The sequence below is a fragment of the Chenopodium quinoa genome, unplaced genomic scaffold (assembly GCF_001683475.1).
Source record: "Chenopodium quinoa cultivar QQ74 unplaced genomic scaffold, ASM168347v1, whole genome shotgun sequence".
In the NCBI taxonomy this organism is placed as follows: domain Eukaryota; kingdom Viridiplantae; phylum Streptophyta; class Magnoliopsida; order Caryophyllales; family Amaranthaceae; genus Chenopodium; species Chenopodium quinoa.
The window spans coordinates 3,538,734-3,597,500 of record NW_018744367.1 but is presented as its reverse complement, the minus strand read 5'-3'; the positions used below and the strand labels follow the sequence as shown (position 1 = coordinate 3,597,500).

The window sequence follows — 58,767 nt, the reverse complement described above, 5'->3', positions numbered from 1 at the left end:
GACTTTGGAGAAGCCCTCCAAATGGACTAGCTGGAAGAGTAAGTTTTATTTCGTCTCTTCCCCATCTACGGCTGCTAATCACCGGCTGCGCCGTTACAACAAGAACCCGGCTCTATTGGGAAAGAAATGCGCCCTCCCAAGGGTACCAGCTGATGCTTGGGACGCCATTATGGAGCCGGGACTGTTTAAGAAGACTACAATGCCACTGGAATATGGGACACAAATCATTGTCCCCAAATTCTAGGTCCCTGATCCGGACTGGTTCAGATACGAGGCGTTCCTTTCCGCCTGCGGTCTTAGAACCTTTTGGGATAGACGTAGGTTACTGCTTAACCGGCGTGTTATGCCGCCTGTACGGTGTTTGAATGCTCTAACATTTTCTTTCTTCACTATTTTGCAGAGAAAGGACTCAAGATGACTCCACCAGAGAAAACGCCGACTAAGTCAGCCGCCGAAATAAGGAAGGAGCAACTCGAGCAGAAACAGGCCCAAATTGCGGCCAGAGGCGGGGGGGTAAGCACCGGCTGATCTTATACCGCCTGTATGTCTTGCAAACAACCTTGATTCTAACTTGTTGCTTTGCTATCTTTTGCAGACGGGGAGTCAAAACGTTCCTCGTTCCTTGAGGCAAATGGTGAGGAGGCCGGGGGAGGAACTCACCCAGCCGGCTTCACGGAGGCGGAGGGTCTCAAGCCTGGGTTTAAGCCGGTAGAACACCGGCCCCTGAAAGGCCCACAACCGCAGGCAAAAGTCTGCAAAGCCTGGGTTTAAGCTCAGGGTCGGCTGAGGCCGGATCTAAGGGGCTCCAACTAGCCGGGTGCTTGTTGCATCCGGCTCAAATGCGGCTGGGGGTGGTCTCACCCCTCAGCCTGAAAACGAAGGTACGATTTTCCCTTTTGACCCCCCAGGTCGCTTGGGCCTGTTCGAGTCAAGTCCCAAGCTTCTAAGTCAGGGGATTCTTCCAGAAGCCGGCTGAATATAGGAGCCACTTATGCCCAACACTTAACAAATATCTCTCATGATGCAGATGCTGCTCCTCGTTGGCCGGATATGCAAAATTACGCCAAGAGGATGCTGAGGACCCTCACCCGGTCCGAGAAAGATGCGGTATCGGGTGTCTACCAGGTCAACATTGACCACATTACCTCACTGCTGGCGGAGGTAATATATCGGTTGGGGTACTTTTGGGCAATTTTGCTATTTGACGGATGGGGTACTTTTGGGCAATTTTTCTCATTGCCAGTTGTTATATAACTGAACTAACTTCTTTTCCGGCTGGCATTGCAGATAATGTTGAGGGTTGAAGGGTTAAAAACCCCCTTGCGGAAGAAGCAAGAGGAGGTAAGGGATGTCCAAAGACGGGCAGCCGAATTACTTGATGTCTGTCAATATAACTCCCTAATGCTTGAAATCCAAACTAAAGCCCGGGAGATGAAACAGGAGGAACTCATCCGGGAGCTGACGGCTGCTGCTGATACAGCCAACCAAAATGCTGCCGACTGGAAGCTCCTAGTTGACAAACTCAAGGCTGACGTCAAGGCCTTGAGGGAGGCTAACAAGGAGAATGCTGAGCTGAAAAACGAGGTCACCTAGTTGAAGGATGAGCTGGTTAAGACCAAGAAAGAGCATCTGGACCAGCTATCGGATGAACAGTACCGGCTGGTCACCGAGAATGAGCGTGACTGCGAAGCACGCATGAAGATGGCATGGTCAATGATCCACTCGGACACCGACTATGCTTTCTTCGACTTGAGGTACAAATGCGCAACAGAGGTATTTGATGCTCAAGTACTCGGGCTTCAGCAGCCTGCGCCCTTCGAGGAGTGGGCCGACATAGGGGATGAGCATGCAGAAGATGAGGTACCGGGTAGGGCAAGAGAAGCCTAACCCCAACAGATCCAAGATGCCCCTAATGCTGGTCAGGGCCAGCAGCAGGAACAACAGCAGCAACAGCAGCAGTAGCTCAAAAAAAATTTAACTCCTACTTTCATCCGGCCTGCGAGCCGTGTAATCTTGTATCACTTTCTCCGGACAGGGGTCCGGCTAACATTTTAACTTGAAATTTTTATATATATATATATACTGACGGTGTCGGTTCACTTTGCCATTTTGTTTCAATTTTCAATTTTCTGCAAATTTGCCTTGAATGAATTTTTTTTTTATTTATTTATTTTTTTGTTGCAATTTGAATTGATATATGTCGGATGCATTAGCCCTGTCTGCCCCTAGATGGTTGTTTTCTTAAATAGTTGAAGCAAGCAGCCGTCCATGAGCACCCGGATGAACATACAGGCGGTCTGTGACCGTTTCAAAACAGAATTGAACCTAAGTCGAATCAGCCGGCTGTGCCGGCTAAATCAAACTTCGGATACGCGCTTAACCGGCTGGGATTTACCCCTTAGGTATCCGATATTGCCGGTTGGATGGCATGCAGGCGGCCTGTGGCCGGATGCATGCATATTAAACCAACTTGGATAAATGATAACGATAATGGAAATGGTAGCCGGTTGTATTGCTTTTTGGCAAAAGCCGGCTGAATACCAAGATTAAATTCACCGCCTGTATTTCATAGGGGCAATAATCGGGTGTATCTTGATTTTAACAAGGTTTTGACCTTGTTTATGGAAACTGGAGCCTACTATAGTGCTTTTTGGCAAAAGCCACTAAAGATCAAGATTTATATCACTGCTTGTATTGCCTTGGGGCAATAACCGGGTGTATCTTGGTTTTAACAAGGTTTTGACCTTGTTTATGGAATTTGGAGCCGGTTGTAGTGCTTTTTGGCAAAAGCCACTAAAGATCAAGATTTAATTCACCGTCTGTATTACCTTTGGGCAATAATCGGGTGTATCTTGATTTCAATAGGTCATTCAAACAACCATGGGTTATCTTTAACCTAACTGGTTAAAACCGTATGAGTCTACGACCTGTAGAACAATGTACCACCCGGAAGAGAGATGTTTTCTTCGACGAATTCACCCAAATGGGCGTAGTCGGATGCCTGTCCATGGTTAGAGCAGGCGGTTTAAAATATGTTGGCCTTTGGCCTTTTGAATAACTAAGTTAGGTACTAAGCCTTCTACTCATGTTGAGCAAACGGGTGTCCGGATGTGCATTGCACAGGTGGGACTTGGAAGATGCCCAGTTGTGCATTGCACATGGGACTTTGAAGTTGCCCGATTGTGCATTGCACATGGGACTATACAAAACACAATTGAAATAAAGTAACCTTTTCATTAATATACTCTATTTACAAAAAATCCTTAGAAGTAGTACTTTTTTAAGTTGTCTACATTCCAGGTTCTGGCTAACTGCCTGCCGTCTGGTGTTTCCAGGTGGTAGGTGCCGCCTCTGACTTCTTCAAAAATCCGATAGGGGCCCTCCCAATTAGGGGTTAGCTTCCCTTGTTCATTTGCCCTACTGGTTGCCTCCATTTTCCGTAGCACAAAATCCCCCACTTTGAGGGGCTGTTTGTGTACTCTTTTGTTGTAGGCCCTCGTCATTTTCAGACGGTAAATCTCATGACGCAAGGCGGCATTGCCCCTGCGCTCCAGAAGTGAGTCCATTGCAAGACGCATGGCCTCCCAATTAGCCTCTTCATCATAGAGCATGACTCGTAGTGTTGGCTCATAAAGTTCAATTAGTGGGACGGCTTCAGTGTCGTATGTCATGAGAAACGGGGTTTCGCCGGTTGCCCCTTTCTCAATCGTTCTGATGACCCAAAGGACGTGAGGTAACTCATCCGCCCAAAGACCGCCAGCTCTTTCAATCTTCTTTATTATGTCGTCTGAGATGAGCTTGTTGAAGGCTTCAACTTGACCGTTTGCCTGGGGGGGCCAACGGATGCAATACAATGCGAGATCCCCTGATCTCCCAACCAACTTTTAAGGGTAGGCGTTTCAAACTGAGGACCGTTGTCAAAGACCATAGACATAGGGACCCCAAACCGGGTGATGATGTTCCTCCAGATGAAGGAGATGACATCCTTCGTCTTAATGCCCTTGACCGCCTCTACCTTAACCCATCCTTCGTCTTAATGCCCTTGACCACTAGAATGTATCTTCTTACGCCTGATGCAGGCGTATAAGGACCTAAGATGTCCATGCCCCACATTGCAATTGGAACCGAGCTGTAGATAGCCGTCAGGTCTGTTGTCGGACGGTGTATGAGCCGGCCAAACCTCTGGCACTTGTCACATTTCTTCACCAATTCCATGGCGTCTGCCTCAAGAGTGGGCCAAAAATAGCCTTGCCGCCTGGCCCTCTTTGCTAGATTTCTGCCGCCTATATGTGAAGCATAAAAGCCCGCGTGCAGGTCCTCTAGCACCTCTTTTCCCTTTTCAGGGGTAACACACTTCAGCAACGGCTGGAGATAGCCCTTCCGGAAGAGCTCCCCCTTGTACATTCCGAAGCTCAGAGCTCGCTTCTGCAATGATGCCGCCTCTGAAGGGGCATCCGGTAGGGTGCCGTCTACCAAATAATCCCATATGGGGTCTATCCAGGTAGAGCTTCGGTCAAGAACTCCAATGGGATCATGTTCGATACTTCTCTTTTCCATGACTTCCCAAAAGACTGACCTAGGCGTATCACAGGTGGCGGATGAGGCCAGTTTGGACAACGCATCCACTTGATTGTTCTCTGACCGGGGCACCTGACTTAAATGAAATTCATCAAGTGTCCCAACCTCATCTTTGATCGCCTGCAGGTACTTAATCATTGCCGGATGGGTGGCCTCATAGTCACCATTGAATTGGCTAACAATCAGTTGAGAATCTGAGCAGGCGTTAACTTTCCTTGCCCCTACCGCCTTACATATGCGTATACTGGCTAGCAGGGCCTCATACTCAGCTTCATTGTTTGAAGCTTGAAACTTGAACCGTAATGCATACTCGTATGTATCCCCTTCCGGAGATTTGCAAATTACGCCTGCACCACAGCCGTTTATTGTAGAACTACCGTCTACGAATAACTTCCAAACCTGATCAGTATTTTCCGGCTGTGCCGGTCTGGTCATTTCGACAATGAAGTCGGCAAACGCCTGACCTTTCACTGCCCGCCTTGGTTCGAAAGTTATCTCCAGGATTTGTATTTCAACGGCCCACTTGATCATTCTGCTGGATGACTCTATAGTAATCATTGGACGCTTAAGTGGCTGGTCTGTATAGACAATCACCGGATGAGCCAAAAAATAGGGTTTCAACCGATTGACTGCTTTGTAAAGGGCCAGCCCAAATTTTTCAATCATTGGGTACCTGAGCTCAGCATTTCTAAGAACATGGCTGATGAAATACACCGGGAGCTGTTTGTCGTCTCTCTCAGCAGGGAGAACAGCACTAAGGGAGTGATTTGAGACGGCTAGGTACATGTAGAGAACCTCCTGAGGCAGGGGGCTCACTAGCCTTGGCAAAGAGTGCAAGTGCTGCTTTAACCTCTGAAATGTCGCTTCAGCTTCTTCTCCCCATTCAAATCTAGACCTCTTTCTGATTGCTTGGAAGAAATAGAGGCACTTGTCGCCTGACCGGCTGAGGAATCTTTCTAATGCCGCCAGGAAACCGGTAAGTTTCTTGGCTTCCCTGACAGTGCGGGGTGACTACATGTCAATTACCGCCTGTACCTTTTCCGGATTGGCCTCTATCCCCCTTTGATCAATCAAAAATTCGAGAAACTTCCCAGACTCAACACCAAAGACACACTTTTTGGGATTAAGCATGACCTTCTGCCGCCTAAGGGTGGTGAAGGTTTCTCGGAGGTCGGCTAGGTGATCCGCCTGTAGCTTGGATTTGACTATCATGTCATCAATATACGCCTCTACGTTCCTTCCGATTTAATTCATGAAAATCGTGTTAATCATTCGTTGGAAAGTAGCAGGCGCATTCTTCAACCCAAACGGCATCACCGTGTAGCAATACATCCCCTGATCAGTGACGAAGGCTGTTTTTTCTTGATCTTTTTTCCATAGGGGTATCTGATGGAAGGCTGAGTAGGCGTCCATAAAACTCATTAAGGCATACTGGTTGTAGAGTCGACTAGGCTGTCGATCTTTGGAAGTGGGTAGCTATCCTTCAGACTTGCCTTGTTCAGATTTGTATAGTCTACACACATCCGCTAGGTACCATTCGGCTTCTTGACAAGGACAACATTGGCTACCCAATCCGGGTAGTAGCATTGCCGAATGATCTCGGCATCCAGTAGCTTCTTGACCTCAGCGGCTGCCGCCTGAGATCTCTCCTCGCTGTGATCCCTCTTCTTTTGCCAAACCGGCTTCTTTTTAGGATCCACGGCGAGTTTGTGGACAGCTAGATCCGGGCTAACGCCTGGCATCTCTTCCACCTCAAAGGAAAAATGTCTTTGAACTCTTTCAGCAATTAAAGCAAATTTGCTCCCAACTTTTCAAAAGCAACCGTCCCAACTTTGACGGTTCTGTCTGGCCGGCTGTCGTCTAAGACAACATCAATGCTCTTACCTGCCGGCTGGGGTCGGAAGTCGTCCGACCTTTCCTCGATCAGTGATTGATATTGTTTTTCTTTCTTGACGGGGGCCATTTGGTCCGCCTTTCTCTTTTTGCCGGCTGCTTTGGGAACAGGCGCGACTTCCTTGTCATCAAGGTCGATGGGCTCCTCAGAATGGCCGGCTGCTATTGTAGTCGGCTTGACGTCAAGTAGCACTCCCTAGCCGTCTTCTGATCCCCGTTCAGGGCGCCCACTGACCCATCATCCCTCTCAAATTTAATTAGCATGAGGGATGAGATGATGATTGCTTTGGACTCGTTGAGGGTAGGACGGCCCAGAATGAGATTGTAGGCGGTCAATTCCTCGACCACCAAAAATTTGACGACCATGTGCCGCCCTTCCCTCTTCTCTCCTAGCCGGATGGGTAGGTCAATCCTCCCCACCGGATTCACTAAACCTCCCCCAAAGCCGACTAGGGGGTGAGGAGCCTTGTGCATACTGCTAGGCTTGTACTTGAGCTTGGCCAGGTAGTGATAGCTGATTAGGTCAGGCGAGCTCCCAGTATCAATTAAGACCCGGCCAACTCGTTGATTGGCAACCTTGCATTCGATGAAGATGGGGTCATCATGGGGCCGCCTGGCCATACCCCGATCCTTCTCAGAGATGAAGACCTCAGGAAAGGTGTCTATCGACGCCTGGCCCTCATCCTCTGGGTTGGATAGTTTCCGGATGTTACCCTTGGTACCCGGATGGTAGGACCTCCGCCTGCAAATCCGCCTGCTATGGTGAAGATGTGCTCTTCATCAGTATCAGAACTCACAGCCGGCTTCTTTGACGGTTGTCCATTGTTGGGTTTGGGGTTACCCCTGGACTTCACCAAGTAGGATGTCAAAGCCCCCTCATCAGCCAGACAGTCCAATAGCCGCCTGAGGCTATAGCAACCATTGGTGTCGTGGCCGACATCCTCATGGAAGTGACAGTACTTGCTCTTGTCACGGTTCTTGATAAAACTCTTCATAGCAGTCGGTTTTTCAAGAGTTAACCGGTCTTTGATCTCCATGAGGATGGAGGAGCAGTCCTTGTTGAACTCGTACTTGGGGATGTACGGTTCCAACTTTCTCTATTTCTTCTGAGACGGCTGACCAGAGCGATTCGCCGCCCAGACTTCTTTTCTTTTCTTGCCCACCTCTTTTTTGGCCGGCTGGGCAGGCCGGCTGTCTCTCTTGTCGAACCGTCTGAGTTTCGACGAGTGCTTGATGGCACAGAGTTCCGTCGCCTGTATATAGGCTTCGGCTTCCATCAAAGCCTCTTGGAGGGTAGCCACCCTCTTGTGAACTAGGTCGAACTTGAAGGTCGATCCATCCTTCAAACCTTTGAAGAAGTCTGTGTATGCAACTTCATCAGACTGCCCTTGAATCTGAATTCTCATCAGATTGAACCGCCTGACATAGGACCGTAGTCCCTCCTTGTCTCCCTGCTGGATAGCCCCTAGGTCGAGACTTGTCTTTTTGGCAGGGATGTTCATGGAGAAGTTGGACGCAAACAGGTATGCAAGCGTCTTGAAGTTGTTGATGCACCCGGCTGGCAGGTTGCCAAACCATCGCTGGGCTATACCCGTCAATGTAGCCGGGAATCATCGGCACCAGGCGGCGTCATCCAACCCCTGTAAGTACATGAGGTTGGTGTATTCCATTAGGTGGTCTTCCGGGTTAGTGGTACCGTCGTAGGTACCTACCAACACATTTTTAACCTTGGCCGGCTGTCCCGCCTCGGTTATCTCTCGGGAAAAAGCCGAAGGCTGTTCCCCATGGTTGAGCAGCTGGAGCTGCCAGTCCATGGGCTGGACCTGATGTGCCGCTTGACCTCCAAAGGGGGACGACTGCATGTATGGTGATCCATACGGCATGTATGGCTGTTGGGGAACATACGGAACCGGCAAGATGATATGGGGGCCAGTACGTGCGGACATGCCGCGTGACTGACTCCCTTGGTGCGTCTCCGAATGCTTCATTGAAGTATTGCGGAAGCTGTCTGGGTAAGTCGACGTTGAGGCCGACTTAGACATTTGCTGACTTCTCTTCTCCTGGATGAACATCCGGGCGTCAGAAAAAGTCTTCTTTAACCCATCTAACTTTACTTGTCGGATGGCCTTCCTTTGCCCTGATTAAAAGAAACAAGTTTTGAGAGGTCGATTAGGGGCCCATCCGTCCCCTTAGGTGAGGAGTAGGCACCCGGTCTTTGATTTGTTTCTTCCCGGAGGGAGAAGGCTTCTTTACCGACTAACCATTGTTTGAGCCAGTTGACTTCTTGATTATGTCCTTTATTTCACCCTTGAAACTCGTCATGAATTTTATGAGCCCGTCTCTGGTGACGGGGGTTGCGCCCTCCGCCGCCTGGGGTTGCTCAGCAGGCTTGCCGGCTGGGTTGCTAGTACCACCTTTGTCGTGGCCCCGGTCCCTTGTTTCTTTGGAACGGACACGCCTTGTTCGAAGTGACCCGTCTGGGGCCACGTAGGTGTCGACCTCATAGTCGTCACCACTATCATGGTCCGTGTGGAACTCAGGCTCGGCCGAAGGCCCTCTGCCCTCAACAGGCGGTACAGTATCGGATGCCATCATAGAAGTACTCTCCCCACATAAGGCGCCAAATGTTTCGTAGTTTAGTTTAGTCTCTCGGGAGAGTTACACTTTTGGGAATGCGCGCCTGACGTCTGTACCTGCAAAACCACGAAACTCCACTTGGGTGGAGTTCAGCCTCCGACGATCAAGTTAATATGATTCCGGATGGGTAAAAGTGCGGAAAGTAAATGGGTTTTTCTTCCTGATTCAAAGAGATTCCGCAATTAATATTGCTCGATTGTTGTGTATGTATTTATGAATGTATAATAAATGAGGAATTTCCTCTATTTATAGTAGATGAAGATCTGCTCCCCCATTAGGGTTACAATGCCACGTGTCAGCATCCGATTGGATCCCAATGGGCCTTTAAAGGGCTGCCACATGTTAGCACGGTATTGGGCCACGTGGCATAGGGGGGGGGGGTTTTTTTACCCCAAACAGGAAGTATGTAGTAGTAGTAGTGGTAGTAGTAGTAGTAGTAGTAGTAGTAGTAGTAGTAGTAGTATTAGTAGTAATAAGTTAAGATGGAAAAGTTTAAGAAGAAGTTCCCTTTTTTTTTATAGGGACTTACGGCAGCAGCAACAAGGAGGGAGGTGGCGGTGAGGTGGTGGTCGTATGGCGGAAGCAAGGTGGCAGTGGAGAGGAGGCAGCAAGGAGGTGTTCACGACCACAAAATGAAAGCTAAAAGAAAGTGAATATGGAGGAGGAAGGAGAAAGGAGGAGAAGATAGCTTTGGATGGAGTAAGAATGCCTTACGGCACTATTCCAACCATATCATTAATGTAGTTTGACTATGGAAGGAAGAGATGGGTGGTGGTTGGGTAGTAGTGTTGAATAAGAAGTAAGACTTTGACTTTGATTATGGAGGAAGAAGATGGGTGGTAGTTGGTAAACTTGACTCGGAAATAAATGTTTGACTTGGGATTTCAGGCATAGTACTAAAGGTTAAAAACTCGATTTTTGGTTACTACAATTTAACTGGACTTGTATAATTAAAACCTTTATAAAGCATAATTATAAAATTATCTTCATAAAATCATATAAATATTTTTGTATAATAATAAAATATTTCGAAAATAAATCCATAGTTAATAATTAGTAAACGGCTTAAAAATACGGGGTATTATAGTTTACCCCCCCTCCCTTAAAAGAAGTTTCAACCTTGAAACTTAAGTCAAAAGTTGGTTAAATAATCCAAGTCTGTACAAATTGACTCATGCACAACTTATAATGACTCGAAATGAGTCAAAAAATAGCCAAAAAGGGCAAAAGCGCGAAACTCTATCGCATTCTACCCCCCTTAAAAGGAGTTACGCCCCCGTAACTCGACTACTGACCTCATAAAACAACTCTGGATATCTCTTCCTCAAATCTGCTTCGGCTTCCCAAGTAGCTTCCTCGGTTTTATGGTTTGACCATAACACCTCGACTATCTTAACATCCTTGTTAGTGCTTCTCACTTTACTATCCAAAATCTTCACAAGTCTTTCCTCATAAGTCAAATTCTCATCCATCTCGATGGTTTCAGGCTGTAAGAAATGGGAAACATCTGGTATGTACTTCCGGATTTGGCTCACATGGAACACGTTGTGAACTCTTTCTAGCTCGTTAGGCAAATCCAACTTGTATGCTACCTTTCCCACCTTTTGAATGATCTCGTAAGGCCCAATGTACTTCGGGCTTAACTTTCCTCTTTTCCCGAACCTCATCAATCCCTTCATCGGAGATATTTTCAATAAGACTTTCTCGCCTAATTCGTATTCTTCATCCCTTCTCTTCAAATCTGCATAGCTTATTTGGCGATCTTGTGCGGCTTTTATTTTCTCTTGAATCATCTTTACTTGTTTCACCGTCTCTTTGATCATTTCTTGTCCAAGTGTAACAGTCTCACTTATGTCGTTCCAACATATCGGGCTTCTACACTTTTGCCCATACAAAGCCTCGAATGGCGCCATCCCAATGCTTGCGTGATAACTGTTGTTGTAGGAAAACTCTATCAAGTCCAAATGATCTTCCCATGAACCATGGTACTCCATAACACATGATCTATACATACCCTCCAAAGTTTGTATTGTTCTCATTGTTTGACCATCAGTTGCGGGGTGGAATGCAATGCTCATCAATAACTTAGTCCCCATAGCCTTTTGTAAACTTTGCCAGAAGTTGGATAAGAACCTTGAGTCCCTATCCGATATGATATCCTTTGGCACACCATGGTATTTCACTACGAACTTCAAGTACGCTTTTCCCACTTGATCCATCGACCATGTATTCTTCATGGGTATGAACATCGCACACTTTGTTAATCAATCCACTATGACCCAAATTGTATCATTCCCTTTTCGCGTCTTTGGTAAAGCTCCCACGAAATCCATAGATATTGAATCCTATTTCCAACTAGGCACCTCCAAGGATTGAACTGTACCTTGTGGCCTCTTATGCTCAATTTTGACCTTTTAACAAGTCAAACATCTAGCTACAAATTCTGCCACTTTTCTTTTCATATTTGGCCACCAGAAAATCTTTTTGATGTCCTTATAAAACTTATCCCCTCCGAGATGCATTGAATAAGGAGAACGATGTAGGGTTTCGTAGTGACCCTCACTACGCGGAAAGAAACCCCCCAAGACCCGCCCCGATAACTAAAGCAATTAAAGCATGCAAATATATCAATACATAATTAAAAGAAGAAAGGATAAAGAATTATACCCTAGACGCGTGACTAAATGAGCTCTTACTTGAAACTCGCAAATGCAAGGCCTCCAACGGTTCGTACCCTCGAACCCGACCCGATCGTCCTAAGTCCCAAAGGTTAGTCGGGACCCGAACAAAATATAAATTTTGGAGTTTTACAAACTTAAGGTATTCTCAACAATGGAGATGCCTTTATAGCTCTACTCAAGTGTGTTCTTTCCCAAATGCCAAAGCCTTGGTATTTATAGGGAAATGTACCCTTGAAATTCAATCTCCCACTAATGTGGAGAGTGGGTAAATGTGATAATTTATTTAATTCTAAATTAAATAATTAATCAAAGAAATCACCATGTAACAAGTGTCAAGGGGAGAAAGAGAGTTAGGTGAGGACCATGTACCTTGGGGGGGACCATTGCCTTGCTCCCCAAGGCATGGCTCTATGACTTGATCCCCACTCTCCTCAAACCGCCTCAAGCAAAGTAGCTGGGCTGGCTGCCAGCTAGCACGCCAGCACACCAGCCAGCTAGCCCCAACATGCACTGCCAGCACGTACTGGCCCTAGCATGCTGCTGGGCTGCTGGGCGCTGGGCGCTGCTAGCATGAAGCTGCTGCCTAGCATACGCACACGCACAGCCTTGCTAGCTGGTGCATGGTGCTGCTGCCTAGCCCTTCTCGCACACACACTCGCATAGCCAGCATGCGTGTTGCTAGCGAGCCACGCATGTTGGGCATTGCCTCGCAAGCTGCTGGCCTCGGCACTCGCATATGCGCACAGCACATATGTTAAATGGCCGGTGCGTGGAGATAGGCCTAGGCATGCACACACGTACATACGCAAGTGCCAAGCAGTGCGATGGTACTGTGTTGTGCGAAGGCATACACACACGCACACACGCTAGTGCCTAGCATTGCGATGGTGTTGTGCTTGTGCGAAAGGCTGTGCGATGGTGCTGCTATGCCATGCGAAGGCTGTGATGGCATCTAGGCACCCAAGCACGCATGCTGCGGTGGTGCTGTGCCATGCGAAGGCACGCACACACGCAAGCATGCTGCTGCGATGGGCTGCCTTGTGCGCCTAGCACACACATGGTGCGCCTAGGCTTGCGATGAACTAGCCTAGCCTAGCACTCACATGGCTAGGCCAATGTGATGTTACGGCTATGCTCGTACTTGTTGCTTGTGATTTTGCGACGCTCGGTCTCGACGCCCTAGGCTCGATATCCGAAGTTAGTGTTCGTAAAACTCCGACGACTCATCTAATCCTTCGGATTAATTTGTCGTCTCGAATAGGTTGTTCGATTGGGTTCGACCCGAAGGGTTCAGTTAAGATTAAGCTGTAATATTAATTATACCTTAATATTACTGATCGGAAGCGGCCTCCACCTAGGCATTCCGATCACTTGACCTTATTGAAGAATTAGCTCTGTAATAATTTTGAACCCTCTATCAGAATAATACACTTGTTAGAAGGACACCATTCCTTTCAAACGATGAGTTTCCTCCATCAACTTCTGCTTCAGATCACTTCGATTATGGGGAACACACCATCGCCCTTTGAACCTCATGCTTCCATCATCGGCTATTGAAAAGGCCAATATTTCCCCTTCCTTGATCTTCTCTTTAATCTTGTTCAACTTCTCGTTTCCAGGCTGACTTTCTCGAATCTCATCATAAATCGATTGTTTGCTCAACAAGGCACTCAAAATTTTCTTTACCTATCCTTGTTCTAATACCTCCAAATTCATCTTTTGGAACTCCACACACAATTGATCTGGAAAAATCATTGCATTAACTGCATGAATTGACTTCCTACTTAATGCATCAGCTATAACATTCGCCTTCCCTTCATGATACTGAATCTCCAAGTCGTAATCCTTAATCAACTCCAACCATCACCGTTGTCTCATGTTCAACTCCTTTTGAGTGAATATATACCTCTAACTCTTGTGATCGGTGAAAATCCTACATGTCACTCTATACAAGTAGTGTCTCCAAATCTTCAAGGCAAATACAATTACGGCTAACTCCAAGTCGTGGGTCGGGTAATTCACCTCATAAGGCTTCAACAGTCTCAAGGCATAAGAAATCGCCTTTCGATTTTGTATCAACACACAACCTAACCCGAACTTTGACGCATCATTATACACCTCATACTGCTCACCCCCATCAGGCAAGGCTAACACGGGTGTCGTGGTCAACTTTTCTTTTAACGTCTAAAAAGCCTTCTCGCACTCCAAAGTCCACTTGTACTTACATTCCCTTCTCATCAAGTTCGTCATAGGTCTTGCAATTCTCGAGAAATCCTTAACAAATCTCCTATAATAACCTGCTAACCCAAGAAAACTCCGAACATTTGACACACTCCTCGGGGTCGGCTATTCACTTACCGCCTTTACCTTCACTAGATCAACCGATACTCCTTCCTTAGAAATCACATGACCTAGGAAAGCTACCTCCTCCAACCAAAACTCGCACTTTGAGAGTTTGGCATATAATTGATGCTCTCTCAAGGTTGACAATACCGTTCTCATCAAATGATCTTCATGCTCATCCTGGTTTTTTGAATACACTTAAATATCATCAATAAACACCACAACAAAGTTGTCCAAGTATCGCCTAAAAATTCGGTGCATTAAATCCATAAGAACCACAAGTGCATTGGTTAACTCAAATGGAATTATAGTGAATTCATAGTAACCATAACGAGTTCTAAATGCACTCTTTAGAATGTCCGACTCTGCTATCCATAACTGATGATACCCTAACCTCAAATCGATCTTTATTCCTGCTCCCTTCAACTGGTCGAACAAATCATCGATCCTAGGCAGCAGGTACTTGTTCTTGACTATCACATTGTTCAACTCTCGGTAATCTATACATAACCTCAAGCTCCCATCTTTCTTCTTCACGAACAAAATCGGTGCACCCCATGGTGATGAACTAGGCTGAATGTATCCTTTCTCCAACAAGTCATCTAACTAATTCTTTTACTCTTTCATCTCAGCCGGGGCCATCCTATATGGAGCCTTTGAAATAGGTCTTGTCCTTGGCACTAAGTCTATGGTAAATTCAACATCCCTCACAGGTGGCATCCCTGGAATTTGCTCAAGAAAAGCATCGAGAAATTCTTTCACTACTGGAATATTCCTCCCATCATTTTTGTCTCCTTCTTCTATCTTTTGGACACTACACATATACAGTGGATATCCTTTTGCTACACACTTATTAAGTTGCAAAGCAAATATGATCTTCAACCCCGATTTCTTCCCTTCCCTTCGGTAAGTTACCCTAACTTTGTCTGGGCCACACAACATGACCTTTTGGGCTTCGCAATCGATTTGGGCTTTATATTTGCCCAACCAGTCCATGCCCAAAATGACATCGAGATCTTGTAAGTCAAGCTCAATTAAATCTGACGGGAATTCTACTTCTGAAATGACAAGAGGTACACCCTGATGCATCTTAGTGTAACTCACCACTTCCCCTTATGGGATAGTAATATCTAAGGAAACAGAAATCGGACTCTCTAACTTGAGTTTATCTACTAAAGTTCTAGAAATCAAAGAGTGAGATGCCCCTGAATCAAACAAGACTTTAGTAGACATTGAACAAATAAAGAAATTACCAATTACAACATCAGAAGTAGTTGCATCACAAACACACAACCTTTGGGAGTAGCTCCACTGTTATTTTTGGGTCTAGGCTTAGGAGTGAATCCACTAGGTTGAGCTGGCTTGGGATGGTTCTTCTCATCTTAGGGTTTACCCGACTACTCATCAGATACCTTCTTGTAACACTCATATTCACGGTGACCTAGCTTTTGACAGTAGCGGTAAGTCACTAGGTGTTTTTCACAATCCCTCCCTAAGTGGTTTTTCCCACATCTCTTACAAAAAATAGGTTCTCTTGGGTTTGTCTCCATTCCCTTGGTTCCCATTTCCTCTTTCAAAATTATCCTTGTTATCCCTTTTTCCATTGGAATTCCCTCTAGGATTTCCCTCAACCTTGGGTTTATTCTCACTCCCATTGAAAGTCCCACTAGTCTTCCTCTTTTCCCCAGAGTAGTTTCCCTCTAGCTCTCTCCCCTTGATCCCATAAAGGTGTGCTACTCTCCCATAAACTCATCTAAGGTTTCAAAGGTCACTCCTCCTAATTTCCCTTGAAAGGTTAAAGTCAAACCTTGCACAAACCTCTAGGCCTTAAGTGCTTCAGTTGGTACTACCTCAGGTGCAAATCTCATTAACTCATCAATGAACTTGCTATAATACTCATTTATTGTCATGCTCCCCATCCTAAGGTTGGTAAACTCCATAAATTTTTGTTTCCTCAAATAGGCAGGGTAAAACTTCTCTCTTAAAGCTTCCTTAAATTCGGCCCACCCAAAGTTAGGACTACTCATTAAGTCATCTCTCCTTTGACTCCACCACAAATCGACTTCTTCTCTAAGGTAATAAACAACATTATTGACTCTTAATTCCCCAAGGCAATTGATAGCATCAAAAGGTTTATCAAACTCTCTCACCCAATTTTCTAAGCTTTCTAGGTCTACTTTGCCAACGTAAGTGGGTGGTTTGGACGCAGCTACTCTTTTAAAAATTTCCCCAAAAGCATCAAGGTCATTATGGGCTTTTCCGTGGTTTAAGACAATGACGGCTATGTTTTCGGTTATTTTGGTTAGCCTTTTGATGACAGAGCTGACTTTAGAACTACTCCCTTTCTTAATTCGTTGCCTTAGAGACATGGTCCTGAATAATGTGGTAATTAAGCACAATGAATTTACAAACAAATTATTCATCCATCCAACAAAGACTCAGAGATGTGATAACTATACTGTTCACAAAATATCTTGAGTACTAAACGTTCTTCAAATTAACTAATAAGTCAAAAATTGCATTTAAAAGCAACCATAGATAACATCTTGAAATAAATCGTCACAAGATTTCATCATAATTTGCATACAATTATAACACACAAATCAACAAACACTTCACCATATAATTCACATAAGAGTGCAATTTACCTTCCAATCCATTTCCAGATTAATTAATGAACCTTCACCAATAAATAAATCCGATAGATAAACTTTCCAATATCCCATACTCGGGATAATTTAAACAATAAAACTTTCTTTTTAAACATTTTGAATATCAATACAAGTTTATAATCAACCATATAAAATATTTAAACATTTAAGATCAGACAATTAAAATATGTTTCACCGAAATATATTTCATAATCATTCAAATATGGTTCGAAATCACTTAACATGTAAATCACATTACATATAAAAGTCACTTTATAAAAGATCTTGCCACGTATACGTACCTTGATCTTTGCACACAAGTACGGAATTCCTAATTATGTACTCCAAATTCCTCCTACAACAAACCAATAATCCTAATCAAATACTTTTCAATCCATAGACACAAGGACTTAGAATACCGACTTTAAGTAGTTGTGCATGAACAATTGATTATTTTAACCCTTTTATAAATTTAATTATTGTTTCTATAAACTAATCTTTAATAATCCATTAAAGATGATGATGATGATAATAATAATGATGATGATGATGATGGTGATGATGATGATGGTGATGATGATGATGATGATGATGATGACGATAAAAGTAATAATAATAGGAAGTACATAGTAGTAATAAGTTAAGATGGAAAGGTTTAAGGTTTAAGAAGAAGTTCCTTTTTTTTTTGTTAGGGACTTACGACAGCAATAACAAGGAGGGAGGTGGCTGTGAGGTGGTGGTCGTATGGCGGCAGCAAGGTGGCAGTGGAGAGGTGGCAGCGAGGAGGTGTTCACGACCACAAAATGAAACCTAAAAGAAAGTGAATATGGAGGAGGAAGGAGAAAGGAGGAGAAGATAGCTTTGGATGGAGTAAGAATGCCTTACGGCACTATTCCAACCATATCATTAATGTAGTTTGACTATGGAAGGAGGAGATGGGTGGTGGTTGGGTAGTAGTGTTGAATAAGAAGTAAGACTTTGACTTTGATTATGGAGGAAGAAGATGGGTGGTAGTTGGTAAATTTTACTCGGAAATAAATGTTTGACTTGTGATTTCGGGCATAGTACTAAAGGTTACCAATTCGATTTTTGGTTACTACAATTTAACTGGACTTGTATAATTAAAACCTTTATAAAGCATAACTATAAAATTATCTTCGTAAAATCATATAAATATTTTTGTATAATAATAAAATATTTCGAAAAAAAATCCATAGTTAATAATTAGTAAAAGGCTTGAAAATATGGGGTATTACAATCTACCCCCTCCTTAAAAGAAGTTTTAACCTCGAAACTTAAGTCAAAAGTTGGTTAAATAATCCAAGTCTGTACAAATTGAATCATGCACAACTTATAATGACTCGAAATGACTCAAAAACTAGCCAAAAAGGGCAAAAGCGCGAAACTCTATCGCATTCTACCCCCCTTAAAAGGTGTTACGCCCCTGTAATTCGACTACTGACCTTAGAAAACAACTCTGGATATCTCTTCCTTATATCTGCTTCGGCTTCCCATGTAGCTTCCTCGGTTTTATGGTTTGACCATAACACCTTGACTATCTTAACATCCTTGTTCCTAGTGCCGTGCAAAAAGTCAAATTTTGCCAAAGGACCTTGTCAGTTGGTTGGCTTGAGGTTGACTCAAGGCTTGGTGTACTTGACTCATTGTGTAACTCAATGTACTCAAATCGAATCGATGTGTATTGACACGTGTGTGCAGACTCAACTCGATGTGATGACTCAATGTGTATTATTCGTGTGTGCACTGTGTTGTGATTGTGCTCGTGCAACTCGAAAATGCAAAAAAACAAAAAATTTCCGTCTATTTTGTGGAGGACACCGACTTTTTCCCGAAAAGAAAGACGTGAAAATGAATGAAGGTAAAGTGTTGGTGAATATAGAAGTTTTTGAACTTTCCCAAAAGGAAAAAAGATGAAAAGAATGAATCAAGTAATGATGCATGTTGAATAAGCTTAATCAACTGTATGTATCAAGCATTGCATTTCATGGTGCAAGGATTGTATCCTCCTGGACTATCTGAGTTGATGATTCGATAATGAAAGTACTTGGGTAACTTAGGCTCAAAGACTAAGTACCTCATACTTTGTGATGTGATGATTGATTATGATAATGAGTGATTCGATGATGACAAGGCATGCTTCAAAGTTGTATCAAAATTTCATGACAAAGGGCTCCTAAGAAAAGGATTATTTGGCTATATATTTGTGATGTGTGTGAGAGTGACACTAAGGTTAAGCTGCAAAAGCTAGGGGTATGGAAAAATATTTTGAGAAGAGCCAAATGATGGTGACTCTTAGGCTGGGTAGGCTAATGATGTAGGGATCAAGCCCCTAAGTCTAGCTTTAAATGGATAGGGATGAGCATTGGAGATCCCTTGATATGATCATGCGTGAATATGAATGTGAATAATTATTACGGTTGCACCCCAATGTGAGGTTGCCTACGTATCCGTTAGGAATCAGGCCAAACGTAGCCCTAGCCAAACCACGCACAAGTATGTGCACACCTCAAGGAGGTCTTTCAAGGATTGTAACGAGGTTAGGCTAAAGGTTAAAGAAGAAAGGATAAAGGCTCAAGACCTAAATTAAACCCCCAGGGTGTGCAACCTTGCATTTGAATCATGGTATTTGTATGCTTGAGATTTCTCGCTATTGAACTTATTTTTTCTTGTATTTGAGATTTGTTTCTGAATCTTCTTTAGATAAGTGTGGGCAATCCCGATCATGCGGTCTATCACTCACTTGACATTCATGTTTCTCAGGCACGGTGCCGAGCACTCTATAAGAGATGCAATCTGAGACATGTTCATATCAAAGACATTGGAACACTTGCCTTTTGCACACTTTTACTGCTTTTTGAACTTTAAAATTTTGAAACTTTGGTAAAAATCACTCAAGCTTTTGTATTTAGCTTTGAAAGTTTCATAAGTTGCACACCGTCCCACCCCAAGGTTAGGTAGATGTGGGTTGAATCAATGAAGGTCACTCGTTAAATGAGGCTCAAAGTGGTTTATCAAGAAAGGATGATGTAATTGAAAGGGTGAAGGTGATATGATGTGGCTACAAAGGGTGCCTCAAATCATTGATGTACCTTGTGTTTAGCTCGGTGTGAATTTTTTTATTTTTTTTTTTTGTTAATGAAATGCAATGTAATGATCATATGCAAAGAAATAGATACTCATTTTATTGAAATGGAAAAGATAAAAGCAAACTCATGAAATAAACGATAGAGGGTGCCTATGCTAGACTTATTGAGGGAAAGGGAAAAACAAAAAAGAAAGAAGAAATCATGAAAATCCTAAAAATTGAAGTGCCTTGTGCCTTGTCTCATTATTACTCAGTCTTCTTGCCGGTTGGAGGGAATGGAAGCTTGTTTACATCAATAAGATCTTGAATGAGGTTTTGAAACCTGTAACATTCTTCTGTGGTATGACCATTACCTTGATGGTATTTGCAATAAGAGTTTGGATTCCATCTCGAAGATTGCTTTTCTGGTGTTGGATCCTCAGTGGGACCAATAGGCTTGATTAAACCTCGATCGTAGAGACGATCAAAAGCAACAACATACGATATTCCGATAGGTGTGAACTCCCTTTTGGGTTTCTTGGCTTTTGAAGTGTCCTTATCAAGGGCCCAGATTTCATTAGCATCAATGTTGTTAATGTAGTTGCTATGGGAAGAAGCGGAAGAAGGGTTGTCGTTCTTCTTGCTCTTTCCATTATTGCCGTTGTGATTATCCTTCAAGAGGTCATCTTAAATGTTAATGCCTATGTCATAAACGGCCTTGAAGGTGCTTAAAATTTGATATTTTAGGTGCTTATTATAATACTTGTCTTGAAGGTTCTTAATGAACATTCTCACAGAGTCTTTTTCATCTGGGGCCTTAATTATCTTAGCAGAAAATTCCTTCCACCCAGTATAGAATTCGGTGAAGCCTTCATTGTCCTTTTTCTTAAAGATTTTGAGCTCTCTATAGTCAGTCTCTACTTGTATGTTGCACTTGTGCCTGTAAATGAAAGTATGCTTAATGCCATCCCAAGTAGCCACTTTCTCAGAATCCATAGAAAAGAACCATTGTTGACATGTTAGTTCCAAGGAAAGTGAGGGGAAGGCTTTCTTATCAACCCCCTTGACTCCCATGATTGTTTCAAAAGCTCTCAAGTGGAAGTAGGGGTTATCTGTGGGTTTGAACTTAGGAATGTCAGTGGTAGAGAACTTGTATGGAAGAAGTTCTTTAGCCAGTGAGATTCCCTTGGTACTCATATCAAGAGACTTTTAACTATTAGAAACTTGGCTTAGTGTCTCTTCAATGTGTTTGATTGTCTCAGGTGGAACTTGTTTGTCAGGGTCTTTGACCTTCTCTATTCGAATGGTGAGTCCTTTGACCATCTCGGCAAGACCTTCCATGGTCTTTTGAAGTTTTTCAACATCTTCTTGTTTGCAGCCATTAGTTTCTTCTTTCTTAGAACCGTACTCCTAAAGAAGATCTCTTTAACGTAGGAGTTGTTTCGAACTAATCGACCCTCTTTCCTTGACCAAACGCTGTAGAAAGGGAAACCATGGAAACTTATTGTCAATTACTTGACTCGAACTCGATTCAACATGCATGTATGGGGAAAAGTTATAGTGTATGAGGGGAATGATAAGTATAGGGAAAGCATGAAAGAGGAAAGTATGTGAATGTGTGAAGTGTTCAAGAAGGAAGGTGTATTCATGGTAAGATATGTAATGTATGGAAAGGTGAAGTAGAAGGAAAGGGTGTGTTTTGGGGTTTTCTGATGTCCTGCGAGAGAGTTACAACTCCGAGACTGGAACCGTGCGCCTGTACTTGCAAAACAACGGAGACTCCGGGTGGTAGGAGCTCCGCCTCCGACGGTCAAGTTAGTACTTGTTTAAGGAGTAATTAATGCGGAAAAGAGGTAGAGTGTTTTCTCTTGGTGAGAGTAATTAATTGACGTAATTTCCTTTTATGAGGATTAATGATCATATTTATATGCCTTGGGATGCGTGCTAAATACTAGGTTTAGGTTAACCTAGGGCTGACTGGGATTCTTCCAAGGATTGGGCCTAGGTGGCCGTTTTTGCCTGGTTGGCATAGGGGAGGACACGTGTCGTGTCGTAACTGGTCCATGGTGGACAGATCAATGCCTGACATGTGGCAGGCTCCTATTGACCCATGTGGCAAACACATGGCAGAACCTGATTAGTCCACTTGTCAGATGGTGATTGGTAGGGAAAAATCCCCTAATCATTTGCCCCTCACAGGTGGCACGTGACTGTTCACATGTCACCTGTGACAGGTGTCGGCCTGTAACAGGCGACGGTCTGCTACAGGTGTCGCTTGGTGAATGGCCGAAGGTTTTTTCCCGCTCATTTTTGAATTTTTGGAAGTGACCCTTCGACTTCTCATTTTGCCTATATAAGGGCGTGTTGACTTCAGATTTATTTTCACACTTGAAAACTTTTGAAAGAGAACACTCGGATCCCTGAACTTGCTCTGACATTTTGGACATTAATAGCCTACCGCCTGAACTGTCAAGCCGACTGATTTTCCAGATCTCTGCTATTTTCAACGTCACTTCTCCAATCATTCAGGTCACCATCTGTTCTCTTACTTTTTTTTATTTCCTTTGAACTATGGTACCTCGAAAGCACCCGGCACAACCTAGGGTAGTGATCAGTCGCTCACCGGGGACGGCTGAATCTAGGACTAGGAGTGCCGCCTGCCCCTTTTCGGACCAAACTTTTCCCTTTATACATAGCCCGACTGTCTCTGTGTCTGTGCAGAACACGATGGCTCGAACTAAGAGAACATCCAGGATCACCAACTCTGATGGCTCTCCTTCTATGTGCCGGTCAGCGAGACATCTGACCAGGCGCCTGATGCTGAAATCAACCAAAGCGGCTCTGTCGCTTGGAGTTCAGAGGAGGGAGCCAAGGTGTTCCCTACCCATTTCACTGTTGACTTAGCCAGTCAACAGTTGACCACACAGAAGGAGAGGGGTCGGTCCCCTCTAAGAAAGATGAGGAGTCGGACTCTTCTGATAGTGAGTCCAACTGTAGCTCTTCAAGTCATCACTCCCTGAACTTAGAGGAGAGGCACTCCCGACTGCATGAGTCAAGACTCTCTCATGCGGTTGAAAAGGGGGACGAATGGTCAGAACCATCCGCCTCTAACAGGGAGTTGAACACTGCTTATTTCTTCCACGTTCCAAAGGGCCGCATCAAGGCCATAAAGGAAAAATTGGATTCCTTTCTATCGGACCATGTGATGGGTCCATATTTTGAATTATTCGTGCCGGATGTTGAGGATGCGGTTGTCTAGCCTGAGACAATCAGTTATGGGGACGCTTGCTTTGGTTGCTATGAGGCAGCCATTAAGGCGGGGCTTCGATTTCCCTTGCATCCGGCTGTTCAGAAAATCCTCGATGGGTACGAGGTGGGGCTATGGCAGCTAGCCCCTAACTCCTGGTGTAACATCCTTGGCTATGTGGCCGGATGTGAAATGCACGGGGTGGAGCCAAGTTTTGAGGCGTTCACCCACATGAACTATTTGAGTCGGACCCCCAAAGCAAGCGGTACCGGCTGGTACCAGCTATCAAGCCACAAGGGCTATTTGATGACAAGAGGGAAAGAAAATAAGTGGAAGGACTGGAGGAACACCTTCTACCTTATCCAAACCTCTGATCCTCTGTTGAACAAACAGTACAACAGATAGAATAGGAATCCGCCACTCCTTGCAGGTAGTGCTGCCATGCCGCATGTTCCTCGCAAAGCGAGGGAAGAGATCCTGGACCAAGGACTCTTCAAGGTGAAAACACAACTCAACCCTGCTAGTGGGGAACGGGAACAGGTGCCTTTACACTGTATCCCCAAATTCAGGTGGCTATATGACGAATACTTCCTAGCCGCCTGCGGCCTGAGTAGTCGGGTCTCGAGAGGTAGCCGGCACCTTGCTCTTTTTTAAGCAAATGTGGTTTTATTCTTCTTAACTTTTCTAACTCTCTGTTATCTTTTTTCAGCGGAAGCTATGGACAGTATAACTGCTTCCATAAAGGCGGCAGCCATGCTAAGATCCGCAGTAATGGGCAGTCCAAAGCCCTCCACCGAGCCTTCTTCAAAGGAGTCGCCCCAAGTGAGTTCAGACTCTTCAAGCCTTTGTCTTCTTTAAATTTGTGTTTATTAACATTCGGCACCCATTTTTGCAGGCGGGCGCTTCTAAACCCTCCTCCTCCCACCAACCGGACTCAAAAGTTCGGAAACTGACAGGTGGGAGTACGCCTGGTTTGACCAGGAAACGGGCGGCTGACAAGCAGCCGATCACCCCCCAATCTGGGGGAAAAACTACTCAAGTCCCTAGCCGGCCCCCAAGAGGTACAATCCGACTTCTTGTTTTGTTGATTCATTTCTTCACTTTACTTCATCTTGCTGATGCTTCACTTTTTGATACAGGTGGTCATCAGGGACCGGACTTGGTCGAAATGGCTAAGTCCATGGTGAGAGTCGTCCCTCTTGAGGAAAGGGACGCGGTCCGGGGAGTCGGTACCCTAGACCTTGATGGTATAATGGGTCTCCTCTCTGAGGTATACTTTGTATTTTTGTCATTGCTTTCCAGAACGCCTGTTTTTTATCTTAGTATCTGACGCCTGTTTTCTTTTATAGTCCTTGCTCCGAGTAAACGACCTTCGCAAACCAATTGGTGCAAAGAATAAAGAGGTAAAGGCTGCTAAAGCCATGGCCGCCTCTGACTGTGACAAGGCAATGTTTCAAATTACCCAAAATGAAATTTTGACAACTGATATTCTTTATTAATAGGCGCAGGCCACTACGGCGGTCCGCACTGAGTTGGAGGCGGCCAAGAAGAAAAATACGGAGCTGGAGGCTACCATCAAGACCCTCCGAGAGCAGCTGGAGCCTCTCAAACATACTGCGCATCTCAATGAATCTTTGCTGAAATCAGTACAGAATTTCAAAAGCCAGTTGAAGATCCAGGAGGCGGCCCTCACCAAAGAGCTGACGGCCAAGGCTGAAATTGAGAAGATGGAGTTGGTTAGGTCTATGACGGAGGACCTGGCCAAAATCCAGAAAATGACCTGGTCCCGCTTCTTCCCAAAGGCCAATTATGCCTCATGGGAGAAGAAATTCAAAGCTTGTACTGAAGAGTACAATCGAAGAACTATGGAGGTGGTGGCTGCGGCGGATGAAGCGCAGGTGGTCAGCGAGGAGGAAGAGGTAGTGGTCGCCATCGACCCATTGGAGGTGGAAGTGCACAAGGATCCGACCCTCGAAGGCGAATCAACTATGAAGGATGCTTCGAAGGACCAAGCGCCCACAGTTAACATCGACCAGGCGGCCGTTAATACCGATGCCCCTCCAAATGCTTAAGCTTTTATTTTTTCAACTTTTTCTTCGGCCTGCATGCCGTTTATTTTTGTCTCTTTACCTGGCCAGGGGGTCGGGGTACTGAATATTTTGCCGGTCTTTATGGCGGCTTTTTATATAAATTTAGCGACCATCTTTTTGGTCGTCTTTGCTTATCCAGGTTTCGAATTTTGCTTTATTTTTGCCAAGTGTCGAGGATCTTTGATGTCCGCTTGCGTGTTATACCGACTGTTTTTGTATGTCCGATAGTTGCGAACAGGTACAAAGTAAGGGCTGCCTATGCCCCTGGACGACAGGTTGTCTTAGTTCCAGGTTAGGCGATCAGTCGGCTATTTATTCAGTCGAACCCCAACATATTTTGGAGAATACGTTAAGTTTGCTTTACTTGAGAAAGGAAAGTAGATAAATTTCTTGAGTCCTTGCTTACCATAAAGCAGTCGACCTATGAACCAACTTTTCAAATATGTCTGGTTTGAAGAGAAAACATCTTAGTAGGATTGGGGTACGAGAGCTCGGGTTCACCTTTAGGCAGGCGGACTCGTCGTACCTTTTGAACCCTGGCCAAGTATGATAGTGATTATGGGTAATCTTGGAGGTTACTCACTCGTCATGTTTATGCTTGAGTAGTAGAGGCACCAAGCGGCGTAGGCCGGCTAGTCCCCTTGATTCACCAATTTTGTTGGTTATTTACTCAAGATGCGATAACCTAGTAAGAACAGGGGTTTGAATGCTTCTGTTTAAGAAACAGGCGGTCTGTTCACAAACCTTTTAGATTTCGAACCAAGTTTTAGGGAGTGACTATAAGTTAACATTGATGTTCCTTAGTCGCCGTTACTTTTGTTTGAGTAGTAGAGGTACCAGGCGGCGGAGGCCGGCTGGACCCCTTGATTCGCCAATGATTGTTGGCTATTAACTCAAAAGGTACCGGTTGTACTTATCCCAAGTAATACAGTCAGTTATCCGACGCGGATGTTAACTGCTAACACTCGTTGGATCAGTGATAGAGTTATCCTTGTCTCAAAAACGGCTACGTGGTTGTCTTTGTGGACAGTCGTATAGGTGCGGTGTAATTAGTTTATAGAACAATGTTCCACCCAAAAGGGAGCTGCTCTCTGCGACGAATTTCATCCGAATGGATGCCGCCGGACGCCTGCTATGATGTTGGGATAGGTCGGATTAGTTTTTAAAAGTTGGATCAGTGGGCTGGGCGCATGGTCTGATTATTTCGGCCATAGACCTTAGGTAGTTCTTGGTGAACTAAGTATGAGAGAGTAGCCGACTATTTAGGTACAGGCGGCATGCCCCTCTCTATTGAATGTGTATTTTGAAAAGTATGGAGAGTAGCCAACTGTTTTACCAGTAGGCATGCCCCTCTTAGTACAAAATAGATGAAGTGAAAATGCAAACTTTTATTATTAGCTCTCGGTTATTTACATCATTCAAAAATAATACTTTTTGAGATTATCTACATTCCAGGTTCGAGGTAAGGGTTGGCCATCTGGTGTTTCCAGGCGATAGGTACCGTCTCGAACCTCTTCATAAATTCCGTAGGGTCCCTCCCAATTTGGAGTTAGCTTGCCTGACTCATTAGCCCTACCGACTGCTTCCATTTTTCTTAGCACAAAGTCACCCACTTTGAGTGGACGCCTAGTACTCTTTTGTTATATGATCTTGTCATTCTCAGGCGGTAAATTTCATGGCGCAGGGCTGCATTGCCCCTTTTCTCTGGGAGTAAGTCCAATGCCAGGCGCATGGACTCCCAGTTTGCCTCTTCGTCATACAATATTACCCGAAGAGTCGGCTCGTAGTGTTCAATTGGAAGAACAGCTTCTGCACCATAGGTTAGGAGGAATGGAGTTTCTCCAGTAGACCCTTTTTCAGTCGTCCTAATGGCCCAGAGAACATGCGGTAGTTCATCTGCCCATAGGCCGCCTGCTCGTTCAATCTTCTTCTTAAGGCCGTCTGAGATGATTTTGTTGAAAGCTTCTACTTGGCCATTTTCTAGAGGACGGCCGACTGATGCAAAGCAGTGCGAGATGCCTTGGTCTCCCAACCAATTTTTGAGAACAGGCGTCTCAAATTGGGGACCATTCTCAAAAACCATAGACATGGGCACCCCAAACCGAGTGATGACATTTTTCCAGATGAAGGAGATCACATCTTTCGTCTTGATTCCTTTAACAGCCTCTGCCTCTACCCATTTAGTAAAGTAGTCGACTGCAACAAGTATGTACTTCCTGCCGCCTGTAGAAGGCGTATAGGGACCTAGGATATCTATGCCCCACTTAGCAAACGGTAGTAGGCTATGGATGGCAGTGAGGTCAGTAGCCGGACGGTGAATTAATTTGCCAAACCTTTGACACTTGTCACATTTTTTCACCAATTCCATGGCGTCTGCTTCTAAGGTAGGCCAGAAGTAACCCTGCCGCCTTGCTCGTTGAGCAAGCGACCTTCCGCCTATATGGGAGGCGCAGTATCCAGAGTGCAGATCTTCTAAGACCTCTCGTCCTTTTTCTGGGGTAACACATTTCAAGAAGGGTTGAAGGTACCCTCTCTTACGGAGTTCCCCTTTTATCATCTCAAAACTGGACGCTCGCTTTATCAGTGAGGCCGCCTGGTGATGATCATCCGGCAAGGTGTCGTCTGTTAAGTATGCCCTAATTGGGTCCATCCAGGTTGAGCTTCGATCTAAAACTCCAATAGGGTCTTCTTCAATACTTCTTTTCTCCATAACCTCCCAGAAAACAGTTCTTAGGGTATCACAGGAGGCCGAGGATGCCAACTTTGAAAGAGCATCCGCCTGGTTGTTTTCGGATCTTGGTACTTGAGTCAGATGAAAATCTTCAAGGGATCCAACTTCTTGTCGTACCGCCTGTAAATACTTGATCACAGCCGGATGAGTTGCTTCGTATTCGCCATTGTACTGACTTACTATCAATTGTGAATCAGAACAGGCGTCTATCTTTCTTGCCCCAGCCGCCTTGCACATGCGGATACCGGCTAGTAAAGCTTCATATTCTGCCTCATTGTTTGAGGCTTGAAAGTTGAATCGTAAAGCATATTCATACTTGTCGCCCTCTGGCGACTAACATATGACGCTTGCTCCACACCCATTTGAGGTGGAGCTCCCGTCCACATAAACCTTCCAGACTTGGTCTGGAATTTGAAAATTAGAGGGCCGAGTCATTTCTACAATAAAGTCAGCAAAGGCTTGCCCTTTTACTGCTTTCCTGGGCTCGAATGTGATTTCCAGGCTCTGAATCTCTATTGCCCATTTGATCATTCGGCCGGACGACTCCATGGTTGTCAGTGGCCGCTTGATCGGTTGATCTGTAAACACGACGACTGCATGCGCCAAGAAGTAAGGCTTCAATTTTTTAACGGCCATGAAGAGAGCAAGACCGAATTTCTCCACTAAGGGATACCTCAAATCGGCATTTTTCAACACATGGCTGACAAAGTAGACCGGGAGCTGGCAGCCGTCTCTTTCAGCAAGGAGAACGACACTTAGTGCATGGTCAGATACTGCCAAATACATGTAAAGCACTTCTTTGGGCAAGGGACTGACCAGCCTTGGCAAGGAATGTAAGTGAACTTTTAGTTTTTGGAAGGCCGCCTCAGCATCCGGCCCCCATTCAAACCTTGCCTTCTTCTTTATTGCCTGAAAAAAGTAAAGGCACTTGTCGCCTGACCGGCTGAGAAATCTTCCCAAGGCCGCCAGACAACCTGTTAGCTTCTGAACCTCTCGGACGGTGCGTGGTGACTGCATGTCAATGATCGCCTGAACTTTCTCAGGGTTCGCCTCTATGCCTCTTTGATTGATGAGGAATCTGAGAAACTTCCCAGACTCAACCCCAAAAACACATTTCTTGGGATTGAGCATAACATGGTGCCGCCTGAGTGTGGTGAATGTTTCTCAGAGGTCCGCCAGATGGTCTGTCTGAAGCTTGGACTTAAAGATCATATCATCTATGTATGCCTCGACATTCCTCCCAATTTGGTCAAAGAAGACTGTGTTTATCATTCTTTGGAAGGTGGTCGGGGCATTCTTCAAACCAAACGGCATGACCGCGTAACAATATAGCCCTTGATCAGTGACGAAGGCCGTCTTCTCCTGATCTTTCTTCCACAAAGGAATCTGATGGAAGCCAGAGTAGGCGTCTATGAAGCTCATTAAAGCATGGCCGGCTGTTGAGTCGACCAGACTGTCAATTTTGGGCAGAGGATAACTGTCCTTGGGACACGCTTTGTTCAAGTCATTGTAGTCCACACACATTTGCCAGGTACCATTCGGCTTCTTTACAAGTACCACATTTGCAACCCAGTCCGGGAAATAACATTGCCGAATGAACCCTACATCAAGCAGCTTTTTAAGCTTGGCGGTTGCCGCCTGACTTCTTTCTTCACCATGGTTCCGCTTCTTTTGCTTAACCGGCTTCTTTTTCGGATCCACAGCCAATTTATGTACCGCCAAGTCAGGGCTGATGCCTGACATTTCATGAACTTCGAATGCAAAGATGTCCTTGAACTCCTTCAAAAGTTGGTGAAAATCTTCACCCAAAATTTCAAGAGTAGTCGTCCCAACCTTGACCGTTCGGTCAGGACATGAATCATCCAGCACGACATCCGTATGCTCACCAGCCGGCTGAGGGCGAAATTCATCCGACCGCTCCTCTGCCAGTGATTGCTATCTTTTTTCTCTTCTCTCGACCCCCAATTGGGCAGCCTTTCTTTTCTTGCCGCCTGCTTTTTGAGCAGGCGCGACCTCCTTGATAAGTTCAAGGTCAGCTTTTTCACCACTTGGGCCAGCAGCCACCACAGTGGGTTTGATATCCGAGAGGTAGCACTCTCGAGCCATCTTCTGATCTCCCCTTAGAGAGCCGACTGTTCCATCATCCTTCTCAAATTTAAGCAGCGTAAGAGAGGGGATAATGACAGCTTTAGAGTTGTTCAGGGTGGGTCGTCCCGAGATCATGTTATAGGCCGAGAGTTCCTCAACCGCTAAGAATCAAACGACCATGTGACGTCCCTCCCCTTTCTCACCCAGGCGGATGGGTAGATCCACTCGCCCTATTGGGTGTACGACTCCTCCTCCAAACCCTACTAAAGGGTGGAGTACCGGATGTATGCAATATGTCTTGTACTTGAGCTTTGCCAAGCACTTGCTACTGATGAGATCAGAGGAGCTACCGGTATCTATGAGGATTCGGCCAACTCTTTGGTTGGCCACCTTGCACTCAATAACAATGGGGTCATCATGCGGCCCCTTAACTCCTCCCAGATCTTCTTCTGTGATGACAATCTCTGGGAACGAACTTTTGGCGGTCCGTTCTTGGTTAACGGAATTAACATCTAGCCGCCTGATATTGTCCTTATTGCCCCTAATAGTGGGGCCGCCTCCTGAGAAGCCGCCTGCTATGGTGTAGACGATTGCGTCATCAGTATCAGAACTGTCGGGCGACTGATGATTCTTTTTGGCCGACTGCTTGTTCTTTGAGGAAGTGTTCCCCTTGGACTTCTTGACATAGGAGTCAAGGTCGCCTTGTTCAGCCAGGCGGTCCAGGTAGCGCATGAGGCTGATACATTCGTTGGTTTCATGACCAACGTCTTCATGATAATGACAGAATTTGTCCTGGTTCCGATTGCTTGCAGAACCCTTCATGGGGGCCGGCTTCTCGATTGAGATCCGGCTCTTGATTTCTTTGACGATAGCTTGGCTATCCTTGTTGAAGGCATACTTCGGATAGTATGGTTTGAACTCTTTCTTCTTTTTCTGGGCCGGCTGTTTAGAGGAGTCGGCCGCCCAGGCTTCTTTCCTCTTTTTCTCATCTTTATTGGCCGACTGCTTTGGTCGGCTTTCTTTTTTGTCGGACCTTCGTCCATCCGACTTCTTTCCAGTGTTACAGAGATCAGTCGCCTGTATATAGGCTTCTGCTTCAATCAAAGCTTCTTGGAGAGTCGCAACCCTCTTTCGAACCAAGTCAAACTTGAAGGTCGACCCATCCTTGAGACCTTTGAAAAAATCAATGTAGGCTACCTCATCCGGCAACCCTTGAATCTGTATCCTCATCAGGTTGAACCGCCTTATATAGGAACAGAGTCCCTCCTTCTCACCCTGCTGAATGGTCCTTAAATCAAGGGTCGTCTTCTTTGCAGGGATGTTCATAGCAAAGTTGGAGGTGAACATGTAGGCAAGCGTCCTGAAATTATTCACACAACCAGTCGGCAGGTTACCGAACCATTGTTGAGCGATTCCTTTTAGGGTCGCTGGGAAACACTTGCACCAAGTGGGATCATCCAACCCTTGAAGGTACATTAAGTTGGTGAACGCCATCAAATGGTCTTCAGGGTTAGTGGTGCCATCATAGGCGCCTACTAGCACATTCTTAACTTTGGCCGGCTGGGCAGCCTCGGTAATTTCCTTGGAGAAGGCAGACGGCTGTTCTCCGAGTCTTAGCAACCGTAGTTGCCAGTCCAAAGGTTGGACATTTTTTGCCGCCTGTCCTCCAAACAGAGGTGGCTGCAAGAAATGTTGTTGTTGCGGTACGTATGGCATGTTTGGTATCGCCTGCTCCCTATGAAATCCAGACCGACGAGAGGTACCGCCTGTCTGACTCTCATAGTTTGATTGAGTATACCTCATAGAGGTATTGTGCAGACTATCTTGTAAGTCAGAAGTGGAGGCCGACTCTGACAGTCGGTCATTCTTCTTCTGCTCTAGCAATAGCCGAGCATCTGAGTAGGTTTTCTTTTACCCATCCGCTTGTATATGACGAATGGGCTTCCTCTTCCCTGGTGAGGGAAAACGATATTTTGTTAAGTCGATCACAGGCGGCTCCCACTTCCTAGAGTTAGGGTGGGGGGTCGCCTCTCGACCCTGAACAGGCTTCCTTCTTCCCGAATGAGAAGGTTTTCTGGCCGACTGCTCCTTAGAGAGAGCAGGCGTCTTTTTATTGATTAATTCTTGGATCTCTCCTTTGAACCCCCTCATGAAAGTCATAAGTTAGTTTCTTGTAATAAGAGCGGATCCTTCAGCCGCCTGTTGCGGATCAGGCGGTGAGCCGGCTGGATTGCTGGGTCCAGCTTGATAATCTACCCGTTCTTTCCTTCCGGTGTGACGGGTGCGTCGGGCCCTTAGGGTCCCGTCTGAGGCCGTGTGTGTTTCAACCTCAACCTCATTCTTAGTATCGTGGTCTAAGTAGACTTGAGGGTCGTCCTCTGGACGCCTCTCTTCTGGATTCGGTACAGACTTAGTTGCCATCTCGAAAGTACTCTCCCCACAGACGGCGCCAAAATGTTTCGGGGTTTTTTGATGTCCTGCGGGAGAGTTACAACTCCGAGACTGGAACCGTGCGCCTGTACCTGCAAAACAACGGAGACTCCGGGCGGTAGGAGCTCCGCCTCCGACGGTCAAGTTAGTACTTGTTTAAGGAGTAATTAATGCGGAAAAAAGGTAGAGTGTTTTCTCTTGGTGAGAGTAATTAATTGACGTAATTTCCTTTTATGAGGATTAATGATCATATTTATATGCCTTGGGATGCGTGCTAAATACTAGGTTTAGGTTAACCTAGGGCTGACTGGGCTTCTTCCAAGGATTGGGCCTAGGTGGCCGTTTTTGCCTTGTTGGCATAGGGGAGGACACGTGTCGTGTCGTAACTGGTCCATGGTGGACAGATCAATGCCTGACATGTGGCAGGCTCCTATTGACCCATGTGGCAAACACATGGCAGAACCTGATTGGTCCACTTGTCAGATGGTGATTGGTAGGGAAAAATCCCCTAATCAGGGTGTATTGTGGAAAGATATGGAAATTTCCAGGAATGGGAAGACAGAAAGGATGACTCATGCATGAACCAAAGACATGGTCATGATGTGAAGAAAGTATGTACAAAGTGTGTGTAAAGATTCGTGAGTGTAAGTGAGATTTACAAGACTCGTGTCATGACCATGTGACTAGACATACGGTTTGACTCAAACAAGACTAGAAAAAGACCAAGTATGTACATTAACTGATTAATCGTGATAGTGAGACTCGATGCGAAGACTCGAAAAAAGAAAACTGAACCAATACGTGGCATTGGAACTATTGCATGGCGTTCGTTCCATCGCGACGCATCAAGCCTGACGTGTCGTGATGGTTCCAAACGTCACACGCCACAAGTTAAATGGGGTGCGCCAAAGCTTGAGCATCACGATGACTTGTTTTCAGTTGTTCTTTTGAGGGTTTAAGCCTAAAAGTCTTCTAGGTTCAAGCATATTCATTTGTTAGGTTCATATTAATTAAGCAAGGTCCTTTGGGTTGGTATATACGAATCATATGTATAAGAATCAAGTCAACACAAAAAGGTTGGTTCAATCACAATCAAAGGGTTAGTTTAATCACAAACAAGGTATGCACAAGTAAGATATGCACAAGTAGTCACAACATGATGCAATGAGTTTGCAACCTAACCATGGCTCTAGTTCTCTAAGGTCAAGGATTATGGTTTCCAAGAGGTTCCATGGTTAAGAGTTCGAATGCATCACGCGGAAGCCTTACCTTAAAAGGGTTGGCACGATGGACGGGACCCCGCGAGTTAAACTCAACTCCATAGTTTGGTGAATTCAACAAACTCTGATGGACCCATTATTGCACGGAGCGTTTATTAGGGTGGACAAAGCGTGAATTCCCAAGGGCTAATATTATATGTAAAATATATATGGGTTCAGAAAAGTCGGAAAAACTTAATCAGGAAGTAAAATCGTCGGGACAGTACTAGAATCAGGCGAAACACGAAGACAGAAAGCTAGCGCAGAATCGCTAGATCGTATCGCTGGACGATATGAATGTAACACCCTAGAAATTCCTTCCCTTTAAAATACCTATTTTGCCCTTTTAAAATACGAAATAGAAAATTCTAAGACATTACCGCCATCGTGAAAACGGCTAAGGCAATTCTCAAAGACACACAGCGGAAGACTCTCTTTAAATCCATTCAAAACAAGTCAACTTAAAAAGTCAAATCAAACGAAAGTAAAGTCAAATCAAAGTAAAACAAAGTCAACCTAAGCTTGGAACCAACATAGGCCCTGATATAGATCTGACTTGAACTTTACCCAAAATCAAGAATAACCTTACTTAAACATCTAATCTTATAAGCATCTAACCCAAACTTAACCAAAACCCGAATTTACCAGCTATAAACCAGCTCTACACACAACTTGATACAACTCGAACCTAAAAGTTAATTCAACCTAAATTTGACTTAAATCGAATCTGGACAGCAGGCTGCAGCCAAACGACTTAGCATTACTCAAACTGAACTTAACAAAACTCAAACCTGAACCTAATATGGATGTTAGATTGACCCTATGTGAATTGAACCAAGTTTGACTCAAAACATTATTTAACCCCACCTGAAGCAGACTTGATTGCTCGAATTGATACCGATACAGGTACTCGGTCATTTGCTTAACTGTAGTAGTAAACTTGGTTATTAACTTATTACCTTAAACTTCAGCAAAATTGCAAACACCATAAAACGATTTAATTGTACTTTTCCTTTTGATTCAACCAACTCATTCATGAACCCGCTGACGTGTGTCGACCAGAATTTTCTTGTTTGATTATTTTTTATTTTTTTAATCAAACCGGTAAATTCTTGCCTCTTCTCCTTCTTCTTCAGAAATTTCAGTCTATTTTTCCAGAATTTCTGTATTTTTTTTCTGATAGATAGTAAATTTCTTGCATGGAAATTGGATTACTTTCCAAACCTTTCATGAGGTTAGTCTTTTTCTTCCATCTTTGCGCTTTTACGTGAAGTGTGCAATTTACCCTTGAATCTATGAAATTATAAACATCACATCACTATTAAAAAGTTAATTATTTAATTCCATATTTCTAATCAAGGCAATTATAGGTGTAAAAGCTTTGATCATGTTTAATTATTGGCATTTTGTACATTCGGATAATTAAAACCGAATATTCCTCCATTTTTTTCCTGGGTTTCCTTTATTGTGTCTACTTTTTCTTTATTGCATTGTGGGTATGTCAAATTTTCAATGTTAATCTTTGATATTTGAATTTTTGAATTGTTTGGAGAGTAATCTGAATTGGGTTTTTGATGAATTTTTTTGGGTTTCTTTTAATTGAGCTGAAACTCTGAAAATGATGAGAAATCTGTCAGAATTTCATTGATTGTTTTGATTTGTCCGAAAGATGGTTTGAATAGGGTATTTTGATTTTGTTGAGCTGAAATTTTCCTTTAAATAGAAAAATCACAAGTATTTTGTTACTGGGAGAAGTTGGTGATTGTTTGGTTCGTTGAAATTTAGTTGGGTTTCTAATTTTAGTTTGAATTTGGGGTAGTTGTATACCTATTTCAGATTTATATGATCGTCATTTGGTTGTCTACATTACGAGTGATTGTAATCGAGGTGGGGCGGAATTTGAATTTCATTTGTGAAAATGTTTGCTGTGGGGAGATTAGGAAGTTACATTAGCCGAGGTGTATGCACCGTCTCTGGCCCCTTTCATCCCTTTGGTGGAGCAGTAGATGTAATTGTGGTGGAGCAGCAAGATGGTAGCTTTAAATCAACCCCGTGGTATGTTCGATTTGGGAAGTTTCAAGGTGTTTTGAAAGCAACGGAGAGAGTAGTCAGTATTAATGTCAATGGAGTCGATGCTGATTTCCACATGTATTTGGATCATAAAGGGGAAGCATTTTTTGTTAAAGAGGTTGATGGAGCAGAAGCGGAATCAGAGTCGTATTATTCCTCTCCAGATGAGAAAGAAGTGAACTCTGATAGTTGGATAACACAAAAATCTATGAGCTGCAACTATGATGCTAACCGGACAGAGATGATTTCTGAACTTGAAGGAAGTAATGGAAAGATTACAGCTCGGACCAATAGTAGTCGACGGGGAAGGATTTTTCGCCTTCCTTTTGGTAGACGGTTGATGAAGGAGAATGGTTTCCGGGATGGAAATTCTAGTGCCGAAGTGGACAGTGTTAGTTCTTTGGAGCGTGCTGAGATTGCTGCGGACTTATTGGAAGTACGGTGGACAACTAATCTTCGTCCTGGCAAAAACCAAACTACCAGTGTTTCTAATGCAACTAAAAAGCCTTCTTCTGTATCTTCTGAAGGTAATGTTACTTCAGGTATGTCTGACTGCCTACAGCCAACATCAAGTATTGAGAAAACTGATACTCAACTTTCATGTTTGATAAACCCTGAAAATTCTGTGGAGCTTACCATTGAAGAATCTTACATTGCAGCTGATCTTACTTCTGTAGGATCAAATATATCTGATGGAGTTCATGATGGCTGTAGTAAAAACAACCAAATTTCTGTGAGTGAGTTCTCTGAGGTTTCTAAGTCTAGTCCGAAACTTGCACAGACAGTGGCAAGTGAAATAGTTGAAGGAAATGTTTCCCCTGAATGGTCTTTTAATAACATAAATGTCAAGCAGGAAAATATTGGCAAATGCAATGGAGATGAGGATACATTATGGAATGCTTCTACTTCTCATGTTACAGATGTGGTTGGTACATCTCATCAATGTAGCATAGGTGAGGTTCCTTTGGAGTACTCCAGCTCAGGAGACCCTTGTAAAAGTGCAACTGGCTCAATGAATGAGCTGAGCTCAGAGGATCTTTATGCTGGTACCAGTGGTTTAAACTCGCTTCCTATAGTTTCAGAGAAGGAAGGTTCTGTTACTAATGTGACACAATGTGCTCTTTCTTCAAGTCCTAAAGATCCTACTCGAGACAGAATTAATGAAGTAACACCTTCAGATGATAAAGAGGAGCAATTCCTTTTCAGTGATCTTGATGACTGTAAGGTGGAGAAAGTGGAACATATTCAGACCTCATCATCAGGGAGTTCACTAGAAAGCAGTGAAGGAGGACTGCCAAAAAGAACTTTCACAGATGAGTCACATCATCTGACATGCAATCCTGCTCAAGATAATCTTCTTATCAATGATGCAAGCCTTAAAATGAATTCAAATAGAATGTCGTGCCCTATAAGCATTTCAAAAGTTCATGATGATGATGCTGAAGAGAAGGCCTTGGCACCAGCAGCAGAATCTTTACCTATTATGGTGTTTGATGGTGATGATCCATCACGTGATGCTCGTCAGACAATTAGTCGTTCCTTGGATTCAACTCTTGAAGCTTTTAAGATGGTCAATAATGATGTTTCAGCTGCTTCAGGCTTGAGTGGAGGTCCGCAGCAAGTAGCACAATCACGCTTAGAGGAAATCAAAAACATTATTTCTGATCCTGCAGTAGGTAAAGACAATTGATAATTTCATTGCAATAAAAACAAATATACTTATAAAAGTGGACATACTATATTCATAAGCGCTTTAGCTGACATGTGGCTCTCTGATCAGCACCACTTTGGGTATCTTTTGTGTCATCCTTAATAATTTTATACATCAAATCATTCTCTGAACCCGATTCTTATATGATATAGAGTAAAAACAATATATTTTATAGCTATTATGAATATATTTGTATGATTTACACAGGTTTTGAAAATTTAATGAATCACTTTATAATGTTAATTTATGCAGAGGTATCCCTCTGCAGACACTTGTTATTTGATGGAATGGGCTACGAAGCTGCTGCTCAAGCATTCGATGCTGAAAAATTGGATATTGACAATTTTCTATCTCTCGGTCTTGATATTTTGAAAAACGATAAGCTTGTTGTCAGAATTGGTGGTCTTTATTTTCCATGGGATGCAGCTTTGCCTATTGCTTCAGCAATAGGTTCACAGGAAAAGGTACCAATGCTGGAACCGAAAGGCATGATAGCTGTTGGTCAAGTTGAAAATCAAAGCTCTGAAGGAGTCACACAGAAGTCTATAAATTCCGGAAATGGCTCTTGGAGATTATGGCCATTCTCATTCAAGAAATCAAATAGCATGCAAAACAGAAATTCTAGCTTTGAAACTCCTGCCGAGGACCTCAAAGATATTGCTGGAAATTCAGATGCAGTTGTTCCCAGAGCAATGAAAAAGAAGATACGGGCAAAGTTTCCCACTTCTGAACAGCTTGCATCCCTAAATCTAAAGGAAGGGAAGAATGTTGTGACTTTCACATTCTCAACAGCAATGCTTGGAGAGCAGAAGGTTACCTTAATTGATAATTTTATTTTCTTGTTGCTGCTTTATCTTCCTTCACCATCATTGTTGGGTTTGTTTCTCAACTGAATTTATTTTTTGAATTGAACAGGTCGAGGCAAGAATATTTTTGTGGAAATGGAATGCACGGATTGTGGTCTCAGATGTTGATGGGACTATTACTAAGTAAGAATTAATTTAAATTGAATGCTAATACTTAGCTAATCCCTTTTTTCTGTTATAATTCATGTACAATTATTGGTTCATTCAAAAGTATCATGAATGCATGTCCTTTCAGTCTTCCTTCTGAATGCAGCCATCAATACATGTGAATAGCTAATTGATTTTTAGAATTGGTTTGGTATACTTTAGCTGCTTGTTCTTAATCTGTGGACTATGTGAGTCTTGTTGCTGCCCTTTAAATCAGGTTCAATTTATTTTCTTCAAAATTGGTTTGGTAGACTTTAGTTTGCTTGTTCTTTATCTATGGATTTTGAGAGTCTTATTGTTGTCTATTAAATCAGGTTTCAACTAGTTTCATGTGCTGTAATATTTAAATCCTTAGTGTTTTTGTTTGGCATTACATTTCTATTTATGCTCTTAGTTATTTATGTAATTTTCTAGACAAATTGGATGCATACATGATACACTTGGCCCTGAGACCTAGACTCTACTTCAATGGTATACAATTTTCTTTTTTAAAAAAATCTGTATTGGTTTATTATTTGACGGATTATCCTTGCTGTAAAACGTGTTACTATACATTTGGTTGAATACCAATTTTTCCCATTTCAAAATATGAGGCATGTGAACTAGTACAAAGAATTTAGTCAACTTTTGCCAACTTGTGATATACATTGGCAATGTATACTACATATAATGTAGTATCAATGTATTAATTAACCTACAGCTCTACATTGATATTAAAAGGTGTAATTAATGACTGTTATTTGTTACAAATAAATGTGGCCAAAATGTCTTCTATTTAGTAAAGAAATAAGGTACATTTAACATTAATGATCCCTGCAATGTGCCTGACACTTATTAATAGTTATCACCATGCACACCCCTCACTCCCCTCTTCTAAAGGGTTTGATGTGTATATCTTTTGTTTTCTTGAGCTTTGTATAAGGAACTTACAATATCTTTTGACATCCACTGTCATTATCATTTGTAACTCTTACAATTGGACATTTACCATACAGATCAGATGTTCTTGGGCAGTTCATGCCAATGATGGGAATAGATTGGTCTCAGACTGGTGTCACACATCTTTTCTCTGCTATTAAGGTTTGTCACACAACACTTTGTGATAATTGTATTCAGCTATTGTTTTAAAGTTCATTTATGGAAAATCATCAATATTTTTCACATATAGTAGGGCAACATTTTTGCTAAAATATCATTAAATTATCCTCTACTCTTTTTTGTGGAAGAAATTTCTTGGTTAATGCTTTTAAACCAAGGATCAGGGGGTTTGTAAATGGTAGCTCTTTCCATTTGTAGTAGTGAGATTGCTTTATATTCAACTTACTACATCCTTTCATAGATAGGAGAGTCATTGAGCATTGGGTCATCACAATGTTATTTAATGGTAATTACTGCATATACCAGAAAAACATGGTTATTTTACCACACCCTAGTTGTTATAATAGCAATTGCTTCTCGGTGATGGAACGATATTACACAACTACGCATGTATTGTGTCCGTATGCTAGATGGTTTATATAGGTTAAACATTTTATCCTCCCCTCTCAATGCTAGATTTGGTGATTCATGATTTTAGATTACTTAAATAATGTGCTCTTGTTTCAGGAAAATGGTTATCAACTTCTTTTCCTTAGTGCTCGCTCCATTTCACAAGCCTATCACACTCGGCAGTTCTTATTCAACCTTAAACAGGTGATTGCTGAACCAGGGTATTGATTTATTTTCTCGATTATTTTTTCCCTTCTCAATGAGAAACTTGCTTTGAATCTTGGTAGGATGGGAAAGCACTACCAGAGGGTCCTGTCTTAATATCTCCAGATGGACTTTTTCCTTCTTTGTATCGAGAAGGTTAGCTTCCCATGTTGACTTGGGTTATACACTGTATGTGCTATAAATAGTCCAGTGTAGTTGACTGCCTAACTTAATAAACTTATGTTGAGTAGATTATTACGGAGTTTAAAAAAATGGTTATGATAGTAACATAAGTAATTGTAACATATTTCATATATATTTCGGCTTCTGCTGTTCTTTTTTTAGGTTTCTCCCTAGCTATGTGTGCCTATGGTGCTTTTTCTTGTGTTGTCAGTTATCAGTGTTGTGTTGTAAAGAAAGCAGAAAGATAAAATTGCTGATGGTTGCTGTAAACCTATTACTAAAAGAAGAAAAGTGATATTATGCATCTACTAGGAGGGTGACCATTTTGAAATTGAATTAATGGTGAATAATGCTACCATAACAATAGGCCATTCTTTCAATTTTTCAGTTGATGTATGTAATCTTTATGTCCCTCATTTCTTTCTTCTTTTTGATGTGAGAGGGGGTGGGGATGGGATAGATGGCATCAGGAATGAACAACTTGGCGGTAACTTTTTTTGTTTGCATGACATAGAACATAGCCACATGTCACAATTATGTAAGATAAGACCAGTACAATTAATAACCAGTAATTTTGGATAGTATTGAAGTATCATTGTTATGTGTGACATCAAGGTTTATGTAACTCAGTGATTTACTGTTATGCAATTTTAGCTGTATAACTCTTTTTTTTTTTTTTTTTTTTTTTTTTTTTTGGGAGCAGTGATTAGAAGAGCTCCTCATGAATTCAAGATAGCATGCTTGGAGGTTTGTTCCTTGACTACTTCTGCATCTATTCGTAGTTGAATCTGATTTTGCTACATAAGCCTCATTCTTCATTGTTCTGTAATCATAATGATATTTGTAACTGCTTTCAAATGTGGATAATGCTATGATTGTATCCTCTGTGCTCTTTTTGGCAACATTTTGACTTTGCATTATCCACATAATTTACTTTGACTTTTTTGATGATTTATACTTGGAGAAAAATGTTGGATTGTATTAGATTTATCTCAGTGTATACTTTCATGATATAAATTTTTTTGTAATTTTTATTTTATTAATAATTAAAGATATTATTGATTGAAATTGTGCATCACAATCATGAAAGTCTAAAGGTTGTCAAAAAGTAAACAGAGGAAGTATAATCCATCCATTTGTGTGTTCCATGTTTATGTTTTAATTTGTACAAAGTAATTCTTATCCTTACATTGGAGTGAAAGCATAGGCTTTTAATATATGTTTGCATAAGTTTCATTCTTTTTCTCTGAAAACTCCTTATTTTGACTTATTTGAACTCTTGTTTACTTTTCTTAAACTTTTTTAATTGTTAATTCAACATGGTAGTTTTAACTGAAGGTACTGGCCCTTATCTGAAATTATTTTTCGTGAAACTTATTTAAGGTGAAAAAACAAGCTATAGTGCATTGGGGGGTTGGGTTATGTCCATTAAGTTGCAAACTTGAGTATAAACACATGGGGCTTTACTAAGGTGTTCTTCTGTTATCATGTAATTATTTTGGTCACCCGTGCAGCACATCTTGGGCTTGGTTGAGGTGGTCTGATATGGTCTCGTTCCCTTAAGGCCTCAACACCTCTAACGGCTCAATATTTTACCCTAGCTTGACACAAAACTAAGATTGTTGTAAGTGCCGTGGGAGAATAAGAGGCCTTCTATTTTGTCTCACTCAGAGATCATATACTTCCTCCGGTCCCCAAATGTTGCAACATGGGGATGGGACACGGGTTTTAAGAAGAGGAGAGAGATAGAGCGTAATAAAGGTTGAGACCCATGTGATGAGGAAAGAGAAAGAGAAAACACTTACAAATAGAGAATTAGAGAAATGTTGCAATATTTGTGAAACTTCCTAAAATGGTAATTGTTGCAACATTTGTGGAACGGAGGAAGTATGTCTTAGTAGAAATAATGGCAGGAAGTTTTCTGATTCATCATTGGCTATTCATTTGGTTTTGTTAAATTGGAATGGAACATCTTAGTGATACATAAAGCGTGATAGGATAATTGTAATTTTTCCCACTGATATTTTTAGGGGCGTCTAGACTTATAAATTAATCTGTTTCTGTTTCATCTATGAAATTTCTGTTTATTGAAAAAAAAAGGAAATAAGCCACTAAGACTCAAACTGGATGTTTTGCGTAAGACCTCATGGGACTAACAGCGTTCAGCTTGTGTTTCTGTTCCTTGCTCATGTCTTGCTGCTGATTGAGTGATTTAAATGTTCACTGATTAAATAGAACTGTGAGACTGAGTCTACTTCTTTGCTGATTACTAAATTTCCTCTTCTTTCCTGTCTGGTGCTTAGCCCATGCATCAGGGAAGAGTTGAATTAGGAAGACTGGAGCATGGTTGGAATATTTTGCATAAATCTTGTTGCTAGTTAGGATTTTTGGGCAGAATAGAATTTATGCGGATGATCCCATTATTTTGCGATATGTAATACCATTGTGCAACTTTTATCTGTGTCTGTCATCGAACAAAAAATCTAGCCTAACAATACTTCATCCTCTGTCCTTGCTATCAAGAATATTTTTCATGCCCTTGTATCAAATTTGTTGATGTGATTGGTCTCAGTTCCATACAAATGAATAATCCTGGTGCATCTCTAAACAATGAGCACTCTATTTCTTCTGTATTGTTTATTATATCAGGTCGAAATAAGAGTATAGCAGGGAGAGATTCCATCCAAGTCTCTTTGCTGAGAAGATTGAAAATTAAGGGCTATCTGGCTGGTAAATCGGGATTCAGCTTCCCTCCTTTCCATTTCAAGGAAACCATAACATCCTTAACTTTAATCTGATAAGAAAAGTATTGAGGGAGGGGTACTTCTGTTCTATGTTTTTAACTCTGCAATACCAATCTGGTTAAGAATTTGCTTTGAAGGCTTTTCTTTTTTGGCATTGTATTCTGTTTCTATTGCATATGTGGACAAAGTTATACTTGTATTGAAATTTATGATGTGTAACTAATCATCGATGGGGAAATGTTGCTCATGGATTTTGCTATGGTGTTATCTAGGATGTTAAGGTGCTGTTTCCATTAGATCACAATCCATTCTACGCCGGGTTTGGAAATAGAGACACTGATGAGTTAAGCTATCTTAGAGTTGGAATGCCTAGAGGGAAGATCTTTACCATTAATCCCAAGGTAGACTTTACTCTTGCATTAATACCAAAAAAGAAAAAAAAATTAAAACGGGACAATAGTATCTAATAACATAATATTTGTTTTATTCAGGGTCAGGTTGTTGTGAACCGTCGAGTGGACTCAAAATCATATACTTCCCTCCATGTTCTTGTACATGACATGTTTCCTCCAACAACTTTTCATGAACAGGTTATTTATTTATTTAATATGATAATTGTTGGTAGATGGTTCAATAGTTTGTTCATACTCTTCATAGTTGTCTTTTCAGTCCATTTACTTGTATATTTTTAATTTAATCTGACATTATTAATTGCTGAAAGTGTTAATGTCATAAGTGATTACTATGTCTATAGGGGTGGCGATGGCGATTGTTGGAGTTTTAGGATTTGAGAGAGGTGGTGGTTTGGGGTTTAGGGGTGCTACTTGGGATATATCCGGCTGTTTAGAGGAGGGGGGGGGGGGAGGAGAGAGGGGAAGTAATGTGGTGATGAGGAATTGAAGATATGTGTTTTATTATTATTTGAGTGGTGAGGCATTGCATTAAGATTAGTTGGTTATTTGAGAATGGAACCGTAATGTCCCATGAAAAACTTATCAATAATGGTTTGGTTGCAAGGAAGGAAAGTGCTTAAAGTATGTTTTATTTTTAGAAAAAATATTAAAAAGGAAACACAGAAATCATTATAATTTTTCGCTCTATTTTTTACTCTTAGGAATTTGTCCATGATGTGTTTTGCATTAAAATTTCATTTTAAATTGCTGTGAGGATGCAATTGCTGTGAGGATGCATTAATATTTCATTGTTTGATTAAGCACGCCTCCTAAAGAATCCTTAGATTTGACATTGGCTAACTAGGTTTATTTTTGAGCGGACATATTTCTAGTAAGATGTCATAAACCACTGTTTTACAAGTCAGTTTAAAGAATGACCGGCCATATCATGTAATAATATATTGACTGTTGAAAAGTTACAGCAAGGATGAATATGAGAATTCTAAGAAGTTTTAGGCTGGGAATGTGCTTTGATGTGGATTTTTGAATTGGTTTTCAATGTCTGAAATATCTCTATTTCCAGGAGGATTACAACTCGTGGAACTTCTGGAAACTACCACCTCGAGATGCCATTTGAAAGATCTGCATACTATGAATTGACAGTTAGTCTGGCTATAAATTAGGAAGGAATAAACGTGCATGTTACTCCAACAGGTAAGGTGGGCTATTCTTCTTTCGTCCTCTATTAATCGTCTTACATTGGCGGTTCTATTAGTAGGAGAAAAAAATGGTTTAAATAATGAAATTACATGCATATATATATATACCCAAGTAAATTCTCGTGCTAAAGATTATTACCATGCAGCTTTGACCCCTAGTATGTGTGTATTTGCCATGGATATTGGCAAGGAAATGCAATATTACATGCAGATTCATTAATATTACCAAGATATAGAGCTATCTAAGGGCTATCGAATGAAATTACTATGTTGGCACCTACTTATTTTGACTTTTAACCATCACTTCTTATATTAGTGGCATTTTTAAATGCTATCCTTAATTGATAAAATTATTTAGTGTATCAAACAATGCTAGGAACATGAGATTTTGATTTCCTTAGCATATAGATGGTAGATTAAAGAAATGTGGATATGCGGTCTTGTATTCTACGTACTGATTCAAAATCACTTACTGGAAATCAAGTTTCTGCAGGTTCTGAAACGACAACTTTGGATCTTCTGCATTTTTATCCACGCAGGAGTTGGCTCGTGCACTTTCAGTTAATTTTGTACGAGAGGAGAACTGCCAAAGAATGTGTATAATAGTTTTTTCTTCTCTTGTTTGGTCAATGTCTTAGTTTTGACTGTTGTACAGAATTTAGAGTTATCACAAATCGTTACTGGATGAAGAAGCAATCAATCGAGTCTACGACTTCTTTTGTTGCTGTCATCATTTATATGTTACGCAAGCAACAAACACGATAGGTAGCATACTGACATATATATATAGGATTATAGGGAAACACGGTTTTGAACTGAAGGGGAAAGAAAGTGATGTAAATTTGTATGGATGTATGAGCTTCTAAAACTAGTTATATGAGAATCTTTGTTCTTACAAGTTATATGAGTGTACGGGATGCTATGCCGCAAAGGGTGATTTGTAAGTCAAAAGACATAAATCCTGATTTATTTAAAGTAGGTGGTTTAAAACCTTACTTTTAATTACAATAACTCTCTTTTCTTGCATTTGCTTTGAAAACTTTGAGTTACTCTTCATATGAAAAAAAAGAGTATAACAATTTTCTAATAAAATAGGTGTTTGGGTGCTAAAATGGTCATATCCATTTTATCTAAGGTAAACTTAACTATATAAGCCCAAATGGCATAAAAAGGTAAAAAAGGCCCAAAATAACCCACTCATGTACTACTATAAATACCTCTCAAGGGGCCAAAGGTAAGGAGAGGTTACTCTTACACTAAGATGACCATCCTCCTCTACTCTCCCTCCCCAGAATACTCTCAAAATATGCATTGTTTGGCATCTAACTTGGGCGTCGGAGGCTCCGGCCCGGGGGCTCAGGGTTCATTTTGCAGGTCCATTTAAGGCCCAAATCTGAGGTCCACGAGCAGCCCTTCAAGGCCTGGTTAGTCAATTTTTTGCCGAAACAATTTGGCGCCGTCTGTTGAAAGACGAATGCTATGGCCCATGGAAATCCACTAGTTCATGGCCGGGGTGTTCTTCCGAATAAAAGAGCTGAAAATTTGGTTAAATCTAACTAAAGTATTGTCACCAACTTACCACAGTCTAGCTGCAGCACATTAAGTGCTCAAAACTGGCAAAGGGCAGTGACTGAGTGGTCACAACTCTTCTCTTTATTCCACTTTTGTCTTCAAGCATGCAACCATTGAGGAGGCAAAATTTAGAGAATGCATGTAAAAGAAGCAAAGATAATGAAAAGCAAAAAAAAAAAAAAAAAAAAAAAAAGAAAAAAGTTCATTATTCTTAAGTGGTTGGGCCCCCTTTTTACCCACCATTTTCCAACAAAAGATGAAGAAGAATGAGCTATTACAGAAGCTCGAAGCATCAAGAACAATTTCCACATAGTACATACATTACGCATGTACTCTTATGTAAGAATGGCAGGCTAAAGCCCACTAAGCTAACATGGCCGGCATCGAGGTAAGCCGAAGCTAACCATTACCCAGCCGAAGCTAGTGGTAAAAAGGCTAAATTCGAAGGTGATAAGCCGAGCCAAAGCTCACCGATCTAAAGGCAGCTAATTCAGGCTCCGAGACTTATCGATCCGAGCCAAGGTTGGTTTAGCTGAAGCTCATCAAGCCGGAGCTACCAAAGCACCATTTTCCGAGGCTACATCCGAAGGTAGTCCATGTGAGGGCTCTAAATCCCTAACCTGAAGCTATCCAAGCCCGAGCCAAAAGTTCATCATCTAGCCGAAAGGCTAACCACATTGTTTGAGAGCCAAAGCGCATCCCTTTGCAAGCTTTGTCGAGGTTCAAGCTCCCAGCCGAGGTTCACCATTGCCGAGGTTCGAGCTTCCAGCCGAGGCTCACAACCAACCGAGCTGAAGGTGCTGCCGAAGAAGGTTCATCCGAACTGAAGCTCATCCGAGCTGAAGATGGTTCATCCGAACTGAAGCTCACCCGAGCCGAAGATGGTTCATCTGAACCGAAGCTCATCCAAGCCGAAGAAAGTTCATCCGAACAGAGGCCCATCCGAACAGAGGCTCATCCGAGCAGAAGGTGGTTCATCCAAACCGAGGCTTATCAAATGGTTCATGTCGAGCCAAAGCAAATGATCCAAAGCAGATAACTTTGGTAATTTTGTTTTCAAAATTTTTTATACAGTAAAAAATGTATTTTGGCTTCCTTATCTTCTTCGTAAACTCAAAGATCAAAAAATGTGTGTCCGTCAATCATCCTCACGATGATGATGATAGAGATATCCATCAATCATCCTCATGATGATGATGATGATGATTAAAAAAAAAAAAAAAAAAAAGATCATTATTAGGAGTGGCGAAGAGTACAGTGAGAAAGAAAGATTAGGTTGGCGATATTGTCTAGAGGAGCCATTTATTTGTGTCCATACCAGTTATGGATAATTAACCAAACTAAGCTTAATTACGAATAATTTTTTAAAATAGACTCGTGGACAAACTATTTACCAAAACAAAGTTTACAGGGTAAAACGTTGATGTTTTTTTTTAAAAAATTCAATGTGTAAAACGCTGTCTGGGACCGCCGACCGCCGTTTCCCTCCGACGACCGCCCGCCGACAGCCCCGACGCCTTAGCCTCACTTCTTGTCGAATTTGGTACTTGCCCCCTCTCTCTTTGGTTTTTAAAATCTAGGTTTTTTTTATAATGGTTGATATTTTTTGTGAATTGTGGTTATAATGTTGATAATGTTGAATTGTTAGTGTTGATAATGTTGAATTGTTAGTGTTGATAATTGTTGTTAATGTTGAATTGTTAGTGTTGATAATTGTTGATAATGTTGGTAATTGTTAGTTTTTGAGTAATTGTGATAACCTATATTGTTGTTTAATAATGGTGATTTAGTGCTTCTAATTAAGTTGTAATTTGAAAAGTATGTCTACATTATTGTTTGATTATGGTGATTTAGTGCTTTTAAGTTGTTGTAATTTGAAAAGTATGTCTACATTGTTGTTTAATTATGATGATTTAGGGTTGATTTAGTGTCTTTAGGTAAAATGTGTTTTAGTTGTTATGTAGAATATGGCTGCACAAAATGTAGTTTTGTTATGTCGGTGGGGAGGTGAAATTCTGTTTGATGGACCAAATGTCGAGTATAGTAGAGGAAATATGGAACCACTAACATTTGAACCGGACATGACTTTCAATGATTTGATGAACGAGATTCATAGTAGTATTGGTTCAAACCCAATGAATGTTCAACTAAACATTAAAATGAGGTTTGAGATTGTCAATGGGGTTCAAGTGTTACCTGTTCCTACGAATAAACATTTGAAAGCTTTGAGGAGCGTCGTTGCAATAAATGGTGTTCCCACTGAGATATATGTAGAAATGGTGCCTATATGTACCCAACAAAGTACTCGGCCAGAACAAAGTACTCGGACAGAGTCCTTGCAAATGCCCTCACACGACATTCCATCAAATGAATATGGGATGGGATCTTTGAGTAGAATGTTGCACGACGATCAATATCACATGTCGTTTAGTTCTCATATAGCTTTACCTATACGTGGTCCTTCGACATCAAACAACGTCATGTCTTCATCGATGCAATTGTATAGTTATTCACCTATGCAAGATGATGTACAAGCATAACCGTCTGTCCCTATGCTAAATCATCTTGAAAATATTGTAAATAACGAATTGTCTGTGTATGATGTGTATGCGGAAACAAATGATGAGGCTGAAAGCGGAGAGGAGGACGATGGACTTGAGAACATAGATGTTGAACCTACACACATGGAAGTTGGTGAGGCCATGGTTAGAACTCCCATACCTTGGTTCAGTCAGATAAACAAGAACTAAGAAGTTGATCAGTGTTGGGCTGAATCGGGTAGCCATACATCATTTGTTCCCGGGGGAGAATTTGTGTAATACCCCGTATTTTTTGAAAGGTATTTTCTAAATTAAAGAGTATTTAATCTCGTATTTTTGACGTATTTTCTAACTTAAGAGTATTTCAGTTTTGGAGCCAAAATGATATTTGAATTTTGGCGCCTAAATAATTTATTTTAATTAAATGGATAAACTAAACATTTTATAAATAGTATTTTGATTAAATAAATAATAAACCAAAACTATATTAATTAATAAAATTAGAGGTATTTTCGGATTTAAAAATTTGATTTTTGTAAATAGAATTTTCGGATTTTTCCAATAAAATCCAATTTTACTTAATATCTTGCTAAACTAATTATTTTCATGAAATAAAATTAATTTCCTAAAACTAAATAAATATCATTTTTTAATTTTACAATTAAAAATCTGATTTTTACTCTAAGTAAAGTATCTTCATAAAATAAAATTAATTCCTACACTAATGAAGTATTATTTTCGGATTTTATACACTAAAAATCCGATTTTTCTTAATTATTTGCTAAGTTAATTATTTTTATGAAATAAAATGATTTCCTAAATTAATCTATACAATAAAAATCTGATTTTATTAATTATTATAGACCAAATTTTCGGCTACCCTAATTATTTAGTAAGAAAATCGATTTTATTCTTCCAAATATTTATAAACTTATTGAACCTTTAATTTTAGTCAAATAAATTATTTTACAAAATCCCCAAACTAACATAAGAGGTCCGAAAATATTGAGCAATATTTAGCTCAATATTTTCGGCCACTCATGATTTTTTCTATAAGATTTTTAAATTATTTTTATTAAAAATAAAATCCTTTAAATTCCCTTACTTCTATTCTTAAATCTAAAATTAATTGATTCTATGTCATACTTGCACTCCAAGTTTAAAACCTACCAAATAGAATTTCATGATCAAATAAAATATTATAGCCTTCTATATATTTAAAACCCTAATTTCTATTCTTCAAAACTTCCATAAATTATAAACCCTAAATTACTATAAACTCATCACCTAAACACCTATAAATACCCCCTCATACCTCTCATATTCTTCACACCAAAAACTCAATTCCCTTCTTTTCTTTTACTCTTCTTTTCCCTCAAACTTTTCCTATTTTTCTTTTCCTCTTTTCTAAAAGAAAATCTGCCCGTATATCTTTGAAGCCAATTTTTGGGCACTTCTGGTCAGTTTTTGGATTTTTCTATTTCACAGAAAATTATTTATCTCGAAATATCCTTGAGTTTAGGCTCAAGAATCACCCAATTCGGAGTTATATCAAAGGAGTTATGACCTCTGCAAGTTCTGCCTATCCTTTCCAACGCAAATTCAATTTCCTTTAATCCTATTCCTTTATTTTCTTCATGGTTAGTTTTCTAAAATATAATTACCTATTTCACAGTTATAATTTTATATTAAAGTATTATTTTTAAAAGAGTTTTATAGTCCATGCACATTAGATTTAGGTTTATGTCTAAAGATGTTGTGATAACCGTATGGTTATGTTAATTGCAAGGTGTATTCGTGATTGAACTTTGAAAGTGCGAAGTGTTGATTGATATTCGGAATTAAGGTACGTTATGTGGTTTGATACCTTCGAAAGTTGTCCATGAAATTGTATCTTATTATGTTCCTTATAAAATTATGCTTCATGATGGTTTGAATTAATGATTTTTGGTTAATCAAAATATACTTTGAATTATGATTAAAATTATTAAAAAGGATTGGATTAAAATTGATTTACAGGTTTCTTAATATTCAAGAATGATGGATTTTTTTTAAAAGGTGCTTTTAAGTAAATCAATCGATATGGTTATGAATTCCACTTAGGGAATGGATTAGAGAAGACTATGGACTTTGCATGACCTAGTCTTTCCTCATGATTGACCTTTGTTCATAAAGTAAACCACTTGGGGGGTGTGCACACTTAGTGAGGAAATGGTTTTGGAACGTAATCGATTGAGTTTTAAACTTGTCTTGAAAGCATTGAATTGGAAAAGCTCTTACATGAGTATGGCATTGGAATTCTTTGAATTAAACTTAAATGATTTAAATTATATTTTACTTATCTTACACATAATCTACTTAGCATAATTTGCTAATACGTGCTTTTGTTTTGGCTTTGCCCTGTTTACCATTTATGGTAAGCAGGTGAACTTTTCAGGTGGAAGTTATTTGATGCATACGGGAGTCTACGGGAATTTCACCTAGCTTAGGAAAAGTTTGACTTTGTTTTGTGTCAAAAATTATGAACAAGTTTATTTAAAGTTTTATTAATAAGAATAAATAATTTTCCGATGCAAAAGTATTTTTGTTTTAAAGTATAAGCCTTGCGTTATTACGCGGCGGTAAAATGCCCAAGTCTATATCTATGGTATTTATACGTATTCTTCTACATATTCTGTAGAGGGAGATTTGGGGGTGTTACAATTTGAGAAGGGCATGTTTTTTGAAAGTAAGAAAATGCTTCAAGAAATGGTGAAGATGTATTCTATACAGAGGAATCAATTCTACACCACAGTGACCTCGAATGAGAATGTCCTTCATTTGCGGTGCAAGAATAAATGTGGTTGGTCTCTACGGGGTACTAAAACAAGTGAACAATCGCGTGGCTTTACCTTAGTCACATATAAAGGCCCGCACCGGGAGAACTGTGTCACTAAAGTGCTATCTACTGACCACCCACACTTAGATTCGTCCATAATATCTGAGTATGTGAAGTCCTTTTGTGTAGATAGATCGTCCTTGAAAGTTGAATTCATACAGGATCTCATATCTAAACAAATTCATTTCGAAGTTCCGTATCGAAGAGCATGGTATGCCAAGGAGAAAGCTATAGCTGAAATATTTGGGGATTGGGAGTGTTCTTACGGCAGACTTCTGCACTTCATGCAAGCACTCAAACAGTCAAAACGGGGATCGTTGTTGTATGGAAACACAAAGCTCCGGTGGATGGTTTTTACTATAGCAACATGGAAGTGTTTGAACGAGTATTTTGGGCCTTCGGTCCTTGTATCGATGGTTTTAAACATTGTATGCCTGTTATCTGTATCGATGGGACGCACTTGTACGGAAAGTATAAAGGAACATTGTTGGTTGCTACAAGTGTGGATGCAAGCTTCCAAGTATTTCCGCTAGCATTTGCGTTGGTTGAAGGGGAAAACACTTCTAGCTGGTCTTGGTTTCTAGGCTGCATTCGGGTTCATGTCACGCAACGAGATGGCCTCTATGTTATATCTGATCGACATGCTGGGATCATTGCAGCAATGAATGATCTTAACGTTGGATTCAACGAGCCGCAAGCCTATCACAGGTTTTGTGTTCGCCACATGGCATCTGGTCACTGGAGCATGGGCGTTACATTGACCTATGGCAGCGACGGTTGGGGTTCGTCGTTGCCAGTGATCCGATCCAAGGCGTTAAGGATCCTCACGATCCATACATGGTCTGGTATAGGCGTATTACACGGCGTTTCATCAACCCCACCTACACGCCACCATCCACACATTACCATTCCACCTTTGACGTCATTAGCGGATATGTGAGTTTATTTAATTTACTTATTTTCATCAATTTTAAAATTTCTATATCATACAACTGACTGATCGATGATTACTGCAGGCGGCGAATATGGTGGCTGTGGTTGATGCACTATCAGACGCCCTTGCAGACGGACCCACCAGAGCCCAGGTTGAGCCGGTGCGAGATATGGCCGTGGCTACCTTGCAGAGATATGGTCACGGCTATCTCGTCCACCCGCAGGATGGTCATGGAGGCCACTCCGTCCATTCACAGTTTGAGTTAGGCCAGAGTAGCGGTGGAGGTGATCCTACGTCACCTAGAGTCGCAGAGGATTACATCATCCACAGTTTTGCACCCACCCCTACTCCGGAGGACCCATCGTCAAGCCAGTGGACTCCGCCACCGCCCCAAACCCATTTACCACCATCACTCATTACAGGTGACGCCGTGTTAGACAGAGGGACGACAGACAGGATAGAGAACCGTTACCCCGAATAAATGAGTCAGGTTAGTATTATCTGATTTATTTGCTGTAATCGGATTTTCTAGTCTGTTGTATATAACACCTACATTATTAATATAATAAATGTTTTTTGAATGAATTTGTGTGTGGTTTAAAGTTTAATTTCCTTATTTGTCCAAATTGGACTTATGTTAGTCAAAATAGATCATTATAGGCTGATATATATCAAACACAAAACATTTGGGCTCCATAATGAGAAGCGGGGTAGAAGCGATGGCCGGTCGTGGTTAATGTGGTGGTTCATGGTGGTTGTATTGCTGTTGGGGGTGGGTGGAGTGGTTTGAAGTGGCTAAGGGTGGGGCGAAAGTGGCGGGAGGTGGTGGTTGATGGTGGTGGGGAGGTTGTCGGGGATGGTGGTTGAGGTTGGGGTTGGTGGTGGGGGTGGTGTTCGAGGGTGGTGGTGGAGGGTGGTGGCTGAATGAGGGCTGGGGTGGTGGGTTGGGGGCTGAATTTGGAGTGAGGAGGCTGCTAGCTGTTGGCTGCTGCAGTCCAGCAGAAAAAACGCTGTCTGGGACAGCGTTTTATGTACAAAAGAAATTGTACATAAAACGCTGCCTCAGTCACGTTTTAGTGTACTTGAATTTTTTTTTTTTTTAAATTTTAAAATCAGAAATTACGTAACTTTTATTTAAAAAAAAAGTCAACATTTAAAACGCTTGGGACAGCGTTTTACACATTGAGTTTTTTTTTTTTTTTTTTTATAAAAAAGCAGGGTATAAAGCGCTGTCCGAGACAACATTTTACCTTGGAAGCTTAGTTTGGTAAATAATTTGCCCACGAGTCTATTTAAAAAATTATTTTGTAATTAAGCTTAGTTTGGCTAATTATCCACCAGTTACTGGCACATGGCAACTCATGACATCAATGGCCCACTTATGATTTTAACTCTTAGACTTGTTGGCTTATTGTTAAAAGGAAATAAAAGGCTAGAACACAAGCTGACCAAAGTAGTCGACTCAATGTAATTGGTTCAGCTCTTGATTCTTTGCCTTAATATTTTTCAAGAAAGAAAATAGATTCAACTCAACCAAAGTCTAATTCCTTCGGAATTGTTCGGGTTGTTCGGATTAGTACTTAATCTCATCAAGGAATCACTCTACGTCGAAGTTTAAAGGCAAAACCCTTCGGACAGACAGACCCTTGATCAACTCTAACGGTTAAGGGTTAGGCTTTTTAGCCATTGGCTTCTTCGATCGAGAGTTCAAACACCGCTCCAACAAGAAACAATAGTTTCACAACCAAGTATAGCCAACCACTGGTATTGTACTTTGGATAAACTAGTTTCTTGGGGGCAAGGGGTCGTGGTCAAATCTGAAGCATAGCAGAGGGTCATATCCAAAGCATAGCTATCCATCGACATCGTGCTTCGGATAGCCATTCCTCCGCAACCTCAGCATAAAACCTTATCTGGAGTAAGAGATACCGTTCTTGGAGTCCATGACTCTGAACAGCGCACTCACACTCTTCGGATAGCATGTATGCAAAAACTGGCTCTAACGATCAAGAGTTAGGCTTTTTTAGCCATTGGCTCCTCCGATCGAGAGTTAGGCGCCGCCAAAAAAACTCTAATGATCTTCGGATCAAGAGTGTCACCTCGTAAAAAAGCTCTAATGATCTTTTAGAACCATCGCATAGCGTTAGGTCCAACGCGCCGCATTAGTCCTGTCGCGCCGCGACAGAGACCAACGCGTCGCGACAAACCTATCGCGTCGCGTTAGAGGAGTTCTATTTTGTTCAGAACTTCTGATCCTTTTCTGATTGTTTCGACTCTATTTTTTCCTTATAAATAGAGGTCGTTTTCCCTGTTTTAAATTCAGTCGCAGCTATCAACAATCCTTATCAACAATCATCAAGAATAACTATCATAATAATCATCTATACACAACCCGAAATTCCTAAACATCCATGTTCTTAGCCTAAACACGTCCTTGATTCATCCAAATCATACACCATACTTCCATTGCATGATTCGAATACTCTAAACTATACTCAACGTTGTCTTCGACCTTGGCATAAAAGGTTGATATTTCTGAGGGTTTGGTCCCAAATCTATTTTTCAATTCTTAGTTAATTATTTAATTTATATATTTTCGCTTTTTTGGAGTTTACTAACGTGTGTATTGATCTTATAGCAAGAAGGTCAAAGCATCAAAGTAAGTAACTTGATTATTTAATTACTCTTTTAATAGAAATCATGTTTAGGATAACGCTTTGATTTTGAGTTCTAGTATCATGTTTAGGATGACGTGTTGATTTTGTTATTAGTAACATGCAAGGATTGTTATTAATCTGTTTAGTAGTATCATGCCTATGATCTTACTTCTAACGATGCTCTAATGATTTTTTTATGATGATGATTGCTATATTAATTATATGTTGCTTAATTATCCATGATTTATCGTTATTGCTTGATCACACCCCTTTTTGCAGGTTTAAAGGGAATTTACACTTGGAATTACGCCTAATAAGATAATGAATAATCTGATTTAGGTTTAATATGATTTTAATTCAAGTGACCACCAATATTAAATTTAATTGTGCATTAATAATCAACCAACATAGATTAAACAGGTTAAGGATTAATTTGATGTATGTATGTTGATCGAAAAGCGCGCATGAATACCAATAAAAATCAAGTTGAGGCCTATTTTAGGGCGGGCTTGATGTCTTTAAGTTTAAGTTCGTACCATCATCACCGAACATCTAGTCATGGTTCCGAACCACTATGGAGTTAGCAATATCAATGATTGTGAATGGGGTGTAACCTTCACAATCATGAACGGTTTACAAGTTCCTAAAACTTGTTGGCGACTTTTTTTCTCTAGTTTCTTTTCCTTGGAGCGTCGTCATGCTTAAAAACATTACCCACATGTAGGGTGGAGGTGAAAAATTCCCTACAGTTTTTGGCGACTCCACTGAGGAGGATTTCTAAATTAATTCCTAATTTGTTTAGCTATTAATTAGAATGAGTGGATGAGACTTGAAAGATTCTTGATACTCATGTGCGTAGTTTTGATTAACATTGTGGCATAAGCATAAAAAAGGTCGCATTGTAAAGACCATCCGTAATGCGTCAAAACATAGAATATACACGTAGGGAAGGCCGGAAATATTTTTCACAACTAAAATCGGAAAGACGCTGTAAAATATTGGAAAAAATATGGAAGATCGAGATTGTCGCAGAGTGTTAAAACTGTCGCGTGGCGACAGCGACCAACGCCGGACGACAGCCTTGTCGCTTCGCGATAGGGTTGTCACCGGACGTTGGTCCCTGCCGTCCAATGACAATTTCTGGAGATTCTTTGTCAGTTCTCTATCTTCGTGTTTGGCCCGATTCTAATACTATTTCGACGATTTTACTTCCTAATTAAGTTTTTTCGACCTTTCTAAACCCATATGTATTTTACATGTGGTTTTAGCCCTTGGGAATTCACGCTCCGTCCACCCTACTAAATGCTCCGTGCACAAAAGGGTGCATCCGAGTTTGTTGAATTCACCAAACCATGGAGTTGAGTTTAACTTGCGGGGTCCTGTCCATCACACCAGCCATTCTAAGGTAAGGCTTCCGTGCGATGTATCCAGACTCTTAACCATGGACCCTCTTGGACACCAAAATCCTTGATCTTAGAGAATTAGAGCCACGGTTAGGTGGCAAACTCATTACATCATGTTGTGACTACTTGACTACTGGTGCATAACTTTTTTGTGAATAAACTAACCCTTTGTGTTGACTTGTTTCTTGTTCATATGTCTATACATACTAACCCAAGGCTAAGAGGACTTTGCATAATTAATTTGGTTAATTAATATGAACCCATAAAGTATGAATATGCTCGACCGAGAATACTTTAGGCTCAAACCTTCGAAAGAATGACTAAAAATAGTTCGCGGTGACGTTCCGATTTTGGCGAATCACTTTTAATCTGTGGCACATGGCGATGGTAATTGTAGGGAATTTTTTAAACTCGACCTTTTGAGTCCCACTGTGTTCATGCTTCTAGGCATGGCGGCGCTCCAAGGGAAGGTGTAACACCCTAGAAATTCCTTCCCTTTGAAATACCTGTTTTGCCCTTTTAAATTACGAAATAGGAAATTCTAATACATTACCGCCACTGTGAAAACGGCTAAGGCAATTATCAAAGATACACAGCGGAAGACTCTCTTTAAAACCATTCAAAACAAGTTAACTTTAAAAGTCAAATCAAACGAAAGTAAAGTCAACTAAAGTCAAACTACAACTTGGAACCATTATAGGCCCTTAATAAAACCGAAATAAATATTTAAAAACCTTTGCGTTAGTCTCACAAGCAAAATATATAATAATTAAAGCAACAAAACCACATCATATTCTTTTGAAAACTATACATGATTCGCTCTTCACTCCAGCCCATCATGAATATGCTTCATCACCTGAAAAGCTCCTCTTTACTTTGTCCCCACTACTCGCCATTAGAATTGGGTCGTCGTAGGGCCAAGATAAAGACAAGGCCAAACAAACATACCACACACAATCAGCAATGCTGAGTACATAAGTGTAAATAGTACACACTAACATACTTCAATCCTACCAACACACAACTTACCTTGTTGCACCTGTTTTCAAGCATACAACACAACCAACAAGTACATAGACCACTAAATTGCTTAATTAATTTGATTACGCATCGAACGGGTTTCCCACCAAAAAACCCTGCCCCAAATAAATTGAGGTAAACTACGCCGGGAGCTAACTGGGTAGGCTAACACCACATGAAGTGACTGGATGTCCAGTGCATAAAATAAATAAAAAGGAAAATATAGCGTCCTGTACTCCCAGTAGAAGTCATGGTTAAATATAAAACCCCATAACTCCTCCCATATGTTCATACTCGAGGTATATACGTTCCAAGAGTTTTGGTGCGTAATCTCTTTAACTTTACGTTGTTTACGTATTTTTAGACTTGGTGAAGACTCTTAAACCATAACACCATCAATCATAATAAATCATTCAAGCAATCAAACATACCAATTTAATTCTTGAATAATTAATGACCACATAATTTAATGTTGAATCCTTTTTACACTACCTCGGTGTTAAATAACACCTTTAGTGCATAAGGCACCGCAAATCCTATCCCTCGGTGTTTAGAACATCTTCAGTGCACATAGGCACCGCAATGTAATTTATCCCTGTGTACTAAGACACTTAATAGCTTAATTTCCATGCTTAAAGCATCCATAAAAATTTTATGAACTACAATAAAATTCCCTTTTTATACTCCAAACCAAATTAAACATTTAGTTTCATTAAACATGCCCTCAATCATGCCAATAATAAAAGTGTAGTTCATTTTCAACAAGCCAATATAATTAATTCCAATTATCAATTCACCACAAATAAATTCATACTTTACAAATCAATCACCAACATCAATCCAATCTACAATTCCAATCAATACCTATCATGATACTACCTTGAAATTAATTAAACAAAGCCTAACATGCTTCTATACACTTAAATAATTACTGAGTACGAGAACGTACCTTGAATATGATCTCAAAATCGCCACGACTACACAAAATCACTCACTTGGAAATCTCCTACAACCCAAAATTACAA

General features: G+C 41.4%; 1 protein-coding gene across 14 annotated transcripts; it reads left to right on the top strand.

Annotated features, from left to right (window-relative positions):
• The first annotated feature begins 34,689 nt into the window (after window positions 1–34,689).
• On the top strand, window positions 34,690–45,640 carry LOC110696555 (phosphatidate phosphatase PAH2-like). Of its 14 annotated transcripts, none has more exons than XM_021873895.1 (14): window positions 34,691–34,947; window positions 35,533–36,310; window positions 36,461–36,516; window positions 36,637–37,459; window positions 37,747–38,306; window positions 38,410–38,483; window positions 39,503–39,587; window positions 40,113–40,199; window positions 40,283–40,355; window positions 41,086–41,129; window positions 43,399–43,527; window positions 43,618–43,716; window positions 44,603–44,733; window positions 45,223–45,640. In XM_021873895.1, the coding sequence occupies exons 2-13, from the start codon at window positions 35,632–35,634 to the stop codon at window positions 44,654–44,656; spliced, it is 2,763 nt and encodes a 920-aa protein (XP_021729587.1). In that variant the 5' UTR covers window positions 34,691–34,947; window positions 35,533–35,631; the 3' UTR covers window positions 44,657–44,733; window positions 45,223–45,640. The 14 variants fall into 14 exon arrangements, with proteins under 14 accessions (XP_021729580.1, XP_021729578.1, XP_021729574.1 ...); XM_021873893.1 differs by having other exon boundaries at window positions 36,443–36,516; XM_021873894.1 differs by having other exon boundaries at window positions 35,533–36,325.
• Window positions 45,641–58,767: the final 13,127 nt, after the last annotated feature.

Excerpts from the sequence above, each read along its gene's own strand:
- LOC110696555 (XM_021873886.1), top strand. The coding sequence starts at position 35,632 with ATGTTTGCTGTGGGGAGATTAGGAAGTTACATTAGCCGAGGTGTATGC. Across the intron at positions 40,356-41,085 it reads TCCTTCTTTGTATCGAGAAG|TGATTAGAAGAGCTCCTCAT; the intron begins GTTAGCTTCCCA and ends TTTTGGGAGCAG. Across the intron at positions 43,528-43,617 it reads TCTTTACCATTAATCCCAAG|GGTCAGGTTGTTGTGAACCG; the intron begins GTAGACTTTACT and ends TGTTTTATTCAG.